This window comes from Choloepus didactylus, chromosome Y (assembly GCF_015220235.1).
Source record: "Choloepus didactylus isolate mChoDid1 chromosome Y, mChoDid1.pri, whole genome shotgun sequence".
NCBI classification, from domain to species: Eukaryota; Metazoa; Chordata; class Mammalia; order Pilosa; family Megalonychidae; genus Choloepus; species Choloepus didactylus.
The window spans coordinates 52,480-124,568 of NC_051335.1; positions in this window are offsets into that span (position 1 = coordinate 52,480).

The following is a 72,089-nucleotide window of genomic DNA, read 5'->3' on the forward strand; positions in this document are numbered from 1 at the left end:
GCAGCAAGAGAGAAGCAATTCACCACATACAAAGGAAACAACATAAGACTCAGTAGTGACTAGTCAGCGGCCACCATGGAGGTGAGAAGGCAGTGACATGGCATATTTAAAATTCTGAGAGAGAAAAATTTCTAACCAAGAATACTTTATCCAGCAAAACTCTCCTTCACATTTGAGAGAGAGCTTAAATTTTTCACAGACAAACAAATGCTGAGAGATTTTGCTAATAAAGACCTGCCCTACTTCAGATACTAAAGGGAGCCCTACCGACAGAGAAACAGAGAAAGGAGAGAGAGATATAGAAAAATTTGACAGACATGCATAGAACCTTACATCCCAAAGCAACAAGACACATTCTTCTCTAGTGATCACGGATCTTTCTCCAGAATAGACCATATGCTGGAACATAAAACAAGCCTCAGTAAATTCTTTTAAAAAACACAACTGAATATATTCAAAGCACATTCTCTAACCACAATGGAATACAAATAGAAGTCGATAATTTTTGATGTGTAACTGCACTATTTACTTCCTACAGGATATAAAATATATAAACTCTAATGACAAAACAGTGGTTTTGGATTTGATGTAAAATATGTAATTTTCAATGAGAACTAAATAAAGGTGGGGGAATGGAGAGTATAGGAACATAGTTTACATGTCCTATTGAAGTTAAGTTGGTATCAAAGAAAAACAAGATTGTTATAGATTTAAGAGGTTAAATTTAAGGCCCACAGTAAACACAAAGAAATTATCAGAGAATATGACCATAGAGATGAAAAGTAGAGTATAGGTTATGAGAAGTGGGGGAAGGGGCAATGGGGAGTTAAGAAATGAGTGTAGGGTTGTTGTTTGAGGTGAAGGGAAATTTCTAGTAATGGAAGGTAGGAAGGTGATAGCATTACAACATTCTAAATGTGATTAATCCCACTAATGGAATGCTAGGGAGGGGGTGGAATGGGAAGATTTAGGCTGTATATATGTTTCCACAATTGAGGGAAAAAAAAGACAACCTAAATAGATGACAGTTGAATGCCAAGGATGATCCTGGATGGGATCTGAGGATGGAGGACACGAGGCTCAAAGGGACACAATTGGGACATAAGGAAAAAAAAGGAAATATAGAATGTAAGCTTTGTATCAATGTTGAATTTCTTGAACTTCTTAGCTGTGCTTAATGGGATTGCATAAAAGAATGTTCTTGTTCATGGGAATTGTATATGTGAACTAAATTGTTTGTTCAAGGATGTGTGCAGCTTGCTCTCATATGTTCAGAAGACAGAGCAATAGATGATGGATGTTAGATAGGGAAGGAGGGAGGGAAAGAAAGAAATGGTGGCGAGACAGGATGTTAAAGTTGGTGGATCAGGGTATTGGGGGAGAGGGGTCGGGGTTTGCTGGAGTTCTGTGCATGGGTTTTGTATTTGTTTTGCAACTGTTCCTGTAAGTTTGAATTTATTTCAAAATAAAATTAAAAATATATATATATGGAGGTTAAACAACACACACCTAAAGAATGTGTAGGCCATCGAAGAAATTGCGAGAGAAATTAGTAAATATCTATAGATAAATGAAGACAAGAACACAACATATCAAAACCTATGGGATGCAGTGAAGGTTGCGCTAAGAGGGAAATTTATATCTCTAAATGTATACATTAAAAAGGCCAAAGAGCTAAAACCAAAGACCAAACTGAACAACTGAAGAAGCTAGAAAGTGAGAAGCAAACTAACTGTAAGGCAAGTACAAGAAAAGACCTGACAAAGATTAAAGCAGAAATAAAGATCTGGAGAACAACTATAAAAAAACAATAGAGAGAATAAATAAAACCAAAAGTTGGTCCTTTGAGAAGATAAACAAGATTGACAAAACCTTAGCTAGACTGACAAAGTCAAAAGGAGAAAAGACCCAAACAAACAGAATCAGAAATGAGAGGGGGGTTGTGTTGGTTTGAATCTGCTATTTACCCCATAAAAACCCATATTCCTTAATGCAGTGTTGTGGGGGCAGACCTACTGTGGGTGGGACTTTTAGATTAGGTTGTTTCCGTGTAGATGTGACCCACTTAACTGTGGGTGAGACCTCTTGATTAGATTATTTCCATGGAGGTGTGGCCCGATCCATTCAAGGTGGGTCTTGATTAGTTTACGGGAGTCTTTAAGAGAGCTCAGGGGCTGACACAGACCCAGATGCTTGGAGAAGTAGACACAAAGATGGTTGGAGATGTGACACTAAGAGATGAAACCCATAGTTTGCCCCAGAGAAGCTAAAAGAGGACCCCAGATGCTTGGAGAGAAACGCCCTGTGAGAACAAGAAAGGATGCTCATGAGCTGAGAGAGAGAAGCTAAGAGAGACATAAGCCCAGAGACATTTTGGAGAAAGCCATTTTGAAACCAGAACCCAGGAGCAAGGACTCGCAGACACCAGCGATGTGCCCCCAGCTGAAAGAGGTGTTCCAGGTGCCACTGGCCTTTCTTCAGTGAAGGTATCCTCTTGTTGATGCCCTAGTTTGGACACTTTTATGGCCTCAGAGCTGTAAATTTTTAATCTAATACATCCCCTTTATAAAAGTCAATCCATTTCTGGTATTTTGCATAACAGCAGCTTTAGCAAACCATGACAGGGGTCATTACTGTGGATCCTGAAGAAATTAAAAAATTCTTAAGAGGATACTATGAACAACTGTATGCCAGCAAACTAGACAACTTAGAGGAAATGGACAATTTACTAGAAACACATGAACAACCTAGACTGGCCCTAGAAGAAACAGAAGACCTCAATAAACCAAACACAACTTAAGTGATCCAATCAGTCAGTCATCAAAAATCTTCTTACCAAAAAAGCCCAGGGCCAGATGGCTTCAAAGGGGAATTTTGCCAAACTTTCCAAAAAGAGCTAACACCATTCCTGCTCAAACTCTTTCAAAAAATTGAAGAGAAAGGAAACTACCTAACATATTTTATGAAGCCAACATCATTCTAATACCAAAACCAGATAAAGATACTACAAAAAAGGAAAACTACAGGACAATCTACCTAATGAATATAGATAGCAAAAAGTCTCAACAAAATACTTGCAAATCGACTCCAAAGACATATTAAAAGGATCATACACCACGAACAGGTGGGGTTCACTCCAGGCATGCAAAGGTGTTTCAACATAAGAAAATCAATGTAATATAACACATTAACAAGCTGAAAAGGGAAAAGTCAAATGATCATCTCAACAGATGCTGAAAAAGCATTTGACAAAATTCAGCATCCTTTTTTGATAAAATCACTTCAAAAGGTAGGGATTGAAGGAAACTTCCTCACTATGATAAAGGACATGTGTGAAAAACCCACAGCTATCATAGTACTCAACAGTGAGACAAGGATGCGCACTGTCACCACTATTATTTCAACATTGTGCTAGGAGTTCTAGCCAGAGAAATCTTGCAAGACAAAAAGTAACAGGCATCCAAATTGGAAAAGAAGTAAAACTGTCATTATTTGCAGATGATATGCTCTTGTATCTGGAAAATCCTGAGAAATGGATGACAAAGCTACTTGAGCTTATTAATAAATTTAGCAAAGTGGCAGGATACAAGATTAATGCACAGAAGTCAATAATGTTCCTATACACTAAAAATGACCTAAATGAAGAGGCTCTCAAGAAAAAAATTCCATTCACAATAGCAACTAAAAAAATTAAGTACCTAGGAATAAACAACTGAGGACATAAAAGACCCCTACACAGAAAATTACAAAACTTTACTAAACAAAATCAAACAGGACCTAAATAGGTGGAAAGATATTCCATGTTCATGGATGGGAAGGCTAAACTTTGTTAAGAAGTCAATTCTACCCAAAGTGTTCTACAGATTCAACACAATTCCATTCAAAATTCCAACAACCTACTTTGCAGACTTGGAAAAGCTAGTTAACAACTTTTTCCAGAAGGAAAAGGGGCCTTGAATTTGCCAAAAACATTCTAAAGAAGAAGAACGAAGTGAGAGGACTTATACTTCCTGACTTGAAAGCCTACTATAAAGTCACAGTGGTCAAAACAGCATGGTACTGTCACAAAGATAGATCTATTGATCAATGGACTCTAATCGAGAGTGTGTAAATAGATCCTTGGTCTATGGTCAACTGAATTTTGATTAGGCCCCCAAATCCACTGAACTGCGACAGAACAGTCTCTTCAACAAATGGGACAGGGAGAACTGGGTATCCATAGCCAAAAGAATGTAAAAAGACCCCTATCTCACACCCTATATAAAAATTAACTCAAAGTGGATCAAAGACTTCAATATAAAAGACAGTGCCATAAAACTCCTAGAAGATAATATAGGGAACCTTCTTCAAGACTTAATAAAAGGAGGTAGCTTCCTAGACCTTACACCCAAAGCAAAAGCAATGAAAGAAAAAAAAAATAGATGAATGGGAACTCCTCAAAGTCAAAACCTTCTGGGCCTCAAAGGACTTTGTCAAAAAGGTGAAGAGGCAGCCAACTCAATGGGAGAAAATATTTGGAAACCATACATCTGATAAGAGACTGATACCCAGCATAAATAAAGAAGACCCAAAACACTATGACAATAGTATAGACAACCCAATTATAAAATGGACAAAAGATATGAAAAGACAGTTCTCTGAAGAGGAAACACAAATGGCCACGAAACACATGAAGAAATGTTCAGCTTCACTAGCTATTAGAGAGATGCAAATTAAGACCACAATGAGATACCATCTCACAACAATTAGAATGGCTGCCATTAAGCAAACAGGAAACTACAAATGCTGGAGGGGATGTGGAGAAATTGGAACTCTTATTCATTGCTAGTGGGAATGAATAATGGTACAGGTGCTGTGGAAGACAGTTTGGTGGTTCCTCAGAAAACTAGATATCATGTTACCCTATGATCCAGCAATTCCACTTCTTGGTATACACCCAGAAGATCACTGAAAGCAGTGACTGGAACACACATTTGCACACCAATATTCATAGCTGCATTATTCACAATTGCCAAGAGATGGAAACAATGCACATGTCCTTCAACAAACAAGTGGATAAACAAAAGGTGGTATACACATGTGATGGAATACTATGCAGCAGTAAGAAGGAATGAGTTCCTGAAACATATGACAACATAGATGAACGCTGAAGACATAATGCTGAGTGAAATAAGTCAGATACAAAAGGAGACATATTGTATGTTATTACTAATGTGAATGCCCTGTACAATGTCAAATCAATGTCTTATAATGTAGAATATAAGGGATCTAGAGAAAGACAGAAACTAGAGAAGGGGGAGCGATTAGCTACTATGCACGGAATTGTTTATGAGGTTGAAATTAACTGTTTGTGAATGGATAGAGGTGATGGTAACTCATTATTGGGATTATAAATAATGCCACATTGTACTTGAATTTGATTGAAAGTGGTTGTTTAAAGTCATGTATGTCATTGATTAACACTACAAATATAAATAAATTCTTGTGTGATCTACTTCTAAGGATGACACTGGTACAAAGTGTTAAGAACAGAACAGTATATGGGAAAAACTACCTATTGCATACTAGGGACTATATTTAACAGGAATACCTTACTAGTACCATACTAATACTAGGGATAAATAATTACGGGGTGATAAGAGGAGCTTTGGAGTGTTTTGGGTTATGAAAATTGTTTAAAATTGAGAGCAACGATGATTGTACTTCTAAGTGAAGATGGTGTGAGATACTGATTGTCTATCTTGCACAGAATATCTACTATGTGAAATTAGGAACCCCTACTTTATACGTCAGGCCCTCAATCTTGAGTCTTGCTCTTGTGAAACTTATGGCTGTAAAGGGGAGGCTAAACCTACTTATAATTATGACTAGGAGTCACTTCCAGAGATCCCCTTTTGTTACTCAGATATGGCCTCTCTCTCTCTAAGCCCAATTCTGCAAATAAATTCATTACCCTCCCCCATACATGGGACATGATTCCCAGGGGAGTAAGTCTCCCTGGAAATGTGGGGCACGACTCCCAGGAATAAGCCTGGCCCTGGCATTGAGGGATTGAGAATGCCTTCTTGACCAAAAGGGGGAAAAGAAAGGTAACAAAATAAGGTTTTAGTGGCTAAGAGATTTCAAATAGTGCCAAGACGCTACCCTGGAGGTTACTCTTATGCAGGTTCCAGCTAGATTTCCAAATGGCCACAGTAAGCCAAGCCTTAATCAACAGTAGTTCCGCAAATACTAGAGAATAGCTGGGTTCCCATGTGAGATGCCATAAAAGTTTTACTCACTAAATTTATTTTTCAGAAACTTAAATCCTCCAGAGGGTTCCTATGCCAGGGACATCCCCAAACCCAGGGGAAACAGCCTCTTAATGAACTTCAACCAGATGCATCTCCCTTCCCCATAATGTCAACAACCCTTTTCCATATCAACAAGTTAGAGTGGTCACTGCCCAGCTATCCCTGAAGATTGAGAAAGTAATCAAATGAGAGGGAGGGATGGCAGCAGACAAGATATGATTTAACAAAGATTATGAACACTGAATCTCTGTATAAATATATTTCTTTAGTTTCTAGGTTATGAGAATAGCTAGAAGGAAATAAATGACATGGTGGAACTGTAACACGTAACATTCTTTGAAATTTGCTCTCTAATTACTTGTTAAATTAAACTGTGAAAGTTATCACCTTTCTGTATATATCTTATATTTCACAATAAGGAAATAACTAAAATTGTGGAAATGCAACCCATACCATTCTTTGAAATTTGCTCTCTGCTTGTTAAATTGTACTTCAAAAGTTTTCACTTTTTTTGTGTATATGTTATATTTCACAATAAGTAAATAACAGAAATTGTGGAACAGTAAACAATAACATTCTTTGAAATTTGCTCTCTAACTGCAAATTATACTTTGAAAGTTATCACTTTTCTGTATATATGTTATATTTTACAATAAAAAAATCACAGTCCTAAAATGTAAGGACTAAAACTGAAAAAGAAAAGAAATGTAGAAAAAACATAGGGGTAAATCTTCATGACATTGGGTTAGAAAATTGTTTCTTACATACAATACAAAAAGCACAAGTGGCAAAAGAAAAAACAGATAAATTAGATGATCAAAATTAAAAACCTTTTGGGTTCAATAGACATAATCAAGAAAGTGAAAAGATAACCCACAGAATGGGAGAAAGTATTTGCAAATCATCCATTCATTAAGGGATTTGTATCTAGAACATATAAAGAACTTTTACAACTTAATAAAAAGACAAATAACCCAATTAAAAGTTTGTAAAGACCGTATGACCAGGAAATTCCATTCCTCAGTATATACCCAAAAGAACTGAAAACAGGGCCTCAAAGAGACACTTGTACATCAGTGTTCATAGCAGCATTATTCACAATAGCCAAAAGGTGGAATCAACCTGAGTGCCCATCAACAGATAAAAGGATAAACAGAATGTGGATTGCATATGCAATGGAATATTATTCAGCTATAAAAAGGAATGAAGTTTTGATTCATGCTACAACATAGATGAATCTTGAGAATATTGCGCTAAGTGAAAGAAGCCAGTCACAAAAGGACAAATATTTTATAATTCTACAATATGAAAATCTAGACAAAGCAAAAAAGACAGAAAATTGGTGAGACGTACCAGGGTCCAAGGAGAGGGAAGAATGGGAGTTATTGATTAATGGATACAGAGTTTCTGTATGAGTGACGAAAAAGTTTTGTTGATGGATTGTGGGAAAAGGTAATTGTGCATCCACAATTATACATCCACGATTACATTGTGGATATAATGCCACTGGATTGCACACATAAAAATGTAAACTGGCAAAAAAAGGATTGCGTTTCTTTACAATAGCAATGAACAATCTGAAAAGGAAATTAAGACAAAAAACTCCATTTACAATAGCATCTAAAAGAATATAATATTAGGAATAATTTCACCAAAGAGATGAAATAAATTTACCCTGAAAACTACACTGTACTCCTGGAAGAAATTAAAGAAGACCTAAATAAATGGGTAGGCATCCTGTGTTCATGAACTGGAAGACTTAATATTGTTAAGATAGCAGCAGTACTCTCCAAATAGATACATAAATTCAAATGCAATATCTATCAAAATTCTAGCAGCTTTTTTTTTGCAGAAATGGAAAAACCAACCCTCAAATTCATATGTAATAGCAAGGAGCTGTGAATAACCAAAATTTTTGGGGGAAAAAAAAAAGAACAAAATTGGAAGACTCAAACTCCTTGATTTCAAAACTTACTACAAAGCTACAGTAATCAAAGGAGTGTGGTACTGGCATAACTGGTAGACATATAGACCATTGGAATAGTATTGAAAGTTCAGAAATAGAACCACATATTCATGGCTAATTGATTTTTGACAAATGTGCCAAATACATGCAATGGGGAAAGAATAGTCTCTTCAACAAATCATGTTGAGAAAATTGGCTATCCACATGCAAAAGAATGAAGCTGGACACCTACCTCACACCATATATAAAAATTAACTCCAAATGGATCAAGGTCTTAAATATAAGAGCTAAAACCATAAAACTATTTGAGGATAACATAGGAGCAAATCTTTATGGTCTTGAATTCAGCAATGTATCCCTAGATATGACACCCAAGGCATACAAAAGAAACAATATATAAATTCAACTTCATCAAGATGAAAAACTTGGGTGCAATCAAAGGAAATTATCAAGAGAGTAAAAAGACAACTTACAGAGTGGGAGAAAACAGTTTCAAATCATATATCTGGTATTTGTTATCCAAGGTATATAAAGTGCTCTTACAACTCAACAACAAAAAATAAACAACCCAATTTAAAAATGGGCAAAAAACTTAAATGGACATATTTCCAAAGAGGATATACAAATGGCCAATAAGCACATGAAAAGAAGCTCAACATCATTAGTCATTGGGGAAATGCAAATCAAAACCACAATGATATACCACTTCATACTCACAAGGATGACTATTATTTAAAAAACAGACAAAAGCAAGTGCTGGAGAGTATGCAGAGAAATTGGAACTCTAGTGCATTGTGGACGGTAATGTAAAATGATAAAACCACTGTGGAAAGCAGTATGGTGGTGCCTCAAAAAGTTTAATATAGAATTGCCATATGACCTGGTAATTCCACTCCTAGGTATATACTGAAAGAAACTGAAATAGGGACTCAGAAACTTGTACCTGAAAGTTCATAGCAGCATTATTCACAATAGCCAAAAGGTGGAAACAACTCAAGAGTCCATCCACAGATGAACAGATAAACAAAATGTGGTACATATAGACAATGGAATATTATTATTCAGCCATAAGAAAGACGGACATTCTGATACATGCTGCAACATGGAAGAACCTTGAAAACATTATGCTGAGTGAAATAAGCAAGGCAATTAATGACATGCCACTTAGCATTTTAATGTAAGCATTCTCCCTTCAGGAGTGGTGCAGTTTTGACCTGTATCAAGGTAAGTGAGATCTGGAGTCCCATTAAAAAACAGGCATTCACATCTAATGACAACAGAACGTTAAAGAACAGAGTATGGAGATAGTCCTCGAGAGCAGATAAAGGGTGAACTGGACAGTCACTCCTGAGGTTCTAGCCAAAGGAGCTGAGATCTTCAGAGAAGTAAAGCAGCACAGGAGGTGGGGCAAGATGGCAGACTGGTGAGCTGTATGTTTTAGTTACTCCTCCAGGAAAGTAGGTAGAAAGCCAGGAACTGCGTGGACTGGACACCACAGAGCAATCTGACTTTGGGCATACTTCATACAACACTCATGAAAACGTGGAACTGCTGAGATCAGCGAAATCTGTAAGTTTTTGCGGCCAGGGGACCCGCGCCCCTCCCTGCCAGGCTCAGTCCCGTGGGAGGAGGGGCTGTCAGCTCCGGGAAGGAGAAGGGAGAACTGCAGTGGCAGCCCTTATCGGAAACTCATTCTACTGATCCAAACTCCAACCATAGATAGACTGAGACCAGACACCAGAGAATCTGAGAGCAGCCAGCCCAGCAGACAGGAGACAGGCATAGAAAAAAAACAACACGAAAAACTCCAAAATAAAAGCGGAGGATTTTTGGAGTTCTGGTGAACATAGAAAGGGAAACGGCCCTGAGGCGCATATGCAAATCCTGAAGAAAAGCTGATCTCTCTGCCCTGTGGACCTTTCCTTAATGGCCCTGGTTGCTTTGTCTCTTAGCATTTCAATAACCCATTAGATCTATGAGGAGGGCCCTTTTTTTTTTTTTAATCCTTTTTTCTTTTTCTAAAACAATTACTCTAAGAAGCCCAATACAGAAAGCTTCAAAGACTTGCTATTTGGGCAGGTCAAGTCAAGAGCAGAACTAGGAGAGCTTTGAGACAAAACGCAATAATCCAGTGGCTGAGAAAATTCACTAAACACCACAACTTCCCAAGAAAAGGGGGGTGTCCGCTCACAGCCATCATCCTGGTGGACAGGAAACACTCCTGCCCATCACCAGCCCCATAGCCCAGAACTACCCCAGACAACCCAGTGTGACGGAAGTGCTTCAAATAACAGGCACACACAACAAAACTGGGCGTGGACATTAGCCTTCCCTGCAACCTCAGCTGATTGTCCCAGAGTTGGGAAGGTGGAGCAGTCTGAATTAACAAAGCCCCATTCAGCCATCATTTCAGCAGACTGGGAGCCTCCCTACACAGCCCAGCAGCCCAGAACTGCCCTGGGGGGACGGCACTCACCTGTGACATAGCACAGTCATCCCTCAACAGAGGACCCAGGGTGCACGGCCTGGAAGAGGGGCCCACTTGCAAGTCTCAGGAGCCATACGCCAATACCAAGGACTTGTGGGTCAGTGGCAGAGACAAACTGTGGCAGGACTGAACTGAAGGATTAGACTATTGCAGCAGCTTTAAAACTCTAGGATCAACAGGGAGATTTGATTGTTAGAGCCACCCCCCCCTCCCTGACTGCCCAGAAACATGCCCCATATACAGGGCAGGCAACACCGACTACACACGCAAGCTTGGTACACCAATTGGACCCCACAAGACTCACTCCTCCACTCACCAAAAAGGCTAAGCAGGGGAGAACTGGCTTGTGGAGAACAGGTGGCTCGTGGATATCACCTGCTGGTTAGTTAGAGAAAGTGTACTCCACGAAGCTGTAGATCTGATAAATTAGAGATAAAGACTTCAATTGGTCTACAAATTCTAAAAGAACCCTATCAAGTTCAGCAAATGCCACGAGGCCAAAAACAACAGAAAATTATAAAGCATATGAAAAAACCAGACGATATGGATAACCCAAGCCCAAGCACCCAAATCAAAAGACCAGAAGAGACACAGCACCTAGAGCAACTACTCAAAGAACTAAAGATGAATAATGAGACCATACTACGGGAGATAAAGGAAATCAAGAAGACCCTAGAAGAGCATAAAGAAGACATTGCAAGACTAAATAAAAAAATGGATGATCTTATGGAAATTAAAGAAACTGTTGACCAAATTAAAAAGATTCTGGACACTCATAGTACAAGACTAGAGGAAGTTGAACAATGAATCAGTGACCTCGAAGATGACAGAATGGAAAATGAAAGCATAAAAGAAAGAATGGGGAAAAAAATTGAAAAAATTGAAATGGACCTCAGGGATATGATAGATAATATGAAATGTCCAAATATAAGACTCATTGGTGTCCCAGAAGGGGAAGAAAAGGGTAAAGGTCTAGGAAGAGTATTCAAAGAAATTGTTGGGGAAAACTTCCCAAATCTTCTAAACAAGATAAATACACAAATCATAAATGCTCAGCGAACTCCAAATAGAATAAATCCAAATAAAACCACTCCGAGACATATACTGATCACACTATCAAACACAGAAGAGAAGGAGCAAGTTCTGAAAGCAGCAAGAGAAAAGCAATTCACCACATACAAAGGAAACAGCATAAGACTAAGTAGTGACTACTCAGCAGCCACCATGGAGGCGAGAAGGCAGTGGCACGATATATTTAAAATTCTGAGTGGGAAAAATTTCCAGCCAAGAATACTTTATCCAGCAAAGCTCTCCTTCAAATTTGAGGGAGAGCTTAAATTTTTCACAGACAAACAAATGCTGAGAGAATTTGCTAACAAGAGACCTGCCCTACTGGAGATACTCAAGGGAGCCCTACAGACAGAGAAACAAAGAAAGGACAGAGAGACTTGGAGAAAGGTTCAGTACTAAAGAGATTCGGTATGGGTACAATAAAGGATATTAATAGACAGAGGGGAAAAATATGACAAACATAAACCAAAGGATAAGATGGCTGATTCAAGAAATGCCTTCACGGTTATAACGTTAAATGTAAATGGATTAAACTCCCCAAGTAAAAGATATAGATTCACAGAATGGATCAAAAAAAATGAACCATCAATATGTTGCATACAAGAGACTCATCTTAGACACAGGGACACAAAGAAACTGAAAGTGAAAGGATGGAAAAAAATTTTTCATGCAAGCTACAGCCAAAAGAAAGCAGGTGTAGCAATATTAATGTCAGATAAAATAGACTTCAAACGCAGGGATGTTTTGAGAGACAAAGAAGGCCACTATGTACTAATAAAAGGGGCAATTCTGCAAGGAGAAATAACAATCGTAAATGTCTATGCACCCAACCAAGGTGCCACAAAATACATGAGAGAAACACTGGCAAAACTAAAGGAAGCAATTGATGTTTCCACAATAATTGTGGGAGACTTCAACACATCACTCTCTCCTATAGATAGATCAACCAGACAGAAGACCAATAAGGAAATTGAAAACCTAAACAATCTGATAAATGAATTAGATTTAACAGACATCTACAGGACATTACATCCCAAATCACCAGGATACACGTACTTTTCTAGTGCTCATGGAACTTTCTCCAGAATAGATCATATGCTGGGACATAAAACAAGCCTCAATAAATTTAAAAAGATTGAAATTATTCAAAGCACATTCTCTGACCACAATGGAATACAATTAGAAGTCAATAACCATCAGAGACTTAGGAAATTCACAAATACCTGGAGGTTAAACAACACACTCGTAAACAATCAGTGGGTTAAAGAAGAAATAGCAAGAGAAATTGCTAAATATATAGAGACGAATGAAAATGAGAACACAACATACCAAAACCTATGGGATGCAGCAAAAGCAGTGCTAAGAGGGAAATTTATAGCACTAAATGCATATATTAAAAAGGAAGAAAGAGCCAAAATCAAAGAACTAATGGATTAACTGAAGAAGCTAGAAAATGAAAAGCAAACCAATCCTAAACCAAGTACAAGAAAAGAAATAACAAGGATTAAAGCAGAAATAAATGACATAGAAAACAAAAAAACAATAGAGAGGATAAATAACACCAAAAGTTGGTTCTTTGAGAAGATCAACAAGATTGACAAGCCCCTAGCTAGACTGACAAAATCAAAAAGAGAGAAGACCCATATAAACAAAATATTGAATGAAAAAGGTGACATAACTGCAGATCCTGAAGAAATTAAAAAATTTATAAGAGGATACTATGAACAACTGTATGGCAACAAACTGGATAATGTAGAGGAAATGGACAATTTCCTGGAAACATATGAACAACCTAGACTGACCAGAGAAGAAATAGAAGATCTCAACCAACCCATCACAAGCAAAGAGATCCAATCAGTCATCAAAAATCTTCCCACAAATAAATGCCCAGGGCCAGATGGCTTCACAGGGGAATTCTACCAAACTTTCCAGAAAGAACTGACACCAATCTTACTCAAACTCTTTCAAAACATTGAAGAAAATGGAACACTACCTAACTCATTTTATGAAGCTAACATCAATCTAATACCAAAACCAGGCAAAGATGTTACAAAAAAGGAAAACTACCGGCAAATCTCCCTAATGAATATAGATGCAAAAATCCTCAACAAAATACTTGCAAATTGAATCCAAAGACACATTAAAAAAATCATACACCATGATCAAGTGGGGTTCATTCCAGGCATGCAAGGATGTTTCAACATAAGAAAATCAATCAATGTATTACAAGACATTAACAAGTCAAAAGGGAAAAATCAATTGATCATCTCAATAGATGCTGAAAAAGCATTTGACAAAATCCAACATCCCTTTTTGATAAAAACCCTTCAAAAGGTAGGAATTGAAGGAAACTTCCTCAACATGATAAAGAGCATATATGAAAAACCCACAGCCAGCAAAGTACTCAATCGTGAGAGACTGAAAGCCTTCCCTCTAAGATCAGGAACAAGACAAGGATGCCCGCTGTCACCACTGTTATTCAACATTGTGCTGGAAGTGCTAGCCAGGGCAATCCGGCAAGACAAAGAAATAAAAGGCATCCAGATTGGAAAAGAAGAAGTAAAACTGTCATTGTTTGCAGATGATATGATCTTATATCTAGAAAACCCTGAGAAATCGACGATACAGCTACTAGAGCTAATAAACAAATTTAGCAAAGTAGCGGGATACAAGGTTAATGCACATAAGTCAGTAATGTTTCTATATGCTAGAAATGAACAAACTGAAGAGACACTCAAGAAAAAGATACCATTTTCAATAGCAACTAAAAAAATCAAGTACCTAGGAATAAACTTAACCAAAGGTGTAAAAGAACTATACAAAGAAAACTACATAAGTCTACTAAAAGAAATAGAAGAGGACCTTAAAAGATGGAAAAATATTCCATGTTCATGGATAGGAAGACTAAATGTCATTAAGATGTCAATTCTACCCAAACTCATCTACAGATTCAATGCAATCCCAATCAAAATTCCAACAACCTACTTTGCAGACTTGGAAAAGCTAGTTATCAAATTTATTTGGAAAGGGAAGATGCCTCGAATTGCTAAAGACACTCTAAAAAAGAAAAACGAAGTGGGAGAACTTACACTCCCTGATTTGAAGCTTATTATAAAGCCACAGTTGCCAAAACAGCATGGTACTGGCACAAAGATAGACATATAGATCAATGGAATCGAATTGAGAATTCAGAGATAGACCCTCAGATCTATGGCCGACTGATCTTTGATAAGGCCCCCAAAGTCACTGAACTGAGTCATAATGGTCTTTTCAACAAATGGGGCTGGGAGAGTTGGATATCCATATCCAAAAGAATGAAAGAGGACCCCTACCACACCCCCTACACAAAAATTAATTCAAAATGGACCAAAGATCTCAATATAAAAGAAAGTACCATAAAACTCCTAGAAGATAATGTAGGAAAACATCTTCAAGACCTTGTATTAGGCGGCCACTTCCTAGACTTTACACCCAAAGCACAAGCAACAAAAGAGAAAATAGATAAATGGGAACTCCTCAAGCTTAGAAGTTTCTGCACCTCAAAGGAATTTCTCAAAAAGGTAAAGAGGCAGCCAACTCAATGGGAAAAAATTTTTGGAAACCATGTATCTGACAAAAGACTGATATCTTGCATATACAAAGAAATCCTACAACTCAATAACAATAGTACAGTCGGCCCAATTATAAAATGGGCAAAAGATATGAAAAGACAGTTCTCTGAAGAGGAAATACAAATGGCCAAGAAACACATGAAAAAATGTTCAGCTTCACTAGCTATTAGAGAGATGCAAATTAAGACCACAATGAGATACCATCTAACACCTGTTAGAATGGCTGCCATTAAACAAACAGGAAACTACAAATGCTGGAGGGGATGTGGAGAAATTGGAACTCTTATTCACTGTTGGTGGGACTGTATAATGGTTCAGCCACTCTGGAAGTCAGTCTGGCAGTTCCTTAGAAAATTAGATATAGAGTTACCATTCGATCCAGTGATTGCACTTCTCGGTATATACCCAGAAGATCGGAAAGCAGTGACAGGAACAGATATCTGCACGCCAATGTTCATAGCAGCATTATTCACAATTGCCAAGAGATGGAAACAACCCAAATGTCCTTCAACAGATGAGTGGATAAATAAATTGTGGTATATACACACGATGGAATACTATGCGGCAGTAAGAAGGAACGATCTGGTGAAACATATGACAACATGGATGAACCTTGAAGACATAATGCTAAGCGAAATAAGCCAGGCACAAAAAGAGAAATATGATATGCTACCACTAATGTGAACTTTGAAAAATATAAAACAAATTGCTTATAATGTGGAATGTAGGGGAACTAGCAATAGAGAGCAATTAAGGAAGGGGGAACAATAATCCAAGAAGAACAGATAAGCTATTTAACATTCTGGGGATGCCCAGGAATGACTATGGTCTGTTAATTTCTGATGGATATAGTAGGAGCAAGTTCACAGAAATGTTGCTATATTAGGTAACTTTCTTGGGGTAAAGTAGGAACATGTTGGAAGTTAAGCAGTTATCTTAGGTTAGTTGTCTTTTTCTTACTCCCTGGTTATGGTCTCTTTAAAATGTTCTTTTATTGTATGTTTGTTTTCTTTTTAACTTTGTTTTCATACAGTTGATTTAAAAAAGAAGGGAAAGTTAAAAAAAAGAAAAAAAAAACAAGGAAGAAAAAAAGATGCAGTGCCCCCTTGAGGAGCCTGTGGAGAATGCAGGGGTATTCGCCTACCCCACCTCCATGGTTGCTAACATGACCACAGACATAGGGGACTGGTGGTTTGATGGGTTGAGCCCTCTACCACAGGTTTGACCCTTGGGAAGACGGTTGCTGCAAAGGAGAGGCTAGGCCTCCCTATGGTTGTGCCTAAGAGCCTCCTCCCGAATGCCTCTTTGTTGCTCAGATGTGTCCCTGTCTCTCTAGCTAAGCCAACTTGAAAGGTGAAATCACTGCCCTCCCCCCTACGTGGGATCAGACACTCAGGGGAGTGAATCTCCCTGGCAACGTGGAATATGACTCCTGGGGAGGAATGTAGACCTGGCATCGTGGGACAGAGAACATCTTCTTGACCAAAAGGGGGATGTGAAAGGAAATGAAATAAGCTTCAGGGGCAGAGAGAATCCAAAAGGAGCCGAGAGGTCACTCTGGTGGGCACTCTTACGCACACTTTAGACAACCCTTTTTAGGTTCTAAAGAATTGGGGTAGTAGCTGGTGGTGGATACCTGAAACTATCAAACTACAACCCAGAACCCATGAATCTCGAAGACAGTTATATAAAAATGTAGCTTATGAGGGGTGACAAAGGGATTGGGAAAGCCATAAGGACCACACTCCACTTTGTGTAGTTTATGATGGATGAGTAGAAAAATAGGGGAAGGAAACAAACAGACAAAGGTACCCAGTGTTCTTTTTTACTTCAATTGCTCTTTATCACTGTAATTATTATTCTTGTTATTTTTGTGTGTGTGCTAATGAAGGTGTCAGGGATTGATTTGGGTGATGAATGTACAAATCTGTAATGGTACTGTGAACAATCGAAAGTACGATTTGTTTTGTATGACTGCGTGGTATATGAATATATCTCAATAAAATGAAGATTAAAAAAAAAAAAAAAGACATAATGCTGAGCAAAAGAAGCCAGGCACAAAAAGAGAGATATTGTATGTTACCACTAATGTGAATTCTGTGAAAAATGTACAATATTTTATACTGTAGAATGTAGAGGACCTAGAGATACCAATTAGTGGAGGGGGAATGATAATCTAATAAGAACAGATAAACTATGGAGGGTAATCTCAATGTTATGGGAATGCTCAGGAATGATTATGGTTTGTAAACTTTCTTGGATATAGTAAGATCATGTTGGAAGCAATAGAGTTATTTTAGGTTTTTTTTTTCTTATTCCTTTGTTTCCTTGGGGGTTGTTAATTTTCTTGGGGCATGGTAGGAACATGTTGGAAGCAATGTAGTTATTTTAGATTATTTGTTTTTCTTACTCCTCTGTTTGGACATGGTTTATTAATTTTCTTGGGGTATGGTAGGAACATATTGGAAGCAAAGTAGTTATTTTAGGTTATTTGTTTTCCTTAATCCATTGCTTTGTTTGAAATGTTGTGGGGTTTTTTTCGTTGTTGTTTGCCTGTTTGTTTTTAATTTTTTGATAAACAAAGTTAAAAAATTGAAAAAAAATCAGTAGAAAAATGGGAGTAAAAACTAAATGACAAATAGGGTGGGATGGGGGGATGGTTTGGGTATTCTCTTTTCACTTTTATTTTTTATTCTTATTCTGATTCTTTCTGATGTAAGGAAAATATTCAGAAATAGATTGTGGTGATGAACGCATAACTATATTATCATACTGTGAACAGTTGATTGTATACCATGGATGACTGTATGGTTTGTGAATATATTTCAAGAAAACTGAATTAAATAATAAATAAATTAGCACCTGCATTTAAAAAAGAAAAAAAAAAAACAAAAAACAAAAAACAGGGAAATACCCAGGTGAAAAAAAAAGAGAAGTGAGATATTTTGAGCAAGTGTGTTTTGTAAGACACACACACACTTCACAGGTGGGAAGCAGGGAGACAACAATGTTTTGAAGGAAAAAGAACAACAGCTTATGTGTGGCATGTTGTACACACAGCCCTTAAGAGATCCCACCAGAAGACTGATGTGGGTTAGGAAATGTTCAGTTCCCAAGGGCTAAGATCCAAATCCCCTTACACAAACAGGCACATGCATGTAACCAGAGGCATTTTTTGGAGCATGTGGAATGAAGACTGTATATTCTAAAATCTATTTACCTTGACTCCTTTCTCTCCTTGGAAACCTAACCCCATATTCCCCTGGGGCACAGGGGTGCAGGGAGGAAAAACAAAATCAATTACTAAACAAGTTCCAGGAACTGAGATCATTGGAATGCAGTCTTTTTTGCCATTAAAGTAGGTTGAACCAAACCAGTATGCCTTTGCCAGAGCCAGAGGACTTAGTGTTAGGAGGCCAAATGCCCTAAGACAAAGCATACTTTACCTCAGGACCAGGGAATCTGGGGGGGGGGGGGGGGGGGGTGGAGGACTCTAGATTTAAAAAGAAAGAAAATAGCATTTTTCAGTTACAGCCAAAAAGAGCATAGACATAGTGGAGCCATTGGGATAAAGCTGTGCCCCCTGCCCCCACCTGACAAACCTCTCTCCCTTAGTGTGGCCTGGCTTTGGTGTTCCAGATTCTAGCTTCCCTTCCCAAAGTTCCTTTTTCTCTACTTTGAAATCTCTCAAATTGACCTGATAACCACATTCATGTTAACGTAGTGGTGATTTCATTTGTCATTCTTTCCAATAGGTCAGAAATTTGTGAATGATGATCTTTGGTGTAGCTGAGCCAAAGTAACAAGTGAGAGGGTTTCATGCACTGGAGGGAGAAAAATCTTGGGAGAGAATTCTCCCGGAATCATGTATATGATTGGCTGTGCACTTCTTATACCAGCTTTGGCAAATAGGTTTGGTCTCAGAAAGATAGGTAGGTAGGTAACAAGCTGCGCCAAGGCACAGTGTTGAGAAGGATTTTAAACCTTCTACTGCGTTCAGGGTGGGTGGTGGTGGTGGTGATGTGATTAATTAGCAATGTTTATCATAGGTGAGGGGGTAGGAGGTAGCAATAGATATGACAGGCATCTGCCATCCCTGATCTCTACTTTAGGCTGAGCTAGACTGGAGTGTTAAGAGGTACAGACTGGATGGTCAGAAAGACTCGGATAAATAAAGACAAGAAATACTTCTAGCAAGGGGATGTTTCACTTTAATCTTCCAATAATGGAGGCTGTCCTCCTCCTTAGGAGGGTCAATGTGAATGTGTTTAAGCCTTGACATGGTGGGGAAAGTAGTGATGGGAGTACTATGATCACATACTCCATGTAAGTTGGTCTTACTTGAAAGCCTGGTGGTCCTATGGCTCCTATGGCTCCTGGTGATCCAGGTGCTCCTTGTGGGCCCTGGAGAGGCAAATTTTTACTGAGTTCATAATGCAAGATGATTTCCCAGAAAAATCAGAATATATATGTCTATAAGAATTGTATGAGAATGTTCATAGCAACTTTATTCATGAGAATCAAAAATTGGAAATGTCCCAGGGGTCCACTGATACACAGAGGGATAAACTGCAATACAGCTATACAGTGGAATAACTACTCAGCAACAGAGAGTAACAAACTACTGAGACATGAAACAACATGAATAAATCTCAAAAAGTTTTATGTTAAGTGGAAGAAGCCACACCCAAAAGGCTACATATTGTATTATTCTCTTAAAGGGAAGTTCTAGAACAAAACTGATCTATGGTGGAAAAAATCAGAATGATGGTTGTCTTTGGGGTAAGGTGGGTGCATCCCAAGGGGGTAGGAAAGGGCAGGAGGGAACTTTCTGAGGTGATGGTAATGTTCTAGATCTTAACAAGGGTTTGGGTTACACAGAAATGTGCATTTGTCAAAACTCAGCATATACACAGTTTAGAGTTGGGTAATTCACTGTATGTAAATTTTACATAAAAAGAAAAATCACAAACAAATATTGAAGTCAAGCTAATGGTAGGCTTTCTATAGTATTTAGGGGGTATGTATATTATTGTCTGAGATTTACTTTGAAATGCATCAAAAATAAGATGGATTATGGATGCACTGATGGAAAGAACTGGCAGAATGCAAGCATAATAAAATGTTAATGGTACGGGTGTTCATTGCAAAAGTCAATCAGTTTACAAATTTTTCGTATTAAAATGCTGGAAAAGATTAAAACTTTAAAAAGAAAGCAAAGAGTTACATTAATATCAGATAAAGTAGACTTCAAGACAAAGAACATCATCAGAGATAGAGGGGCATTTCACAATGATAAAACAGGTCAATTCCTCAAGAAGAGGTAATAATCTTAAATGTGTCAAAATGCTTGAAGCAAAAACTGTCAGAATTGCAAGAAGCAATAGACAAATCCACAATTGTAGTTAGTGATTTTAATGTTCCTCCCTTGGTAATTAACAGAACAACTAGACAAACAAAAAATCAATAAGGACCTAGAAGATCCAAATGACTTTATCAACTACCTTGACCTAATTGATTTATTTTAGATCTCTACGCCCATCAACAGCAGAAATACATATTTTCTTCAAGTGCGTATGGAAAATTCAACAAGCTAGCGCATATGCTGGGCCATAAAACAAGCCTCAGTAAGTGTTCATGAGGTGAAATTACAGAGTGTGTTCTCTTGCCACAACAGACTTAAACCAGAAACGAGTAACTGAAATATATTTGGAAACTTGTCAAATATTTGGAAATTTAAAACTATAGGTGAAGAAGAAATCAGAAGGGAAAATAGAAAATATTTTGACTGAATGACAACAACAACAATAATAAAATCAGGATAGTGAAATATGACAAGAACGATGATATGTAGAAATGTGTGGTCTAGTTCAAATGAGGGAGCAGTAGTAAGATATGTGTCTATGTAAGGGATGGAGGGGCTAAGAGAGCAGACTAAGTGGGGAGGTACAGAAAGTAGGGGTTCAGACTTTCCCCAGGAGTGTGTGATACATGAATACTGCTCGAGAAGATAACTAACAACCTGCGGTCTCCATACGGATCACAAATCTCTTAACCAGCCACCAAATACCCTCTCCCCAAATCTAAGCAGTCTGTGTATCACACTTGCATATGTAAATGAACACTGTAGCTTTGTGGGCAGGGGAATGAATACGTAAGAAGAGAAAAATGAATTCCCAAGAGAAGCCAATACAGTGGATGTCTTTCTACAAATTTAATTAACATACCATCTAAGCCCATTGTGTTTAGTCTCGGGACTTTTATGGCCTGGGTCCTTAGTCATGGCAGTTTGCATATTTGCTTGCAAACATCCTGTTTATGCCTAGCTTTTCTCACACTACTCTCTCTATTCAGAAAGCTGCCTGCCACCGCCAGCCAGTCTAAACAGCATCCACACTTCTCAGAAGCTACCTTCTCTATTTTCTATATAGGTCTTCCCATGATCTAGCCTTACTTGGACAGCTTGTCTTCTAAGCTGCTGTGGAATTCTTCTGCCACATTCCTACTAGTTTTCGGCTCCTGGGGGGCAGGGACTAGGTCTGCATTGCCTCAGGGATCAGTCATAGTAGCACTTTACTGATAGTAGGGGCTCAGTATCTGTTCAGGAATGAAAGAAGAAAGGAAGGGAGGAAGGAAGGAATTAAAAAAGGAAGGAAGAAAGAAGGGGCTTTTCTTAAGTTATTTCAAAGGGAAATGATGACAGTGTGGGTACTCAAGGAAAAAGAAAGCCCTTATGAATACAACTCATGCCCCTTCAGGGAGTTGCTATTATCAAGAGTCCCTAAAAGGAATTTCTGTTTGAAATTCCATTTAAAGAAATGCACTCTACTTCTTTTGTTTTACCCATGGCACTCTGAAAACACATAAAACGCTACATAAATGCCCGCTGAGTGAAAGGCAAAGTCCTTTCTTAGAACATCCCAGGGTATACATACATAGGTCTCTGGCCTAAAAGTCTGAAAGCCTGCCTGTCATACAACCTGAAGAGGACAGTCCATCTTCTCAATACCTTCCCATCTGGAAAAAAGTCAATAGTGTGACCCTTACCACCTCAACTCTCTAGATGTTCCTTGAACGCCACGGAGAAGAATGAAATGGTACCATCAATGATTGTTGACTAAACACTGAGAGCTCAACATAAAAATACCAACTTACTATGATTCCATCCAGTCCTGGCAGCCCAGGAGCCCCCTGAGAAACCGACAAAAAAAGGAAGACACTGATGAGAATTGGTAAAAGAAGACTGTAGTATTTCATAAACAACTGATCTACGATTCATGGGGTTCAAAATGTATCGCTGAAGCATGAACCTCCTCTGTCAAGGTCTTGTGTTTTGACATATTCAACAATTTACTTTTCTATTTTCCTAAGAAAAACCTGGACTCTAGGAGACAAATATTATAAGCTTGGTTGAACAGGATTTCATATTTTACTTGGCTTAATTAATTTTTACCTTTGCTGGGAACTTATCAATTAGAAACTGCTTCTGCAGGCTGGTGATTTTCCTGCTCTCTTTGGAGGAAAGCAAAGCTATATCCCCGTGTGCCTTCATCCCCAGGGAATCTGTGCCCATATACATACAATGCAAATTGGACATTTCAAGGGAGAATCAACAAAGCATACAGGCTCTGATTATGGTTTAATTACTTTGCAGCATCTATGTCACTGTATGAATCTGTAATATAACCATCTTGGGGAAACTGCTTTGTTACACTGGATCCAGAGTCCCTTTTGAATTTTGGCAAAATCATTTAATCTGTGTTTGTTAAGACACTGGCCACATTTTGACACCTGTAGTCTTATTCCACTTGGCTTATGGTCAAAAATCCAGCTTTCTGTAGCATGGAAAAAATACTGCCTCGGTTCAGATCTTCTGTGAACTGCCTGTATGACCCTGAGCAAGTCACATAGTCTCAGTATACCTCAGTTTTTCTATCTTTCAAACAAACAGTATGAACCCGACAATCATGAGATCCTTTCCAACTGTAAACATTTCGTTTTCCGGTGTGGTGTCTGTAGTAAAGGTCCCAAGCCACGTTCCTTTTCCAGTTCTCCAGCCTCCCTCCTCCCTCACTATCTTCCAAAGTGATCTTTCTCTGGACACAGAAAGATGCCATCAATTAGCTGTGAGTTTGAGGCACCTTCCCCCTCAGATGGACACACAGATTCCCATCTGCACTAGGGCAATGATGGGCTCCCTTCCACTCTGCAAGGGAATAGGTTAAATCATTTCCTGAGGCCCCACAGGATACCAGGCCCACAGGATACCAAGATTTCAGTCACAAAAAATACAGAAGGTTCTTGTCAACTCTGGGAAGAGATGAAAGTTTTTAGCTGGCTGCAAAGCTGATGGGCAATTTGTGCAGACAGCCAGGGACTCAGCTAGGGTGATGGGCTGGTATACAGGGCAGAGATGGGCAGGGCCTGTATCCTGGGCCGGTGGCCCTGCAGAAGTGGGCAGAGACATACCAGGCTTCAGACCAAGGCATGCAGACATCAAGGATTCTAGTAGACAAAAGGAATCTGCCTCCAGGAAATGTCTTGGCTTGTCAAAGAAAATGGTACCCATGCAAACTGTTTGTTTGTTGCTTTGTCTCTTATTTTTGGTGTAGATCCCACAAGGCAAATATCTTTGACTGTATAGTTGCAAACACTTTTGTCAATGTTTCCACCACAAAAAGCCCCAGATCATTTTAAATCCAGCTTGGTCTGCTCCTTAAATAGACACACAGATGCGAGTTTCTGGAACTGCTTTTATTTGAAGTGTGGCCCAATCCTGGGAAACTTAGCCTACATTAGAGGCTTAGAGGCTCTTACCTTCATTCCTTTGAGACTACCTTGGCTAAAGGCAGGTTCACCTTTAGAGCCCTTCTGACCAGGGCGATCCTGAGTAAAATAATCAGGAAAAAAAAACATGTAAAAGAAATGCACACACATAATCGTTTTGTTAATAGTATGAGATGGTTGAATAGAGGATGGATAGAAAAGCCTGAAAATATGGGGCTTATTCTATGGCAGAATTGGCTGTGCTAAGGGGAAAAGCACACAGCCTGAACACTTGCTGTGCCTCAAAGCTGTATGCCCACTCCTCCACCCTCCAACTCAGAGGCCTGGGAAGGCATGGGAGTTAGAAAATAAGAGACTTTGCATCTGTTCAGAGCACTGGGTCTGAACCTCCACATACAATGCACGTGCCATTCACACATCTATAGCTCATCTGCTCCACTCCTCACAGGTGTAAGTCACTGACAGGGCCTTTGACTAGGACAGAGGACACCAAACTTCTCCTGTAAAGATCCAGATAGTAAATAATTCAGGTTTTTGGTGCCACATCTGGTCTCTGTCCCCATATTGTCTTCCTTTTTCCTTTTTGGCAACCTTAAAAAATAGTTAAAACTGGCCACAGGCTGAGGGCTGTGGGAGCCATAGTTTGCAGACACCTGGTCTAGAAGCCATCTACAAAATCTGCTCCATTCTTTGCTTCTACCACGTAACTTCAATATCTGTCTATGAGGCTGGGGTCTCCCATTGTTAACATGGGGAAAAAATTCAAAGTACTCCCGATCCCAGTCTCCCAACCAGATTTTTTGGCTGCCTCAGTGGCAGATGCTGGCTAAGGACTTCTAAATATTGTCTCCCTGTGGAAAATCAATGTCCTTACACCTAAGGGGAAGTTAGGATTAGTATTGGGGGTAGGGCTAAGCTTTGGGGGCTAAAGTGTTGATTGAATGATGAATTCCTTGAGCTCAGGGATGGAAGGTATAATAAAAAAAAAATGTGGTCCCAGAAGCACAAACTAGTTTCTTTCCTTACACTGTCTGCTATCCCCTTATTCTCTTGGCCACCACTATCATCAAAGAAGCTTTAAAGAAGCCGAAGCTTCAAAGAGGGAGGTCAGCTAGGGGTTCAGCAGGGGGTAAGGTTCAGCTTTGTAAAATAATGCCTGAGCTCCTATTTTGGCTTGAAGTGGGGTGTAGGGACATAATAGATTAGGTTTCTGCCCTTGTCCTTTGTATGTCAGGGGATGTTTATTATCTCAAGATTTCTTTTCTCCCTCTTGGGGGCAGCATCTCATTGCTTTGCTGGATTGATACTCTTAACACAGAGGTGTTCTCTTCTCCTCCCCTGTTGCCATGGCAATATTTGGAGGCCTTTGTGACTCACATGGCTCAGTCTAGTTAGGCACACATCTTTCTCTGACCCCTCTGCAGTATACTGGGTTGATCCTTAGATACCAAGATCCTTTATGCCATTCTGGGGTTTGTGATTTGTCTGTCTGTCTGTCTGACTGACTTTATCACACACATACCCATAACCTTGTTCCTGAAGGCAGTGGTGCTGCTTTCTCAATAAAGCACCAATTAATTCATGTAGCTATGAAATCTGTTTAATGGACAGTGTAACTCCTAGCTAAATAGCTTCACATCAGTACCCTCCTTAGTTTAGATTATTTCAAGTGAGGTTAAGAATGGGCTTGAAAGACGTTATTTTTCTCTTTCCAGCCACATGTAACAGCAGCCTTGCAAGGGCATGGTATTCACTAGAGATCCTTTAGATCCAAATATCTGAGCTGTATCTAGATGAATGGAATTATATAAAAATAGTGACATCAGGATCCAATAAATGCTGTATTAATTTCAGAACCAAGTGTTATTATGGAAAGAGGCCAACCATTGCCAGTAGAGAATAGGGTTCTCCACCTTAGCATTTTTGACATTTTGGGCTTGATAATTCTTTTGGGGGAGGCAATGTCCTGTGCATGGTAGGATATTCTGCAGCATCCCTGCCCCCTTCCCACTAGATGCCAGGAGCACACTCCAGTTGTGACAACCAAAGATGTCTCTAAAAATTGCCAAATATTTCCAGGGTGGTGGTGGGGTGGGGGATAGGGGGCAAAATCATGCCTTTTTGAGAACCTGTCAGATAAACCAGGCTTGCTCAGTCCTATGAGTTCTTGTTAGTGCCTCCATGATCCCATGTAAGCTTTCCAAGTACTGCATTTTCCAGTATTTCCTGATGTGGGAATGTGTCAAATAGCCCAAGCATGTACCAAGCTCTGAAATTTACTATGGCCTTTTGACTATTTTATGAACTCTAAAAGCATCTTTGAAAAAAAAATCCTAAGTAACTAGCATGTATATGGTCCCTGCAACTGGTATTTCTTGTTTAGACATTTATTGTTGGAGTCCTCCAGAGACAGACTACCGTGTTAGACAAGGGGTTGCAGTGGCTTCCCCACAAATGCTTAATGAGGTCTCCAGAGAAGCAGAAAAAGGGTACACTTGGAGGGAAGCAAAGCCATTTGAAATGATGTGCAAAGATTTGTCAGCCTACGGGAGATCCAAGAAGCCCAGGGTAGCCATCAGGGCCTAGAAATCTGACAGTTCCTTGAGTTCCATTGCAGCTGTCCAGGCCAGGTGGGCCTCTGGGCCCTGGCTGTCCAGGGTGGCCCTGTTCAAACAGAAAAGAAAGGTACATGTCAGCTACTTCAATACACTCCACAATGAGAGAGCCCAAGTATGCTGACAAACTTACAGCTCCAGTTCCTTGTCTACTCCGTTAGCCCCGTCATGAATGCTCTCATGTCTTTCCTTCACACTCAGGTATTTATAGCTCTTGACAACTCAGTGTTATCCCTCTGAAAAGGATTGATGCTTTAATAGAATCCAAGCTGAAACCAAAGGGATCAAGAATGAACAGATGGGATACCCAAGAGGCTGCAATTTCACCTTCCCTGGTTGCAACGATATGTACAAAGATGGGGCTTCGCTGCCTGGCAGCTGAACTGCAACCAATAGGGGGCCATCCCAGGGGGATTCCTTGGACCAGACTGTAATGTGGGCAGCCTGGCAAAGCTTTTTGCATTGGAAGCTCTGCCTGGGAATCAGTGCTGGATTTTGGTCAACAGAGAAGGGGCAGTTTCCACAGTATCTCTCCCCTGGGAACCTAGTCCTGTGAAGGCTGCTTGGTAAAAAATAAGCGAGTCCTGGAAGAACCATACTTTCAATCTCATTTTTTTAATGATCACATGTCAGGCTACGGCTTCGGATAGGGAACTGTATCTTCTCCCCTTCCCCATACTCACTACTAAGGCTGTTGTTTTGCTGGAGAATTAGTAACTATTCTCAAATAGTTGGTCTGAGTTCAATTCTTTTCCAGAGTTGGAGTTCCTTGGTGCATAGAGTCTAGCTTTTGGTATTGTAATAAGTTTTTTTAATCTATCGAAGCCAAGTGTGTTTTGGGTATGGGGCAAGGACATGACCTGAATAACCAGAATTCTAGATTGGTCAATGAAGGCGGTCACCCCCTCCCCTTTTATTTCCCATTCCTTTTTCTTTCTCGTTCTTTCTTTCTTTCTCTCTTTCTTTCTTTCTTTCTCTTTTCATTTTGAAATACTTTCAAACTTACAGGACAGTTACAAAAATAATACAGGAAAACTCCATCATAACCCTATCCCTCCAGTTACCCAGATCCATGAATCTTAACATTTTGCCACATTTGCCATATCATTCTATCTGCTATCTATCATCTATCTATCTATCTATCTATCTATCTGTCTATCATCTGTCTACTTCCTGCTCCTTGAACACTTCATACTGTCACGTTCATATACTAAGAAAAAGAATATTCACGTATGTAACCACTCTAAGTGTAGTTATCAAGTTCAATAAATTTAACTTTGATATAAAGCTTACAGTATATATTCCGATTTTTTTCACAAGTCCCGATAATGTCCCCTTGGGCTTTTTCTCCTCCCTTTCCAGATCCCATCCAGGATTACGTATTTTATCCAATTCTCATTGTCTCTCCAGTTGTTCTTTCTTCTCTCTTCTTTTTAATTGTGTGAACACATATACAACACAAAGTTTCCCATATCAAACTCCCAAGCATACTATTCAATGGGATTAGTCACACTCACAATATTGTGGTACTCTCACCACCATCTATAATTAAAACTTTCCCATCTCCCCAAACAGAAACCTACATCTCTTATGCATTAACTCTCCATTCCCTCTGTCCCCCACTTTAGCAACCTTTACTCTAATTTCTGTCTCTATGAGCCTGCATATTCTTCAGTATTTTCTTTGTAGTTTCTATGGGATAAATTTAACATCATAAATCTATAACAATCTCATTTGTTTTGATACCAACTTAACTTTAATGGCATACATCAACTATAATCTTACGCCCCTCCATACCCCCACCTTTATGTAGTTCTTGTCACAAATTACATGTTTATACATTATGAGTGATATCACTGTACTTTAGACTCTGAGGCATCTGTTCGTTCAGCTTGTATACAACTAGTGTTATGACAGAGCTTTTCTTGATTGACGTGCTAAGAAAAAGAAAAACAGAAAAAAAAAGAAAATACCTTTTCTGGTCTTTGCAGACTGACCTCTGTAAATGCTGTCCTTCAGGACTTACCCATACAATGAGCTTAGAGAACAGTTCCAGGCCAAAGTGTAGGGGACTCCCTGTTCCTTTCTGTACATGTGTCTTGTCTTGGGCATGCGTGTGTGTGTGGCCCTATGAATTTCCCCATTTCTGAAAAGTCCCCTCTTCCCTAGGTAACAGTTTCTTCATGGTCCTGGGCACTGTACTGTAGATCCTACAGCCAATAATCCCTTGCCTCAGGCAGCACGACTTGACTGCTCTCACACAGCATTCTGTAAGAGTTCCGTGAGCTGCCTTCTACACACAGGATGAGCCCTTCAGGTTACCGACAGACAGAATCGGCCAGACATACATCCTTCCAATATGTGCACAAGGGATACTTTGCTCCCTCCAGAACCAGGACCAGGTATCCACACCTGAGAGGGTGAGCTGATTGCTTGCTGAACTGGTGAGGAGTTGGAGAGGGGCCAAACAAGGCACCAGGTGATCCTACCACTTTTTTTTTTAATATTCATTTTATTGAGATATAGTCACATACCACACAGTCATACAAAACAAATTGTACATTCAATTGTTCACAGTACCATTACATAGTTGTACATTCATCACCAAAATCAATCCCTGACACCTTCATTACCACAGACACAAAAATAACAAGAATAATAATTAAAGTGAAAAAGAGCAATTAAAGTAAAAAAGAACACTGGGTGCCTCTGTTTGTTTGTTTCCTTCCCCTATTTTTCTACTCATCCATCCATAAACTAGACAAAGGAGAGTGTGGTCCATATGGCTTTCCCAATCCCATTGTCACCCCACATAAGCTACATTTTTATACAATCATCTTCAATATTCATGGGTTCTGGGTTGTAGTTTGATGGTTTCAGGTATCTACTGCCAGCTACCCCAATTCATTAGAACTTAAAAAGGGTTGTCTATATTGTGCATAAGAGCGTCCACCAGAGTGACCTCTCGGCTTCTTTTGGAATCTCTCTGCCACTGAAGCTTATTTCATTTCCTTTCACATCCCCCTTTTGGTCAAGAAGATGTTCTCCATCCCACGATGCTGGGTCTACATTCCTCCCCGGGAGTCATATTCCACATTGCCAGGGAGATTCACTCCCCTGGATGTCAGATCCCACGTAGGGGGGAGGGCAGTGATTTCACCTTTCAAGTTGGCTTAGCCAGAGAGAGAGGGCCACATCTGAGCAACAAAGAGGCATTCGGGAGGAGGCTCTTAGGCACAAATATAGGGAGGCCTAGCCTCTCCTTTGCAGCAACTGTCTTCCCAAGGGCAAATCCTGTGGTAGAGGGCTCAATCCATCAAATTACCAGTTCCCTATGTCTGTGGGCATGTTAGCAACCATCGAGGTGGGGTAGGCCAATACCCCTGCATTCTCCACCAACGCCTCAGGGGGGCTCTGCATATTTTTTTCCTTGTTTTTTTTTTTTTTTTTTAAACTTTTTTTTTAAATCAACTGTATAAAAAATAAAAAAAATTAAAAAAAAAACATACAATAAAAGAACATTTCAAAGAGACCATAACAAGGGAGTAAGAAAAAGACAACTAACCTAAGATAACTACTTTACTTCCAACATGTTCCTACTCTACCGCAAGAAAGTAACCTAATACAGCAACATTTCTGTGAACTTGTTCCTACTCTACCCCTCAGAAATTAACAGACCATAGTCATTCCTGGGCATTCCCAGAAAGTTAAATTTACCCACGATAGCTTATCTGTTCTTATTGGATTATCGTTCCCCCTTCCTTAATTGCTCTCTATTGCTAGTTCCTCTACATTCTACATTGTAAACCATTTGTTTTACATTTTTCAAAGTTCACATTAGTGGTAGCATATAATATTTCTCTTTTTGTGCCTGGTTTATTTTTCTCAGCATTGTCTTCAAGGTTCATCCATGCTGTCGTACGTTTCACAACATCGTTCCTTCTTACTGTCACATAGTATTCCATTGCGCATATATGCCACATTTTATTTATCCACTCATCTGTTGAAGGACATTTGGGTTGCTTCCATCTCTTGACAATTGTGAATAATGCTACTATGAACATTGGCGTGCAGCTATCTGTTCGTGTCACTGCTTTCCGATCTTCCGGGTATATACCGAGAAGTGCAATCGCTGGATCAAAGGGTAACTCGATTATATCTACTTTTCTAAGGAACTGCCAGACTGAGTTTCAGAGTGGCTGAACCATTATACAGTTCCACCAGCAATGAATAAGAGTTCCAATTTTTCCACATCCTCTCCAGCATTCGTAGTTCCTGTTTGTTTAATGGCAGCCATTCTAATTGGTGTCAGATGGTATCTCATTGTGGTCTCAATTTGCATCTCTCTAACAGCTAGTGAAGCCTAACATTTTTTCATGTGTTTCTTGGCCATTTTATTTCCTCTTCAGAGAACTGTCTTTTCATGTCTTTTGCCCATTTTATAATTGGGCTGTCTGTACTATCGTCATTGAGTTGTAGGATTTCTTTATATATGCAAGATATCAGTCTTTTGTCAGATACATGGTTTCCAAAAATTTTTTCCCATTGAGTTGGCTGCCTCTTTACCTTTTCAAGAAATTCCTTTGAGGTGCAGAAACTTCTAAGCTTGAGGAGTTTCCATTTATCTATTTTTTCTTTTGTTGCTTGTGCTTTGGGTATAAAGTCTAGGAAGTGGCCGCCTAATACAAGGTCTTGAAGATGTTTCCCTACATTATCTTCTAGGAGTTTCATGGTGCTTTCTTTTATATTGAGATCTTTCGTCTATTTCGAGTTAATTTTTGTGTAGGGTGTGAGGCAGGGGTCCTCTTTCATTCTTTTGGATATGGATATCCAACTCTCCCAGCTCCATTTGTTGAAAAGACTGTTGTGTCCCAGTTCACTGGCTTTGGGGGCCTTATCAAAGATCAATCAGCCATAGATCTGGCTGTGTATCTCTGAATTCTCAGTTCAATTCCATTGATCAATATGTCTATCTTTGTGCCAGTACCATGCTGTTTTGATAATTGTGGCTGTATAATAAGCTTCAAAGTCAGGGAGTGTAAGTCCTCCCACTTCATTTTTCTTTTTTAGAGTGTCTTTAGCAATTCGAGGCATCTTCCGTTTCCAAATAAATTTGATTACTAGCTTTTCCAAGTCTTTGAAGTAGGTTGTTGGAATTTTGATTGGCATTGCATTGAATCTGTAGATGAGTTTGGGTAGAATTGACATCTTAATGACATTTAGCCTTCCTATCCATGAACATGGAATATTTTTCCATCGTTTAAGGTCCTCTTCTATTTCTTTTAGTAGAGTTATGTAGTTTTCTTTGTATAGGTCTTTTGATCCTACCACTTTTAAGTTGCCTTTTCCTTGATTTGGTGTTTGGCCTCTGTGGTAGTGTGGAACTGTATGTACCACAGAAAATCATGTTCTTAAAGTTAATCCATTCCTGTGGGTGTGAACCCACTGTAAGTAGGACCTTTTGATGGGGCTACTTCAGTTAAGGTGTGACCCACCTGATTCAGGATGGGTCTTAATCCCATCACTGGTGTGCTTTATAAACCAGATGAATACAGAGAGAGAGAGAAAACCAAGGAAGCAAGAAGTTGAAAGCCATGAAACCCAGAAGAGAAAGGAGAGATCAGCAGATGCTGCCATGTGCCTTGCCATGTGGCAGAGGACCCAAGGATCACCAGCAGCCAGTCTTCTCAAAGAAAGCATCACCTTGATGATGTCTTGATTTGGACATTCTCAAGGCCTCAAACTGTAAGCTCATAAATTCCCACTGTTAAAAACCAATCCATTTCATAGTATCTGCTTTGAGCAGCCTAGCAAACTAAAACAGCCTGTTACTACATTCCTTTGTTTCCTAAAACTTTGAAAAAGATGTTTCTGTCAGTTCTTGCTGGTTGTTCAAAGCATCTATAGGGGGATGGAGCCCTAAAGCTTTCCACTCCACCATCTTGATCTGGAACCCCTCCCTCCTTTGTGAAGTCAGGATTATATATTTAATGATTTGGGGGAATAATGCTATGTGTTCAGAAAATAACTTTTCCATTTACCAGAAGAAACAATCTTTTGTCAGATTCTTATTCAGAGAATGTTCCATAGAATTCGGTTTCATTTTCATTGTTACTATAGTTGTAGGAGATAGATATATTATTAACACAAAGGCTTGCTGAATTCTGGGTCTCCCCAGGATCAAGTGATAATTTTTAGTTGCACTGGGGAAACTGGCAGCTAACTAGAGTCATGAACTTTTGATTATCCCTGACATAGTTATTCTTGTTTGCCTTAAAGATCCACACCCTACTTTTCCCAAGTTCTGTTCCCTGGGGTTTGCCCTCTTTGAATTATACCACCCGGGTTCCCTTTCCCTCTGTTTCCCAATTATATTTGGCCCCTGGGAAACACAGGCAGGAGATTGGAGGGCAGGAGGAGAAAGAACCCAGGATATTTATTTCCCCATGCCCTCCCTGTCTAGCTGTATTTCTGGCAATGGACACCTTTTTTTTTTACAGCCTCAGCTCCTGTTAAGCAACCTATTTTGCATGGCTCTAGTTCTCAGTGGGGTTCAGTATTACAATTTTGTCCTTGCCCCTTCAGGCCTAGTTTTCAGTGTCCCTTTTGGTTCCCTTAATCCTGCCCATATCCTTGTAAATATGCCCTTTGTTTAATTCTGTTCAGTTAAACCCACTGAGTTTAATGTCTGCTTCCCGCTTAGATCCCGATCATCACTTTGAAATATCCCAGAAAAACCTGCTAGGGGTTAACTAGAGGTTATCTTTCAGATTGGTAACAGGGATAAGTTAAGACAACACATCAGGCTGGCTCAGTACCAGGGATCTTTCTTGCTCCTGGGAACTTGGTTTTGTTTTATACCAACATCTCTGCCTGGATTCTCACCTCCTGGGGTATACATTTTTTACTTGGGCCCCAATCTTTCTCCTGTTCTCTTGACTGAGCTCCTAATATCTGCTATTTTCAGTATTCCAGAGGTACCTGTTTACTCTTTCCTACACTCACGAATTTTCTAAAATTAATCTCTGACTTCTGATTTATGTTTGCAAGCCCTTTCTCATCCAGCTGCTACCATGCAGTGGGGGAGAGTGCCAGTCAGACTTGAGCTCCAATCCCAGGTTTGCCACTCCCCAGCTTGAGCCTCAGTTTCCTCATCTGTAAACTGGTGATGAATAGTACCTACCTCACAGGGTTGTTGTCAACATTAAAAATGCACGATGCATACCTCATTGCATTATTGTTATAATTAAATTAGACTAAATTTATTAAATAGGACCTGAAAATATGGTAAATCTTCTTTCTCTCAGACAAGTCAGAAAGTAGAAGCCACAGTGTTGTATACTACTTCTTCTCAACTCTCAGTACCACAGCAGTTCTGGCACATTGCCCTTCCTGGCAACAGCTAATGATTTCACGTATGCAGGTACCAGCTCTCTGAAAGAGTGTAGTACTGGTTCTATATAGTTACAAAGGACTGGGCACAAAGAATAGGAGGATCTGCTGTATTCCAGGAAAACAACGTTCCTCAGAACCCAGCTTTCAAAGGAAGAAATTTCCATTTGGTGAGTGGTATGTGTTCACTTCGAGGATATAATTCTGGTGTGTTCATTGCCAAGTCTCTAGTCAGAGAAAAGTTTGAGATTGACTCCATGGGAAAAGCTAAACATACAATGCAAAGGACAACTTAAAAACCCCTGCTCCCAATTTATTTGAAAGGAAAACAGTTGACAAACATACACTTCTTGTGGGTGCCAACAAGTGCAACTCATAGTTCTGATATTATTAAAAGCCACAATCCTACCATCCCTAGTCTATGCTGTTCTAATGTTGACTATTTTGATGAATGGTTGTTTGTTCACTCTCCCAAATGGTTGCTATGTCCCTTAGTGCAAAGACTTGTATTATCATGAAATGACTACTTGCCTCCTCTTGTTGAAACTGTCTACATGACAGAAAAAATGAAGTTTTGGAACCCAAACCAGTGATACATATGTTAACAATCATCAAATAATAAAAGGGGAACCAGATGTATGCAGTGATCCAGTTTAGCAAGATGTGCTGGGGAAGCTGTTGGTTTCAGCCAAATTGCTTAATAAGTGCTGCTGAAAGTTGGACAAAATAATTAGTATGAGTGGGCCTAGGGCTTCTGTGTTTTCCTCTGTCTGAGGGAGTCCTGCTAGTCTGAAAACTGTTGCTTGTAGAGGCACTAGATATTAGAGGCAGGTCCCCAAATATTTTTTGAGTTCCTACTATATGCTGAGTTCTGCTCTGGGGGCTCTGGGAACTCTGAGAGGAGCAGTAGACAGCTTCTGTGTATTCGTGGAGCTAGATAAGACTATGACACAACACAATCAATAACGACCATGGGGCCCTATGGAAATGAGGAGACAGTTTGTATGGTGCAGACACCAAGAGCTCCTGGGTGATTAGAGACAAAAGACAGAGGTAAACATTAAACAAAAGATGCTCAATAAATACTTCTTGAATAGCTGGAAGTGAGGGAAGGAAGGAGGGAGAAGGATTTCAGGGATGAGCCTGGAGTCTGAAGCTACAGCGATCAAAAGCCAAAAGAGAGGGAGACAATGAAGATGGCGTCATAGAGAGGAGTGGAAGACTGCTAATCCCCTCTGGAACAATTCATAAGTGACCAAAAAACTAGCAAATAACCTGAAACAACTGCAGGGAGACAAACGTGACTGTCCACTCATCACACACCGACCTGAATTGGGAGGAATGCCTGAGATCGCAGCATAAAATCTGTAAGTAAAAACTGTGGACCCGCGCTGAGAGCCGAGAGCCAAGAGCCCCTCCCTCACAGAAGCCTTGCGGTGATAGAGAGCAGCACTCTTCAAACAACTAGCAGAATCTATGGAAATGAAAGGCACAGCAAAAGAGACGAAAGACACAATGGAAACATACAACAGCAGATCTCAAGAGGCAGAAGAAAACACTCAGGAACTGGAGAACAAAACACCTGAAAGCCTACACACAGAAGAACAGACAGAGAAAAGAATGGAAAAATATGAGCAATGTCTCAGGGAACTGAATGAAAACATGAGGTGCATCAACATATGTGTCATGGGTGTCCCAGAAGGAGCAGAGAAGGGAAAAGGGGCAGAAGCAATAGCAGAGGAAATAATCAATGGAAATTTCCCATCTCTTATCAAAGACATAAAATTACAAATCCAAGAAGCACTGCGTACCCCAAACAGAATGGATCTGAATAGGCCAGTATGCCAAGACATTTAATAATCAGATTATCAAATGTCAAAGACAAAGAGAGAATCGTGAAAGCAGCAGGAGAAAAGCAATCCATCACATACAAAGGAAGCTTAATAAGACCATGTGCGGCTCTCTCAGCAGAAACCATGGAGGCAAGAAGGAAGTGGTGTGATATATTTAAGACACTGAAAGAGAAAAACTGCCAACCAAGAATCCTATATCTGGCAAAAATGTCCTTCAAATATGAGGGAGAGCTCAAAATATTTCCTGACAAAGAGACAATGAGAGAGTTTGTGAACAAGACACCTGCCCTACAGGAAATAATTAAGGGAGCACTACAGACTGATAGGAGAAGCCAGGAGTGAGTCTGGAACACAATTTTGGGAGATGGTAGCGCAGCAATATAAGTACACTGAACAAAGATAACTATGAATATGGTTGAGAGAGGAAGGTTGGGAGCATGTAAGACACCAGAAGAAAGGAGGAAAGATAAAGACTGGGACTGTGTAACTTGGTGAAATCTAGTGTTCAACAATTGCAATAAAATGTACAAATACGTTCTTTCAAGAGGGAGAACAAGCAAATGTTAACCTTGCAAGGTGTTAAAAATGGGGAGGCATTGGGGGAGGGATGCAATCAATGTAAACTAGAGACTGTAACTAACAGAATCATTGTATTATGCTTCCTTTAATGTAACAAAGGCGATATAACACGGTAAATGCAGGTAAGAAGGGGGGATAGGGGAGGCGTGCGAGATGCTTGACATTGGTAGTGGTGTCTGACTCTTTATTCTACTTTGATTTAAGGTTATCTCTCCTTTTGCTGCTTCCTAGCTGTCATTTTTTTCCTCTTTCTTTTTTCTTTTTCTTTTTCCTCTACCCTCTTTGACTCTTCCTCCTGCTTTGTGGAAGAAATGTAGATGCCCTTATATAGATAGTGGTGAAGGTGGTGAACACATAAATATGAGACCATACAGAGAACCATCGATTGTTTACTTAGAATGGAATGTATGGCGCATGAACAAAAAACCATCTTAAAAAAAAAAATGGGTTGATGACAAAACCTCAAGGGCAATATACTGAGTGAAATAAGCCAGACACATAAGGACAAATATTGCAGGATCTCACTGATAGGAACTAATTGTAATATGTAAACTCATATACATGAAATATAAGGCACCAAGATATAGGACGAGGATAAAGAATGGGGAGTGGTAGCTTAGTAGGAGCAGTATGTTCAACTAGGCTGAACTTAAATGTTTAGAAATGAACAGAGGTGTCGTTAGCAAGATATGAGCATGACTAACAGGGCTGAATGGTGCATGAATGAGGTGGAAAGGGGAAGCTCAGAGTTATATATGACACCAGAAGGAAAATTGGAGGTCAAAAGATGGGAATGTATAAAACTGAATCCTATGGTGGGCAATGTCTGTGATTAACTGTACAAATATTAGAAATCTCTTCCATGAACCAGAACAAATGTATGACAATACAACTAGAAGTTAGTAATAGAGAGGCATATATGGAAAAAATATATACCTATTGCAAACTATGTACTACAGTTAGTAGTATTGTAACGTTCTTTCATAAACAGTAACAAATGTACCATACCAAAACTATGAGTCAGCAATTGAGGGGGGTTGGTTAGGGATATGGGAGGATTCAAGTTTCCTTTTCTTTTCTTTTTTTCCTTTGTCCTTTGTTTTATTTCTTGTCTGGAGTAATGAAAAGGCTCTAAAAATTGAACAAAAATTAAGTGTGGTGATGGATGCACAGCTGTATGAGGGTACCGGGGCCCAATGATTGTACACTTTGGATCTTTGGATAATCGTATGGTATGTGAACAATATCAACAACAAAAAAAGTAGTCTTAAAAGATTGAAATCACACTTTTTAAGACATTAAAGCTACTAAACATTTTAATAATAAAATTTTTAACCCCTCATATTCAAACATGGTTGCAGAAAAAAAAAAAAGCCAAAAGAAAACACATAGGACCTTCAGTTAAGGGAAGGGTCAAGGGATTGGGGACCTCTACAGGGAGCAGCAAGGTCATGTGGAGGAGTCTGGCCAGCTGTGACTCATTCTCCTAGGCAATGAAGCCCCAAAGAGAAGTGACCAATTCCTGCAAGTTCTAGGGCTCTCTTGGCCACAAATTGGAGGCAGACAAATCCAGCTGGACTCCGAGGTAGGTTCCAGCTCAGATCTGGAAATGGCCTCTGCCTGACAGGATTCATTTCTCTCCAGCTCCCATTAAAAAGGGACAGCATGAGGAAGGGTAGCACACCCTTCAAATCCTCCACTCTTCTCTGGTAAAGCCAGGCCCACAGGATGAATGTAAGAGGCTGGCTCCAGTTTGCTAGCTTCCCTTACCCATTGGCTCCCAGAAGGTATACATTTTGAGTGGAAAATCTGGCTAAATTGTCCACAGGAACACAGCTGTGAGCAAATGCCAGGGGATGTCATAAAAGGACATTCACTTATTTCCCTGCTGGCCCATTTCTAGGCATTTGGCAGATTCCGCAGTTGAATAAAATGCAGAATATAATGGCTGACTTCTTGATACATGCAACAAATATAAGGCAAATGACCCTTCTGTACTCCAAATCCACAAATGTCTACTAGATCTGGGAAGAAAATGGATCAGAAGGTAGCATCTTTGAGGGCAGAGCATTATGCTTCCTCTGTATCCCTATAAGAGTGCTAACACATAGCAGGTGCTCCAGATATACCTATAGATTGGCATAAAGAGATCTGAACCCCCTTTCCTGATACTAGATGATTATACAGTTAAAACAAGAAGCTATTGAGTCTAGGGCTTACTAAACTGTGCTTTGATAGGAGTACAGAAAGAACCCTTCAGCAGATTTTGGAAGGATAAGTGCAGGCTCTAGCACCTCCCCTCAAACAGAGGATCTCCACTTTTTCTGGTTCATATGCTGAGCTTACATGCAAAATTCTGTTATTCTTTTAAACAAAGTTTGAAAACCACTGCCATAGATGAACACAGCCCAGGTTAATAGAGAAGTAGCAAAGGACATAATTAAAATGTGATAGCTAGCGAGTTCCAAATATTGTCATTTCAAACGCTGGAGAAATGTTATTATGGACTCTCTAGCGAAGGGCTAAGTAGGAATATAGGATGAAAATAGAAAAACAAAGGGGTTGATCTGGATGGAATCGGAAAAGGAGATCACTACTGCATCTTTGGAGTAGTTGCTTTGTAAAAACTAAAATAAAGTTTACTCTGAAATGACATGAAGCTGAAGACGGTAGAATTATAAGTATTTTTCCGCATTTCTAATTTCATGTACCATCTTAATTTTCCTTTTATGGGCATGTAATACTTTTCAAATAGAACAAAACAGTATGTTTTAGAAAATAAAAGAAAAACACTAGGGTAAAAGAGCAGGAGATGGGATGGAAGAAGCAGACCATGTTTGGCTCTGGACAGGGTGTGTAGCCTACTGCCTTGTCTTCACCTAATTTAGATCCACTGGGAGCCACCACATGCTCAGTCTTATACACCATCAGACAGGCAAAGAAGAATGTGCTCCTGTCTACAAAGGACTCACAATCTAGTTTGGAAGCCTGTTTTGCCCCTATTGTATCATCAGTGGCTGGCACAGTGTAAGACACAGAGTAGGTGCTTAAGAAATGTTTGTTGAAAGAATGAATGAATGATACACATGAGAAATAGCACAGATTATAAGGCAGAATAGATACTAAGTTCTACATTGCATGGTATAGATACGCTGTATAATAAGAATGTGTGTGTGTGTGTGTGTGTGTGTGTGTGTGTGTGTGTGTGTGTGTGTGTAGCAGGGTTTGGCCAGAGCATAAATGAGGAGATCCAGGGTACTCTAATGTGGCAGTATCTTCTACTCTCCAGAACCAGTTCCTCACCCCCAATCAAAGCTTCCCTTAACCCACAAGACCTAACTCATTTTGGTTAGGTATTAATGGTTCCTTATGGCTGCAACCCCCCCTCCCCAATCCCTAACCATCTGATTTAGTGCTGCCTGTACTTGAATCCAAGGAAAACTGTGTGACCACTGCTTTTCAAACTTTACCACACACATCTCAACACTTGACCTCAAGAATAGTTGCAGGAGACAGGATGTTGCTAAGGGAAAAGTGCTTGAGCTATGAGGAGCTGGAGGGTGATATAAAAAATACCTCTGTTGGAAAGTCACCAGATTAAGATGGTGGAATGAAATAAGCTTTGAACAACCAGCACGAACTGACAGAAACATCTTTCTCAAAGCTCCAGAAAACAAGTACCAAATCAAGGAAAAGGCTACTTAAAAGTGGTGGGATCTCCTGATGCCTAGCTGGCTCCTCCCCTACCTATGCTCCTGGAGAAAACCCCTGACCAAAGGTCCAGAGGAAGCAGAGTAACACTCCTGCACATATTGGGATGTCCATTCAGTCTGAGGGTGGCCTGAGCGGATTGCTTTCTTAGAACTTGCCCTGTGTGTAGAAGGCAGCTCATGAACTCTCCTACAGAATGCTGTGAGAGAGCAGTCAAATCATGCTTCCTGGGGCAAGGGATTGCTGCTCATTATAGGACACACAGTGCAGTGCCCAAGACTGTGAAGAAACTGTTTCCTAGGGAAGAGAGGACATTTGGAACTGTGTAAACAGAGAAATTCACAGGGCCACACGTGAATGCCAAAGACAAGATGCATGTGCAGAAAGGATCTGGAGACCCCTATGATTTGGCCTGGAGCAATTCTCTAAACTCATGGTTGGATAAGCCTCAAAGGAGAGCACTTGCACAGGTCAATTTGCAAAGGATGGAAAACACATTTCTTTTTTTCCTTCTTGCTCTTTTTGTTGTTGTTATTAGCTCCTGGAATTCAAGGAAGTCTCAGTCATAACACCAGCTGGATACAAGCTTAAGGAACAGATGACTAAGAGTCTAAATTTTAACAATAGCAAGTTAAAATTTCAACAGGTCCATAAAACATACAAGGTCATAAAACATACAAGGAAACAGGAAGTGATAATCTAGGCAAAAAAGATTAAAGCATCAGACATCATCCATGAAGAGGACCAGACTGGGACATACCAGACAAAGATTTAAAAACAAATGGTCGTTAAATATGCTCAAGGAGTGAAAGGAAAACATGGACAAAAGAACTAAAGGAAATCAGAAAAATGATAGATGAACACAAATAGAATATCAATACAGAGATGGAAATTATGTAAAGGAACCCAAAAGCGGTGGAAACCATAGTAACAGAAATTAAAAATTCTCTTGAGGGGTTCAAGAGCTGATTGGAGGAGGTGGGGCAACATGGCAGACTGTTGAGCTGTATGTTTTAGTTACTCCTCCAGGAAAGTAGGTAGAAAGCCAGGAACTGCATGGACTGGACACCACAGAGCAATCGGACTTTGGGCATACTTCATACAACACTCATGAAAATGTGGAACTGCTGAGATCAGCAAAATCTGTAAGTTTTTGCGGCCAGGGGACCCGCGGCCCTCCCTGCCAGGCTCAGTCCCGTGGGAGGAGGGGCTGTCAGCTCTGGGAAGGAGAAGGGAGAACTGCAGTGGCAGCCCTTATCGGAAACTCATTCTACTGATCCAAACTCCAACCATAGATAGACTGAGACCAGACACCAGAGAATCTGAGAGCAGCCAGCCCAGTAAAGAGGAGACAGGCATAGAAAAAACAGCACGAAAAACTCCAAAATAAAAGCGGAGGGTTTTTGGAGTTCTTGTGAACATAGAAAGGGGAAGGGCAGAGCTCAGGCCCTCAGGCTTATATGCAAATCCCAAAGAAAAGCTGCTCTCTCTGCCCTGTGGACCGTTCCTTAATGGCCCTAATTGCTTTGTCTCTTAGCATTTCAATAACCCATTAGATCTGCGAGGAGGGCCCTTTTTTTTTCTTTTTAATCCTTTTTTTTCTTTTTCTAAAACAATTACTCTAAGAAGCCCAATACAGAAACCCTCAAAGACTTGCAATTTGGGCAGGTCAAGACAAGAGCAGAACTAACAGAGCTCTGAGACAAAAGGCAATAATCCAGTGGCTGAGAAAACTCACTAAACACCATAACTTCCCAAGAAAAGGGGGGTGTCCTCTCACAGCCATCATCCTGGTGGACAGGAAACACTCCTGCCATCACCAGCCCCATAGCCCAGAGCTGCCCCAGACAACCCAGTGTGATGGATGTGCTTCAAATAACAGGCATACACCACAAAACTGGGCATGGACATTAGCCTCCCCTGCAACCTCAGCTGATTGTCCCAGAGTTGGGAAGGTGGAGCGGTGTGAATTAACAAAGCCCCATTCAGCCATCATTTCAGCAGACTAGGAGCCTCCCCACACAGCCCAGCAGACCAGAACTACCCTGGGGGGACGGCACTTACCTGTGACATAGCACAGTCATCCCTCAACAGAGGACCAGGGTGTGCATGGCCTGGAAGACGGACTCATTCGCACCTCTCAGGAGCCATATGCCACTACCAAGGACTTGTGGGTCAGTGGCAGAGACAAACTGTGGCAGGACTATACTGAAGGATTAGACTATTGCAGCAGCTTTAAAACTCCAGGATCAACAGGGAGATTTGATTGTTAGAGCCAACCCCCATCCCTGACCGCCCAGAAACATGCCCCATATACAGGGCGGGCAACACCAACTACACACACAAGCTTGGAACACCAATTGGACCCCACAAGACTCACTCCCCCACTCACCACAAAGGCAAAGCAGGGGAGAACTGGCTTGTGGAGAATAGGTGGCTCGTGGATGCCACCTGCTGGTTAGTTAGAGAAAGTGTACTCCACGAAGCTGTAGATCTGATAAATTAGAGATAAGGACTTCAACTGGTCTACAAACCCTAAAAGAACCCTATAAAGTTAAGCAAATGCCAAGAGGCCAAAAACAACAGAAAATTATAAAGCATATGAAAAAGCCAGATGATACGGATAACCCAAACCCAAGCACCCAAATCAAAAGATCAGAAGAGACACAGCACCTAGAGCAGCTACTCAAAGAACTAAAGATGAACAATGAGACCATAGTATGGGATAGAAAGGATATCAAGAAGACCCTAGAAGAGCATAAAGAAGACATTGCAAGACCAAATAAAAAAAATAGATGATCTTATGGAAATTAAAGAAACTGTTGACCAAATTGAAAAGATTCTGGACACTCATAGTACAAGACTAGAGGAAGTTGAACAACGAATCAGTGACCTGGAAGATGACAGAATGGAAAATGAAAGCATAAAAGAAAGAATGGGGAAAAAATTGAAAATATCAAAACAGACCTCAGGGATATGATAGATAATATAAAATGTCCAAATATAAGACTCATTGGTATTCCAGAAGGGGAAGAAAAGGGTAAAGGTTTAGGAAGAGTATTCAAAGAAACTGTTGGGGAAAACTTCCCAAATCTTCTAAACAACATAAATACACAAATCATAAATGCCCAGCGAACTCCAAATAGAATAAATCCAAATAAACCAACTCTGAGACATATTCTGATCACACTGTCAAACATGGAAGAGAAGGAGCAAGTTCTGAAAACAGCAAGAGAAAAGCAATTCACCACATACAAAGGAAACAGCATAAGACTAAGTAGTGACTACTCAGCAGCCACCATGGAAGCAAGAAGGAAATGGCACGATATATTTAAAATTCTGAGTGAGAAAAATTCTAATCAAGAATACTTTATCCAGCAAAGCTCTCCCTCAAATTTGAGGGAGAGCTTAAAATTTTCACAGACAAACAAATGCTGAGAGAATTTGCTAACAAGAGACCTGCCCTACTGGAGATACTAAAGGAAGCCCTACAGACAGAGAAACAAAGACAGGACAGAGAGACTTGGAGAAAGGTTCAGTACGAAAGAGATTCGGTATGGGTACAATAAAGGATATTAACAGAGAGGGGAAAAATATGTATGACAAACATAAAACAAAGGATAAGATGGCTGATTCAAGAAATGCCTTCACGGTTGTAAGGTTGAACGTAAATGGATTAAACTCCCCAACTAAAAGATATACATTCGCAGAATGGATCAAAATAAATGAACCATCAATATGTTGCATACAAGAGACTCATCTTAGACACAGGGACACAAAGAAATTGAAAGTGAAAGTATGGAAAAAAGTATTTCATGCAAGCTACAGCCAAAAGAAAGCAGGTGTAGCAATATTAATCTCAGATAAAATAGACTTTACTTTTTTTTAATCATCATTTTATTGAGATATATTCACATACCACGCAGTCATACAAAACAAATCGTACCTTCGATTGTTTACCGTACCATTACATAGTTGTACATTCATCACCTAAATCAATCCCTGACACCTTCATAAGCACACACACAAAAATAACAAGAATAATAATTAGAGTGAAAAAGAGCAATTGCAGTAAAAAAGAACACTGGGTACCTTTGTCTGTTTGTTTCCTTCCCCTATTTTTCTACTCATCCATCCATAAACTAGACAAAGTGGAGTGTGGTCCTTATGGCTTTCCCAAACCTATTGACACCCCTCATAAGCTACATTTTTATACAACTGTCTTCGAGATTCATGGGTTCTGGGTTGTAGTTTGATAGTTTCAGGTATCCACCACCAGCTACCCCAATTCTTTAGAACCTAAAAAGGGTTGTCTAAAGTGTGCGTAAGAGTGCCCACCAGAGTGACCTCTCGGCTCGTTTTGGAATCTCTCTGCCACTGAAGCTTATTTCATTTCCTTTCACATCCCCCTTTTGGTCAAGATGATGTTCTCCGTCCCACGATGCCGGGTCTACATTCCTCCCCGGGAGTCATATTCCACGTTGCCAGGGAGATTCACTCCCCTGGGTGTCTGATCCCACGTAGGGGTGAGGGCAGTGATTTCACCTTTCAAGTTGGCTTAGCCAGAGAGAGAGGGCCACATCTGAGCAACAAAGAGGCATTCAGGAGGAGACTCTTAGACACAAATATAGGGAGGCCTAGCCTCTCCTTTGCAGCAACCATCTTCCCAAGGGTAAAACTTATGGTAGAGGGCTCAACCCATCAAACCACCAGTCCCCTATGTCTGTGGTCATGTTAGCAACCATGGAGGTGGGGTAGGCGAATACCCCTGCATTCTCCACAGGCTCCTCAAGGGGGCACTACATCATTTTTTATTCCTTGTTTTTCTTTCTTTTTTTTTTTTTAACTTTCCCTTCTTTTTTAAATCAACTGTATGAAAAAAAAAGTTAAAAAGAAAACAAACATACAATAAAAGAACATTTCAAAGAGACCATAACAAGGGAGTAAGAAAAAGACGACTAACCTAAGATAACTGCTTAACTTCCACCATGTTCCTACTTTACCCCAAGAAAGTTACATAATATAGCAACCTTTCTGTGAACTTGTTCCTACTATATCCATCAGAAATTAACAGATCATAGTCATTTCTGGGCAACCCAGAACGTTAAATAGCTTATCTGTTCTTCTTGGAATATTGTTCCCCCTTCCTTAATTGCTCTCTAATGCTAGTTCCCCTACATTCTACATTATAAACCATTTGTTTTACATTTTTCAAAGATCACATTAGTGGTAGCATATAATATTTCTCTTTTTGTGCCTGGCTTATTTCACTCAGCATTATGTCTTCAAGGTTCATCCATGTTGTCATATGTTTCACGAGATCGTTCCTTCTTACTGCCGCGTAGTATTCCGTCGTGTGTATATACCACATTTTATTTATCCACTCATCTGTTGAAGGACATTTGGGTTGTTTCCATCTCTTGGCAATTGTGAATAATGCTGCTATGAACACTGGCGTGCAGATATCTGTTCCTGTCACTGCTTTCCGATCTTCCGGGTATATGCCGAGAAGTGCAATCACTGGATCGAATGGTAGCTCTATATCTAGTTTTCTAAGGAACTGCCAGACTGACTTCCAGAGTGGCTGAACCATTATACAGTCCCACCAACAATGAATAAGAGTTCCAATTTCTCCACATCCCCTCCAGCATTTGTAGTTTCCTGTTTGTTTAATGGCAGCCATTCTAACCGGTGTTAGATAGTATCTCATTGTGGTTTTAATTTGCATCTCTCTAATAGCTAGTGAAGCTGAACATTTTTTCATGTGTTTCTTGGCCATTTGTATTTCCTCTTCAGAGAACTGTCTTTTCATATCTTTTGCCCATTTTATAATTGGGCTGTCTGTACTATTGTCATTGAGTTGTAGGATTTCTTTGTATATGCAAGATATCAGTCTTTTGTCAGATACATGGTTTCCAAAAATTTTTTCCCATTGAGATGGCTGCCTCTTTACCTTTTTGAGAAATTCCTTTGAGGTGCAGAAACTTCTAAGCTTGAGGAGTTCCCATTTATCTATTTTTTCTTTTGTTGCTTGTGCTTTGGGTGTAAAGTCTAGGAAGTGGCCGCCTAATACAAGGTCTTGAAGATGTTTTCCTACATTATCTTCTAGGAGTTTTATGGTACTTTCTTTTATATTGAGATCTTTTGTCCATTTTGAGTTAATTTTTGTGTAGGGGGTGAGGTAGGGGTCCTCTTTCATTCTTTTGGATATGGATATCCAACTCTCCCAGCCCCATTTGTTGAAAAGACCATTATGACTCAGTTCAGTGACTTTGGGGGCCTTATCAAAGATCAGTCGGCCATAGATCTGAGGGTCTATCTCTGAATTCTCAATTCGATTCCATTGATCTATATGTCTATCTTTGTGCCAGTACCATGCTGTTTTGGCAACTGTGGCTTTATAATAAGCTTCAAAGTCAGGGAGTGTAAGTCCTCCCACTTCGTTTTTCTTTTTTAGAGTGTCTTTAGCAATTCGAGGCATCTTCCCTTTCCAAATAAATTTGATAACTAGCTTTTCCAAGTCTGCAAAGTAGGTTGTTGGAATTTTGATTGGGATTGCATTGAATCTGTAGATGAGTTTGGGTAGAATTGACATCTTAATGACATTTAGCCTTCCCATCCATGAACATGGAATATTTTTCCATCTTTTAAGGTCCCCTTCTATTTCTTTTAGTAGAGTTATGTAGTTTTCTTTGTATAGGTCTTTTACATCTTTGGTTAAGTTTATTCCTAGGTACTTGATTTTTTTAGTTGCTATTGAAAATGGTATCTTTTTCTTGAGTGTCTCTTCAGTTTGTTCATTTCTAGCATATAGAAACATTACTGACTTATGTGCATTAATCTTGTATCCCACTACTTTGCTAAATTTGTTTATTAGCTCTAGTAGCTGTATCGTCGATTTCTCAGGGTTTTCTAGATATAAGATCATATCGTCTGCAAACAATGACAGTTTTACTTCTTCTTTTCCAATTTGGATGCCTTTTATTTCTTTGTCTTGCCGGATTGCCCTGGCTAGCACTTCCAGCACAGTGTTGAATAACAGTGGTGACAGCGGGCATCCTTGTCTTGTTCCTGATCTTAGAGGGAAGGCTTTCAGTCTCTCACCATTGAGTACTATGCTGGCTGTGGGTTTTTCATATATGCTCTTTATCATGTTGAGGAAGTTTCCTTCAATTCCTACCTTTTGAAGTGTTTTTATCAAAAAGGGATGTTGGATTTTGTCAAATGCTTTTTCAGCATCTATTGAGATGATCAATTGATTTTTCCCTTTCGAGTTTTTAATGTGTTGTAATACATTCATTGATTTTCTTATGTTGAACCATCCTTGCATGCCTGGAATGAACCCCACTTGGTCATGGTGTATGATATTTTTAATGTGTCTTTGGATTTGATTTGCAAGTATTTTGTTGAGGATTTTTGCATCTATATTCATTAGGGAGATTGGCCGGTAGTTTTCCTTTTTTGTCGCATCTTTGCCTGGTTTTGGTATTAGATTGATGTTAGCTTCATAAAATGAGTTAGGTAGTGTTCCCTTTTCTTCAATGTTTTGAAAGAGTTTGAGTAAGATTGGTGTCAGTTCTTTCTGGAAAGTTTGGTAGAATTCCCCTGTGAAGCCATCTGGCCCTGGGCATTTATTTGTGGGAAGATTTTTGATGACTGATTGGATCCTTTGATTGTGATGGGTTGGTTGAGGTCTTCTATTTCTTCTCTGGTCAGTCTAGGTTGTTCATATGTTTCCAGGAAATTGTCCATTTCTTCTACATTGTCCAGTTTCTTGCCATACAGTTGTTCATAATATCCTCTTATAATTTTTTTTAATTTCTTCAGGATCTGCAGTTATGTCACCTTTTTCATTCATTATTTTGTTTATATGGGTCTTCTCTCTTTTGGATTTTGTCAGTCTAGCTAGGGGCTTGTCAATCTTGTTGATCTTCTCAAAGAACCAACTTTTGGTGATATTTATCCTCTCTATTGTTTTTTTGTTGTCTATGTCATTTATTTCTGCTTTAATCCTTGTTATTTCTTTTCTTCTACTTGGTTTAGGATTGGTTTGCTGTTCAATTTCTAGCTTCTTCATTTGATCCATTAGTTCTTTGATTTTGGCTCTTTCTTCCTTTTTAATATATGCGTTTAGTGCTATAAATTTCCCCCTTAGCACTGCTTTTGCTGCATCCCATAGGTTTTGGTATGTTGTGTTCTCATTTTCGTTCGTCTCTATATATTTAGCAATTTCTCTTGCTATTTCTTCTTTAACCCACTGATTGTTTAGGAGTGTGTTGTTTAACCTCCAGGTATTTGTGAATTTTCTAAGTCTCTGATGGTTATTGACTTCTAATTGTATTCCATTGTGGTCAGGGAATGTGCTTTGAATAATTTCAATCTTTTTAAATTTATTGAGGCTTGTTTTATGTCCCAGCATATGATCTATTCTGGAGAAAGTTCCGTGAGCACTAGAAAAGTATGTGTATCCTGGTGATTTGGGATGTAATGTCCTGTAGATGTCTGTTAAATCTAATTCATTTATCAGATTGTTTAGGTTTTCAATTTCCTTATTGGTCTTCTGTCTGGTTGATCTATCTATAGGAGAGAGTGATGTGTTGAAGTCTCCCACAATTATTGTGGAAACATCAATTGCTTCCTTTAGTTTTACCAGTGTTTCTCTCATGTATTTTGTGGCACCTTGATTGGGTGCATAGACATTTACGATTGTTATTTCTTCTTGCTGAATTGCCCCTTTTATTAGTATGTAGTGGCCTTCTTTGTCTCTCAAAACATCCCTGCATTTGAAGTCTATTTTATCTGAGATTAATATTGCTACACCTGCTTTCTTTTGGCTGTAGCTTGCATGAAATATTTTTTTCCATCCTTTCACTTTCAGTTTCTTTGTGTCCCTGTGTCTAAGATGAGTCTCTTGTATGCAACATATTGATGGTTCATTTTTTTAGATCCATTCTGCGAATCTATATCTTTTAATTGGGGAGTTTAATCCATTTACATTCAACGTTATAGCCGTGAAGGCATTTCTTGAATCAACCATCTTATCCTTTGGTTTATGTTTGCCATATTTTTCCCCTCTGTCTATTAATATCCTTTATTGTACCCATGCCGAACCTCTTTAGTACTGTACCTTTCTCCAAGTCTCTCTGTCCTGTCTTTGTTTCTCTGTCTGTAGGGCTCCCTTTAGTATCTCTAGTAGGGCAGGTCTCTTGTTAGCAAATTCTCTCAGCATTTGTTTGTCTGTGAAAAATTTAAGCTCTCCCTCAAATTTGAAGGAGAGCTTTGCTGGATAAAGTATTCTTGGCTGGAAATTTTTCTCACTCAGAATTTTAAATATATCGTGCCACTGCGTTCTCGCCTCCATGGTGGCTGCTGAGTAGTCACTACTTATTCTTTTGCTGTTTCCTTTGTATGTGGTGAATTGCTTTTCTCTTGCTGCGTTCAGAACTTGCTCCTTCTCTTCTGTGTTTGACAGTGTGATCAGTATATGTCTCGGAGTGGGTTTATTTGGATTTATTCTATTTGGGGTTCACTGAGCATTTATGATTTGTGTATTTATGTTGTTTAGAAGATTTGGGAAGTTTTCCCCAACAATTTCTTTGAATACTCTTCCTAGACCTTTACCCTTTTCTTCCCCTTCTGGGACACCAATGAGTCTTATATTTGGACGTTTCATATTATCTATCATATCCCTGAGGTCCATTTCGATTTTTTCAATTTTTTTCCCCATTCTTTCTTTTATGCTTTCATTTTCCATTCTGTCATCTTCCAGGTCACTGATTCGTTGTTCAACTTCCTCTAGTCTTGTACTATGAGTGTCCAGAATCTTTTTAATTTGGTCAACAGTTTCTTTAATTTCCATAAGATCATCCATTTTTTTATTTAGTCTTGCAATGTCTTCTTCATGCTCTTATAGAGTCTTCTTGATTTTCTTTATCTCCCGTACAATGGTCTCTTTGTTCATCTTTAGTTCTTTGAGTAGCTGCTCTAGGTGCTGTGTCTCTTCTGGTTTTTTTATTTGGGCGCTTGGGTTTGGGTTATCCATATCGTCTGGTTTTTTCATATGCTTTAAAATTTTCTGTTGTTTTTGGCCTCGTGGCATTTGCTGAACTTGATAGGATTCTTTTAGGGTTTGTAGACCAATTGAAGTCCTTATCTCTAATTTATCAGATCTACAGCTTCGTGGAGTACACTTTCTCTAACTAACCAGCGGGTGGCGTCCACGAGCCACCTGTTCTCCACAAGCCAGTTCTCCCCTGTTTAGCCTTTTTGGTGAGTGGGGGAGTGAGTCTTTTGGGGCCCAATTGGTGTACCAAGCTTGCGTGTGTAGTTGGTGTTGCCTGCCCTGTATGTGGGGCGTGTTTCTGGGCAGTTGTGGAGAGGGGGTGGCCCTAACAATCAAATCTCCCTGGTGATCCTAGAGTTTTGAAGCTGCTGAGATAGTCTAATCCTTCAGTTCAGTCCTGCCACAGTTTGTCTCTGCCACTGACCCACAAGTCCTTGGTATTGGCGTATGGCTCCTGAGACTTGTAAGTGGGCCCCTCTTCCAGGCTGTGCACCCCGGGTCCTCTGTTGAGGGATGACTGTGCTATGTCACAGGTGAGTGCCATCACCCCTGGGCAGTTCTGGGCTGCTGGGCTGTGTAGGGAGGCTCCCAGTCTGCTCAAATGATGGCTGAATGGGGCTTTGTTAATTCACACTGCTCCACCTTCCCAACTCTGGGACAATCAGCTCAGGTTGCAGGGAAGGCTAATGTCCACGCCCAGTTTTGTGGTGTGTGCCTGTTATTTGAAGCACTTCCGTCACATTGGGTTGTCTGGGGCAGCTCTGGGCTATGGGGCTGGCGATGGGCAGGAGTGTTTCCTGTCCACCAGGATGGTGGCTGTGAGCGGACACACCCCTTTTCTTGGGAAGTTGTTGTGTTTAGTGAATTTTCTCAGCCACTGAATTATTGCCTTTTGTCTCAGAGCTCTCTTAGTTCTGCTCTTGACTTGACGTGCCCAAATTGAAAGCCTTTGAAGCTTTCTGTATTGGGCTTCTTAGAGTAATTGTTTTAGAAAAAGAAAGAAGGATTAAAAAAAAAAAAAGGGCCCTCCTCAGAGATCTAATGGGTTATTGAAATGCTAAGAGACAAAGCAGCCAGGGCCATTAGGGAAAGGTCCACAGGGCAGAGAGATCAGCTTTTCTTTGGGATTTGCATATGCGCCTTAGGGCCTGAGCTCTGCCCTTCCCCTTTCTGTGTTCACCAGAACTCCAAAAATCCTCTGCTTTTATTTTGGAGTTTTTCGTGTTGTTTTTTTTTTTCTATGCCTGTCTCCTCTCTGCTGGGCTGGCTGCTCTCAGATTCTCTGGTTTCTGGTCTCAGTCTATCTATGGTTGGAGTCTGGATCAGTAGAATGAGTTTCCAATAAGAGCAGCCACTGCAGTTCTCCCTTCTCCTTCCCGGAGCTGACAGCCCCTCCTCCCACGGGACTGAGCCTGGCAGGGAGGGGCGTGGGTCCCCTGGCCGCAAAAACTTACAGATTTCGCTGATCTCAGCAGTTCCACGTTTTCATGAGTGTTGTATGAAGTATGCCCAAAGACAGATTGCTCTGTGGTGTCCAGTCCATGCAGTTCCTGGCTTTTTACCTACTTTCCTGGAGGAGTCAAAATAGACTTTAAATGCAGGGATGTTTTGAGAGACAAAGAAGGCCACTACATACTAATAAAATGGGCAATTCAACAAGAAGAAATAACAATCTTAAATGTCTATGCACCCAATCAAGGTGCCACAAAATACATGAGAGAAACACTGGTAAAACTAAAGGAAGCAATTGATGTTTCCACAATAATTGTGGGAGACTTCAACACATCACTCTCTCCTATAGATAGATCAACCAGACAGAAGACCAATAAGGAAATTGAAAACCTAAACAATCTGATAAATGAATTAGATTTAAAAGACATATACAGAACATTACATCCCAAATCACCAGGATACACATACTTTTCTAGTGCTCACGGAACTTTCTCCAGAATAGATCATATGCTGGGACATAAAACAAGCCTCAATAAATTTAAAAAGATTGAAATTATTCAAAGCACATTCTCTGACCACAAGGGAATACAATTAGAAGTAGATAACCATCAGAGACTTAGAAAATTCACAAATACCTGGATGTTAAACAACACACTCCTAAACAATCAGTGGGTTAAAGAAGAAATAGCAAGAGAAATTGATAAATATATAGAGATGAAGGAAAATGAGAACACAACATACCAAAACCTACGGGATGCAGCAAAAGCAGTACTGTGGGGGAAATTTATAGCACTAAACGCATATACTAAAAAGGAAGAAAGAGCCAAAATCAAAGAACTAATGGATCAACTGAAGAAGCTAGAAAAGGAACAGCAAACCAGTCCTAAACCAAGTAGAAGAAAAGAAATAACAAGGATTAAAGCAGAAATAAATGACATAGAGAACAAAAAAACAATAGCGAGGATAAATATCATCAAAAGTTGGTTCTTTGAGAAGATCAACAAGATTGACAAGCCCCTAGCTAGACTGACAAAATCAAAATGAGAGAAGACCCATATAAACAAAATAATGAATGAAAAAGGTGACATAGCTGCAGATCCTGAAGAAATTAAAAAAGTTATAAGAGGATACTATGAACAACTGTATGGCTACAAACTGGATAATGTAGAGGAAATGGACAATTTCCTGGGAACATATGAACAACCTAGATTGACCAGAGAAGAAATAGAAGACCTCAATCAACCCATCACATGCAAAGAGATCCAATCAGTCATCAAAAATCTTCCCACAAATAAATGCCCAGGGCCAGTTGGCTTCACAGGGGAATTCTACCAAACTTTCCAGAAAGAACTGACATTAATCTTACTCAAACTCTTTCAAAACATTGAAGAAAATGGAACAGTACCTAACTCATTTTATGAAGCTAGCATCAATCTAATACCCAAACCAGGCAAAGATGTTACAAAAAAGGAAATCTGCCGGGCAAACTCCCTAATGAATATAGATGCAAAAATCCTCAACAAAATACTTGCAAATTGAATCCAAAGACACATTAAAAAATCATACACCGTGACCAAGTGGGGTTCATTTCAGGCATGCAAGGATGGTTCAATATAAGAAAACCAATCAATATATTACAACACATTAAAAATTCAAAAGGGAAAAATCAAATGATCATCTCCATAGATGATGAAAAACCATTTGACAAAAACCAACATCCATTTTTGATAAAAACACTTCAAAAGGTAGGAATTGAAGGAAACTTCCTCAATATGATAAAGAGCATATATGAAAAACCCACAGCCAGCATAGTACTCAATGGTGAGAGACTGAAAGCCTTCCCTCTAAGATCAGGAACAAGACAAGGATGCCCGCTGTCACCGCTGTTATTGAACACTGTGCTGGAAGTGCTAGCCAGGGCAATCCGGCAAGACAAAGAAATAAAGGCATCCAAATAGGAAAAGAAGAAGTAAAATTGTCATTGTTTGCAGATGATATGCTCTTATATCTGGAAAACCCTGAGAAATCGACGATGCAGCTACTAGAGGTAATAAACAAATTTAGCAAAGTAATGGGATACAAAATTAATGCACATAAGTCAATAATGTTTCTATATGCTAGAAATGAACAAACTGAAGAGACACTCAAGAAAAAGATACCATTTTCAATAGCAACTAAAAAAATCAAGTACCTAGGAATAAAGTTAACCAAAAATGTAAAAGAGCTATACAAAGAAAACTACATAATTCTACTAAAAGAAATAGAAGGGGACCTTAAAAAATGGAAAAATATTCCATGTTTGTGGATAGGAAGACTAAATGTCATTAAGATGTCAATTCTACCCAAACTCATCTACAGATTCAATGCAATCCCAATCAAAATTCCAACAACCTACTTTGCAGACTTGGAAAAGCTAGTTATCAAATTTATTTGGAAAGGGAAGATGCCTCGAATTGCTAAAGACACTCTAAAAAAGAAAAATGAAGTGGGAGGACTTACACTCCCTGACTTTGAAGCTTATTATAAAGCCACAGTAGTCAAAACAGCATGGTACTGGTACAAAGACAGACATATAGACTAATGGAACTGAATTGAGAATTCGGAGATAGACCCTCAGATCTATGGCCGACTGATCTTTGATAAGGCCCCCAAAGTCACTGAACTGAGTCATAATGGTCTTTTCAACAATTGGGCTGGGAAAGTTGGATATCCATATCCAAAAGAATGAAAGAGGACCCCTACCTCACCCCCTACACAAAAATTAACTCAAAATGGACAAAAGATCTCAATATAAAAGAAAGTACCATAAAACTCCTAGAAGGTAATGTAGGTAAACATCTTCAACACCTTGTATTAGGCGGCCACTTCCTAGACTTTACACCCAAAGCACAAGCAACAAAAGAAAAAATAGATAAATGGGAACTCCTCAAGCTTAGAAGTTTCTGCACCTCAAAGGAATTTCTCAAAAAGGTAAAGAGGCAGCCAACTCAGTGGGAAAAATTTTTGGAAACCATGTATCTGACAAATGACTGATATCTTGCATATATAAAGAAATCGTACAACTCAATGACGATAGTACAGACAGCCCAATTATAAAATGGGCAAAAGACATGAAAAGACAGTTCTCTGAAGAGGAAATACAAATGGCCAAGAAACACATGAAAAAATGTTCGGCTTCACTAGCTATTAGAGAGATGCAAATTAAGACCACAATGAGATACCATCTAACACCGATTAGAATGGCTGCCATTAAACAAACAGGAAACTACAAATGCTGGAGGGGATGTGGAGAAATTGGAACTCTTATTCATTGTTGGTGGGACTGTATAATGGTTCAGCCACTCTGGAAGTCAGTCTGGCAGTTCCTTAGAAAACTAGATATAGAGTTGCCATTCGACCCAGCAATTGCACTTCTCGCTACATACCCGGAAGATCGGAAAGCAGTGACACAAACAGATATCTGCACGCCAATGTTCATAGCAGCATTATTCACAATTGCCAAGAGATGGAAACAACCCAAATGCCCTTCAACAGATGAGTGGATAAATAAAATGTGGTATATACACATGATGGAATACTATGCGGCAGTAAGAAGGAACGATCTGGTGAAACATACGACAACATGGATGAACGTTGAAGACATAATGCTGAGCGAAATAAGCCAGGCACAAAAAGAGAAATATTACATGCTACCACTACTGTGAACTTTGAAAAATGTAAAACAAATGGTTTATAATGTAGAATGTAGGGGAACTAGCAATAGAGAGCAATTAAGGAAGGGGGAACAATAATCCAAGAAGAACAGATAAGCTATTTAACGTTTGGGGGATGACCAGGAATGACTATGGTCTGTTAATTTCTGATGGATATAGTAGGAACAAGTTCACAGAAATGTTGCTATAGTAGGTAACTTTCTTGGGGTAAAGTAGGAACATGTTGGAGGTAAAGCAGTTATCTTAGGTTAGTTGTCTTTTTCTTACTCCCTTGCTATGGGCTCTTTGAAATGTTCTTTTATTGTATGTTTTTTTTTTATTTTGTTTTCATACAGTTGATTTTAAAAAGGGAAAAAAGTTAAAAAAAAAAAAAAAAAAAAAAAAAAACAAGAACGGAAAAAAATGTAGAGCCCCCCTTGAGGAGCCTGTGGAGAATGCAGGGGTATTCGCCTACCCCACCTTGATGGTTGCTAACATGATCACAGACATAGGGGACTGGTGGTTTGATGGGTTGAGCCCTCTACCACAGGTTTTACCCTTGGGAAGACGGTTGCTGCAAAGGAGAGGCTAGGCCTCCCTATGGTTGTGCCTAAGAGCCTCCTCCCGAATGCCTGTTTGTTGCTCAGATGTGGCCCTGTCTCTCTAGCTAAGCCAACTTGAAAGGTGAAATCACTGCCCTCCCCCCTACGTGGAATCAGACACCCAGGGGAGTGAATCTCCCTGGCAACGTGGAATATGACTCCCGGGGAGGAATGTAGATCTGGCATCGTGGGACGGAGAACATCTTCTTGACCAAAAGGGGGATGTGAAAGGAAATGAAATAAGCTTCAGTGGCAGGGAGATTCCAAAAGGAGCTGAGAGGTCACTCTGGTGGGTACTCTTATGCACACTTTAGACAGCCCTTTTTAGGTTCTAAAGAATTGGGGCAGCTGGTGGTAGATACCTGAAACTATCAAACTACAACCCAGAACCCATGAATCTCGAAGACAGTTGTATAAAAATGTAGCTTATGAGGGGTGACAAAGGGATTGGGAAAGCCCTAAGGACCACACTCCACTTTGTCTAGTTTATGGATGGATGAGTAGAAAAATAGGGGAAGGAAACAAACAAAGAAACAGACAAAGGTACCCATTGTTCTTTTTTATTTCAATCGCTGTTTTTCACTTTAATTAGGGTTCTTGTTATTTTTGGGTGTGTGCTAATGAAGGTGTCAGGGATTGATTTAGGTGATGAATGTACAACTATGTTATGGTACTGTGAACAACTGAATGTATGATTTGTTTTGTATGACTGCATGGTATGTGAATATATCTCAATGAAAGGAAGATAAAAAAAAGAGAGCAGATTGGAAGTGGTAGAAGAAAGAATCTTGAAGATAATTGAAATCAGTCAGAGGAACCAAAAGAAGAATGAAGAAAAGTGAATAGAGTCTGAGGAATCTGTGGGACACCAACAATATATGTATTGTGGAAGTCCTAGTAGGAGAAGGAAGAAACAGGCAGAGAGAATTTTCAGAGAAATAATGGTCAATAACTTCCCAAATTTAATGAAAGCCATGAATACACACATCTAAGACGCTGAATGAACTCCAGATAGGATAGCCCAAATAGAACCTTGCTGTGGTATATTATAATTGAACTGTCAAATGAAAGAGATAAAGAGAGAATTCTGAAAGCTGCAGAGAGAGAAGCAATGTGTCACATACAAGATTAAGTGGTGATTTCTCATTGGAAACCATGGAGCCAAAAAGGACATGGGATGACATATTTTGAAAGGGAAAAAAGTGCCAACCAAGAATCCTATATCCAGCAAAATTGTCTTTCAAAAATGAGGGACAAGATTAAGACAAACCCAGATAAACAAAAGATGAGGGAGCTTGTCACCACTAGATTGGCTCTACAGGGGATGCTAAAGAGAACTCTGCAGGTTGAAAGAAAGGACAATAGATAACAGATTGAAGCTGCATGAAGAACTAAAGATCTCTCGTGAGGGTAATGATATGGGTAAATATAAATGCCAGTACTATTGTATTTTTGGTTTGTAAGTCCGCTTTTTACTTCCTACAGGATCTAAAAGGCAAATTATAAAATGTAATCATAATCAATGGTTTTGGACTCATAATGGGTAAACATGTAATCTGTGACAAGAACTATGTAGAGGGGGGTGTGTGGAGGGGTGTAGATTGTAGTTTATGTATACTATTAAGGTTAACTTGATATCAAAGCAATGAGAGTGTTATAGATTCAGGACATTAAATTTAAGTCCCATAATAACTACTAAGAAAACATTGAAGAATATGCAAGCTCATAGAGACAGAAATTAGAGTACAGGTTGCTGGAGTGGGGGATGGGGGAATGGGGAGTTAATGCATAAGAGGTATAGGTTTCTGTTTGGGGAGATGGGAGAATTTATCAACAGAAGGTGACAAGGGTACTGCAACATTGTGAATGTGATTAATCCCATTGAATGATATCACAGGGAGTGGTTGACATGGGAAAGTTTAAGTTGTGTATATGTTCCCACTATTAAAAAAAAGAAAGAGCAACTAAAGAGACAATGACAATTAAATGCAGTGCATGTTTCTGGATGAGATCTGACAAGGAAGGAAAAAAGGCTCAAAGGGACATGTTGGGACATAAGAAAAATCGGAATACAGACTGAAAGCTTTATATCAGAGTTAAAGTTCTTGACCTTGATAACTGTACTTAAGGTGGTTATATAAGTGAATATCCTTGTTCTTAGATACACATGGTAGTATTAAGTGTTCAAGGTGCATCATGTATATAACCTGCACTCAATATTCATAAAATGGATCGATAAATAGATGATAGATAGACAGATAGATAGATAGATAGATAGATAGATAGATAGATAGATGGAATGATATGGCAAATGTGGCAAAATGTTAAAATATGTGGATCTGGGTTTCTGGGGGTGGGGTTAAGAGTATGTTGGAGTTCTCTGTATGGAGTTTATATCATTTTTGTAACTGTCCTGTACATTTCAAAGTATTTAAAATAAAAAGGCAAAAGATTGCCTCTGTAGACATTCTCACCAGAATCCCATTGATGCCAGTGAAGCCAGGAACTCCCATGGGACCCTAAGGAAAGGGGCAGGGAGAGTAATGTAAGAGAAAATACAATTGATTTCCATTAGGTTCAGGGGACCTGTTTCCATGATTCAATGAGCTAAGATGTTAAGAAGTCCACTGTATCCCCCTTTCAACATTCTATTGCCTTGCTCCCTACTCCAGTTTCATGTCATCATTTGCTTCTGTCTAAGGTCTTGGGCATTCTGTATACTGAGATCGGTTCTTGTCTTCATCAGGGAACACGAAGAGCTACTAAACTCAGCCAGCCAGCCATCAGGACATTATCAATGTCCTTTTTTTGCAGCTCTTTCCCTGAATTTGTGGTGCAGATTGCTTCCAAGCATCCTGACTCCTTGCTTCCCAGTCTTGTTGCTTGGATTCCTGATCTCTACTGCCCAGCTGATTGGACCCATGCCTGGTTCAAACCCATGTGACTTCCCGTTACAGTGAGCCCACTTGTTTAGCAAGTAGCTAATCAATTCACTTTCTGCCTTGCCTGCCATGGAAGTCTCTTCCAAAATGGGTTGATCCATTGGCAGCACATCACCCAACTGCCTCTTTAAAGCATATAGCCTGGTAGTAAGGTTTACAGGTATAGTATTATTTTCATAAATGAGCAGAACTGACTTAGAACGCCTTACCTTCATACATATGACCCTTGCATCAATGGAAAATCAAACTCTGATGCTCTTACCTTATCTCCTTTTGGCCCATATGGTCCCAGAGAGCCTGGGGAGCCCCTTTCTCCTTTCAACCCTGATAAACCACCAGGGCCACTGAAGCCTTGAGGACCTGTTGGACCTTGAATTCCAATTGGTCCAGGTCGCCCCTAAGAGAGACAGGAGTGCAACTGTCAATAGAGGACTTCACATCAACACTTCCCTTCCCATTTTCCCATGCACAAAGAATACTGACATTACTTCACTAAATAATTTTGGCTTAGAGATCTGTGAGGCATGCCAAAGTTCCAGACAGATCAGAAAAGGCTATTTTAGGGGCTGCTAAACTTATTTGGATGGAACACATTTTATAAGCACATTTAATAAGACTCATGTGCAGCAAGATCCTTCAACTTTGTACTTCTCAGGAGATTAGTTATTCAGGCTGGATAATGTCCTCTTCCTAGTTAATGCCAGACCATTCCTCAGACTGTCGAAATAGTGAAAGAATAGAATGCTGGAGAACATCATGTCATTTTTTTTTTTTATAACTCACATCCAAATGGCCAATCACATGCTTGCAGTGAAGCCCAGGGATGGCTGTGTCTAAAGAACAATGCCCAGAAGTTCAGAAAGGAGAGAACCAACCTGTCGGAGCCCCACTTTGGTGGCAGATCCCAGAACCCCTTTGGTACACCTGGAAACAGGAACTCATGGGAAAACACACCCACCCCCCCACCCCTACATAAATTGTTTATTAGCTCTTCTTCCCTATCCTGCTTTCCTTTTCTTTTACACCTCCCTCCCCAGCATCTTGTATAAAATACAAGTAACCTGAGAGGATCCATTAACTATCAATTACGATATCAAGAGGGAGCAGTTCTAGATCTTGAATACCCTGGTTGTAAATGTGTTGGTAACAATTAAGTCTGAGTTCAGACTGTCATTTTAAAGCCAACTGACACAGGGAATTAATCCCAGTGGGTGCAACAGAGGAGGGCTAGTCTGTCTTTTAGAACAAATCCCAATAGCGACTGATTTTCTTGGCAGAAAAATGAAAACCATTAGTAATGCGCATTACCTCTCAGAGAATACAACACCATATCAGGTAGAGAGCCTATTTTCAAAAATGCTTCCCATCTCCACCTCTTGGCCCCTTTCCTGACTGTCTCCAAGTCTCCTACAGATTTGTGAAAAACCCTGAAAAAGGCCCATAAATCATGCCCTAAATTATTCACCTTCAAGGTTCACTTTTTACAAGGCTTAAAACAGGACAGATGCTTTATGCAGTGGTTAGAGTCACATACTGGAGATTAAGTGGCTACCAGTTGTGTGGGTCCTTTGGGGCATCAATTTCAAGTGTCAATCTGGCCCACAAAAACCTAGGTCTCTTGCAAAGGAGTAAGAGACACTGCCCAAAGAGAGGCAGTTCTCTGGGGCAAACACCCAGCATTCAACCTTCCCCCAACACCCAACATGCACTCTACAAAGGGTACTAGGCTGCAAACTGTTTAAAAGAAGTTACATCTGAGAAGTAGGAAAGAGAGGGGTGGGGAATGAGCTTTTGTTTTTTATCACCACCCATTGCTGGACTTTTGTTTACAATGATTCTGTTTATATTCTTGTAATTTTTACAAAAGCAATATATAGAAAGAAGTTGAAATGAAAAAGAACAATAATTAAAAAAAATATTGTTGGGGGGCTGTAGAGGATTAATGAGGTCATCTAAAAATGTGGACCTGGCTTTCAACACAAATGTACACAAAACCATAGCAAACAGTACAAGACCAGAACAGACTGCAAGTGCTGCAGGAACACAAAGGAAGGGTTGACTGTGGAGGGTTTGTAGAATGTTTACATCTTGTACATGGCTGGGAGAAAACATGGGCCAGACTGGAAATGCCGATTGGGCCCCCACTGAAGTGGGCCTGGAAAGCAAGGCAGAAACATTGAAGACTTGATGTGGTAGGAAATGGGGAACCCATACAGGTTTTGGAACAGGGGAGGATGTGAAGAAAGCAGTGTTTCAGGGCTGAAACTCATCAGCAAACATTCAGGGGAACATGTGTGTGTCAGCATGAGGCCGGGGCAGCCTGCCTGAGGCTGGAACAAGGGAGGCAGATAAGAACCAGCTGTTGGGGAGGAGGGGACTGCTTGGTGGGAGGATGGGGGGCAGGATGGGGTTACTGAGGTCATGTTATTACTAGCAGAGAGGATCCAGTCAAGGCATTGAATGCTTGACCGAAATCGGAGACCTGCCAAAAACTTCCTTGCATCAAGGGAGGGGGAGTGGAGAGCATATTAAGACATTTAACAAATACTAAGAGAATGGATTGTGATGTGCCCCAATTCCCATCCTGCTCATATCACTAGAGGAATCTGAGCAGTGGCCAGGGTGGGAACATGGGCTGGCACACTCCAGCTCTGATCCCTTGCCTTTGAGAGTGCATGCTCAGAAAAGATAATCAAGGAGATTTAACAGTGAGGAAATTTTAGGACTGGGCTTAACAGGATATTTGACTATGTCCAGAAAAGACAGGGTTCCATGGCCTGCCTCCTTTCTCTTGGCTGGGTGGGCATGCTGAATTTGCCACATAGTTCCCTAGCACATTCTTCTGTCCCAGCTGTAGAGCTTGACGTGAGCCTCTTAAAGAACACGTGGAATTTTTTTTTTTTTTGATTCCTACTCTTTTTCCAAAGGGGCATTTTAGAGGGTGGATATCCTTTGGAGGAATATGCATTTTTAGGCTGGCCCCAGGTATTTGGGTTGTTGGGTATGTCAGCAGTCCAGCTAGAAACCTCTGGGTCTGGCCTATGGGCCAGAAGCAGGGACTATGAGATGTCTCAAGGCCTCTGAAGAATTAGAGGCTGGCCCGGAACTGCTTGCCTAACGTGGTGCCAGGCCATTCTGGAGCCTGCAGTCGTTAAGATATGAGAAAAGGTGCCTTTTCACCCACTGAAGTCTTTTCATACAGTGTTGCAGAGCACCTTGAAAAAATGAAGATGGCAAAGAAAACAAAAAGAGAGACCCAATTATTTTGTCGGTGGTTTTGTCAGCCATCCCTAGATAAGCTTACTCTATGCTGATAGCTGTATGATCTTTCTCTTTGTCTCCAATTCACAGGGTTTCTGTCTAAGTGCCCAGTGTACTGCTGAAACCTAATACTAAAATCAATGATCTGCTTTTTTCCCCCTTCCAAAGCTATTGGCAGCATTTTTCTTAATGGCCAGCAGAGGACAGTATGAGTACACAGAGGCTACAGATAAGCAGGTGGGAGGGTGGACCTCTCTCCTACAGAGAAAAATAAATCAAACCCGTATCAGAGAAGTCACAGAATGTTCGAGAAGGAAGGGCCCTTAGAGCACATCCATCTGGGCTTTTATACATGGGGTATAAAAGGAGGCCAAGAGAGAGGGAAGGACTTGTTTGGGTCACATAGTTAGTGAGGAACAACATGGGAGTCAATAACTAGGCTGCCTGCTCCCAGTGTGAGGCTCTTTCCCTGGGACAGATGTCCTAGAGGATCCTTGAGGCTGCCCCCCAACCCAGAGTCTGTCCCTGAGACTGTCCCATCAGCAGGCTGTAGCAGCCAGATGCTCAAACATCATTTCTCTCTCCCCAAACCTGATCATTTCACAGAACCAATCTGAAACATTATCACTGGGCTGCTAGCAGAATTTCACTGGGCTTGGACCAATGCCCTGCCCTGATGCAGGTCATTTATTTCAGCAAATAGACCCAGGCAGGACAGAAGAAGGGACCTCTCCAAGTCTTTCCATGAAGCTATCCTGCCTCCATCTGCTTGGGGTTTAAAATATGCACATCAAGATCTAATTCTCAAGGGGATGTGCTGGGACTTGTTTCTAAGGCCAGACACTGCAGGTTCGCAACAGCATCCCAGGCTGGCTGCCTCCTGCTGACCTCAGGAGTTTAAGGTCACCTTTGATCAGACCACACCCACAGCCTCAGCTCCAGATAACTGAGATAGAAATGTCTGTATATAAAGCAGTATGCATGTGCAGAAAGGGGATTGAAGAATCTTAAAAAGCACATTCCTCAGATTAAGTCGAGTTGTGAAATCAGTGGAGGGGGCTGACTTTTCATTACTGGGTCCTTTTCTGCCTTTTTATCCCTTTCTCAAGGTTCCAGTTTCCTTCTCCTGTAAAATTAAAATTTGTTCGTTCCATGAATCTGAAACCCACTCTTGCTGAGGCATAAATGACTGACAACAGCTTAGAGCCTTACTTCTCTCAGGGGGATTTTGAATTTTAATGGAGAGCAAAGCATTAAGCTAAGGGGATTCAAGTGATGTTTATGAAGCAGGGAAGGGGGAAGGGGTGTGCACAGGGCTTTCCTAGAGATCCAGTTATATTCCAGGATGTTGTTCAATGCTGGTAGATAGTATCCTGGTGCAATTTCTGGAGTCAGGCAGACCTGGAGTCAATTCTCCTCACTGCTATTTAAAACCTGTGTGATTTTGGGCAAGTGACTAAACCATTCTGAGTCCCAAGGGTTGAGTGTGGGCTTATTGTGAGCATTTAAGTGAGTTAATGGATGAATGTAACACACCTAGTAGATAGCATCATTTGTAGTAAAATGGAGAAGTGATAATTGTGTACTTAATCTTTCTTTCCTTGATGTTTAAGTAGGAGATGCACAGGCTTCCTATTCTCATGAACTCCATTTTTCTAGAGGCTTAACACTGAGAAAACCCTCTTCAGGCAGAGATCTGCACCCGGGAATATGTATGTATGCCAGCACTCTACAAATGTGAGAACATTTTCCCCTTACTTAGTGGCGGCAATCCTGGCTCTCTTGGGTACTAGGCTCTTCGGTGTCTGCTCATTTTCCTCAAGGGAACTCATCTACATGCTAATAACTCCCAATTCTGGATCTCCAGCCCTGATTTCTCTTCTGAGCTCTAGATCCTTACTAAACCTCTCCACCTGGATATTCCAGCTCAAACTCAACATGACCAAAGCTGAACTTCTCCCTGACCCCATTCCCCAAACCGGCTCCTTCATCCTGAGTTTATGGAGTTAACTCAGGGAATGGCAGTACATCCACAAAGTTGATCAAGCCAGAAACACTGGGTTCTCCAAGACCCCTTCCTTTTCCTCATCTCCTACAGTAAAGAGAATCAATTCAACCTCATATATATATATTATTAAATTCAGTTTTATCGAAATACATTCACACACCATACAATCATCCATGATATACAATCAGTTGTCCACAGTATGATAACATAGTTTTGCATTCATCACCACAATCTATCTCTGAACATCCAAAATATATTTTAAACCTGTCCATTTCTCTCTATCTCCAGGGCCTGAGTTCAAGTCTTCCTCACCTCTCCCTTGGAGTATTGCCACAGCCTCCACATTGGTCTGCCATTCTCCAATCTTGCTTTACTCTCTCCTGTCTTTCTGCTTCAGGGCCTTTGAACATGCTATTTCCACATTGCTCTCTTGGCTAGCCTCTATTCATTCTTTAGGCCCCAAACAAAGTACAGACTCTTTCAGGGAACTTCCGTAATAAACCCCATCCCATAGAATGGGCTAGATTTACTGTTTATGTGTCCATACCCATCCCATCCCTCAAAAGACTGAGGTCCTTAGGACAGGGCCTGTGTTTTACTCCCGACTGAATCACCTGTGTTAAGCACAGTACCTGGTACTCTGTAGGTGTTCAGTAAATGTTTGCTGAAAGTATGGAGAAATGAATGAATGAAGAAGCCAATGGCACAGGTACAGCAATATCTTCTTTGGAAGTCTAGAAAGTTGCACTAGAGTGCAATCAAGAACCATCTGATCATAAAAACACAGCAAAGAGAGCTGCACAAGATATTGGAAATCACCCAGTTCACAACAGGGAAACTGAAGCCTAGAAAGGGAAAGAGACTTACCCAAGTTCATAAAATATCAACTCCCGACCTCTTAAAACATGGTACCATGATACCTTTCAAAGCCTTTAAAAACGGAAATGGTCTTCATGTGACATAGTTTCCGGGCATTCTCTATTCCCTGAGATCTCTGAGTGAAACTGCGTTGGTTCCTATCCTGACTGGTACCGATCCATTCAGCAATTATTTATTCAATACCTACTTTGTTCCAGGAAGTGGGATTATGATGGTGGGTAAGACAAACATAGTTCCTGCATTCTCAACGCTTATAGTCTCACTGTCCCTTGAAAATAAGTGTTGCATGGTCCATCAACAACCTAACCTGACAATTTTCATCTTGTGCTTAGTAATTATGTATAAAGGCTGTGTTTGGGGCAAGGCAGGGAGGAAGGGAATACACAGAAAGACACTGCATGGCCCATGCTCTCAAGAAACATTTACTGTTTGTTGGGGGGAGATAAGACCACATCATAAGGGGCAACCGGAGATAAGATCATAGGCAATGAATTTTAAAAACAGTATACTGTATACACCATAAGGGCAAGAGGAATTCAGGGATGTGTGAGCTCACAAGTGGGCAGAGAAGTAAGGAGAGGGCTCTCATTAAGTGTTAGGGAATGCGTTCCAAGTATGGAGAACAACACATTGGTGGGACTCAGTAAATTATGTAAGCAAGGGACAGTCTGAAGCCAGGCTAGGCTGAAGCAGAGGCAAGATCTCAGGAAATGGGTGAGAAAGGGCAGCTGAGGATAGCCTGTGAAAGTCTTTAGATGCTAAGATGATTTCTCTAGCTCACTATCTATGTTTTGTTTAAAACTTGAGTTTGGCTCCCAGTTTGGCTCCTAGTTCATAATTTAGTGAGACAGCCTGGTGTAGTAACTAAAGATGCAGGATTCAGAGTCAAAAAGTCCTGGATTCAAATCCCCACTCCACCACTGTGGGACTCTGGGACAAATGACAGCCTCAGTTTCCTCATCTGTCAAATGAGAGTAATAGTACCTACCTTATGGGAGTAATTATGAGGAATGAATGAGATAATTCATGTCGACCGTGACTTGCACTCTTTAGCATGCATCAGAATACTCTGGAGGTAATGTTAAAACAGATTGCCAGGCCCCATCCCCATCCCAGGGTTTTGGATTCAGTCAGTCTGGAAAGAGTCCAAGAATTTGTATTTCTAATAATCTCCCAGGTGCTGATGTTACAGGTTTGTGGACCACAGTTGGAGATTCACCATGCTAAAAGCGCAGGGTCTAGCACATAGAAAATGTGCTATAAAAGTTATTTGCTTTTATTGGTATTATCTTTATTATTTAGCAAATGATTATGGCTTGTCCAGGTTTTAGTTCACAGTTTGAAAACGGCCTTCAGCCTTCCTTTCTCATAATGGCTCAAGGCACACACACACCCCTTCCTTTTTATTATGACACATCACAAGAAGAATTTATTGGATGAGGCAGCAAGACAAGAGACCAGGAGCCCAGTGAGGAGGCTGTGACCTCCTGGAGAGAAATAACAGTCATCCAGACTAGGTTCAAGGCAATGGAGATAGGGAGAAGGCAGATTTGAGAGATATTTCAGAGGTTGAAAACTATAAGACTTGGCATGAGGTTGGAATTGGTGGTTGAAATAGGAGTTGCAAAGGATGACTCCTAGATTTCTCGATGGGGTGACAATAGAGCCTCTTCACTGACATGAAGTAGCCTGGGGAAAGAAGTGTCTTGGTGGGAGATGAGGAGTTCATATTTGGACACGTGGAGTTTAAGATACTTGGGGAACATCCAGGGAGATGTTCAGCACTTGTCTCTCCCACTAGACTATAGGGTCCAAGAGGGCAGGAAACTTGGACAGCTTTGTTCACCACTATATCTCCAGAGACTAGTGTAGTATCTGATGTATAACAGATACTCAAAACCTAGTTGTGGAAAAAAAAAAACATAACTGTGGAATGAATGAAAAATAAGAAATTAAATATGCACTTGGGAATCTTTGTGAAGGCTGCTTACATCATAAGCTAAGGGGCCAAATGAGAGTAAAAAACCTTGTTGCTATCCTAAAAAATCCTAAAAAATTCTATCCTAAAAAATTCTCTGGTGGCCTTTGGAGAAGGGGACCAGAGATCCCTGATCTCCAGCCTGGGGATTAGGCAGCTTGAGCTCTACAGTTCCTCATTGCTTTACAACTGGAATTCCTATCTCAGATTTGGGGAAGGGAGGGATGCAGGAAGTCAATGGTTTCTGGCTTAGGTAACTAGGGTCTCACCCTATCCATGAAATATGTGTTGAGAACGATACTAAATGAAAACACCCCCAAGGGCAGAATACTTAAGAAACTTCAGAACACTTTCGCTTTCAGTGATCCTTTGGATCATTGCATTACACCTGTGAGATAGGCCTGGCAGGGGCTACCGTCCAATTTCACAGCTGAGGAAACTAAGTGGCAAAGCAGTTAGCTAGTGGGGCCTGTCTAATGTCACATAGCTTGCCAGTGGCAAAGCTGATATCAGAGACTCCCAATCAACTTTGTGCTCTTTCCGTTAGAACAAATGGAGACAGGCTTCCATAGAGCTTGTAACAGCACTAATGGACTAACCTTTTTTGCACAAGTGAAAGAGGGAGAAAGAACACCAGTAGCTGAAAAATATATCTCAGGTATGGCAGATAGAGACTCATATCATGCAGAGATACAGACCCATTTTGTGGCCCAGGGAGCCCTGGTTCACCTTGATAATGTTAGCATCATCTATGAGTTGCTAGCAAGGTCATCGTCCCCTTTCAGTTACAAGAAAAGGTTGATCGGTGTCTAGCACAGAGTGAACCCCCCAAATTTGCAGTGCTTGCCACAGCTAAGGAGCAGTATTGGAAGCTTCCTCTAAACATGCAAATGGAAACACATTTTGTTTCTAGTTCTTAAGCTATAATCAGTGTTTGAAGCAGCCAGCCCAGGCATGAAGACATGCATCTACATGTTTTGTTTGCAAAGACACACACACCTATTCCACTGGCTACTGTCAGCATGTTGAAATTTTTGGAAAGACACCTCATAGAGTTTGACAAAGTTAACTCTTGCTAGGCAACACTCTGCATCCCTCCCTTCTAGCTCTTTATTCATATTTCTCCCATAAAACATAATAGTGACTTTCTTTCACCAAGAACTTATTAAGTGCCAGACACTATACATAAGTCATCTCCTTTAATCTTCTGACATCCCCAACAAATGGGTATTTGAAATCATTTTACAAGTGAGAAGGCTGAAATACAGAGAGAATAAGTAACTTGCCTGAGGCCACAGTGCAAGAAATTGGTGAAACCAGAGGTCAGACCCAGGTCTGGCTGATACCAAATCCTCTACTTACTCCCCCTAAGCCACATTGCCTTTCTATATTAAAGAATGCTCTGCATGTGGAAACACAAACCCACTTGAAGAGAGGCAGTAGGAACTACTCTGGGTAGGAAATATTGTTTTCATTGGTGCCAGAACAATTTATCTCAATCTACCCAAACTTTTCAATGGAACAGGTACTACTTAATAGAAATTCACTTAACGGAATTAGTAAATTAAGTCATAAATGTACTTCAAGAAATGATGCTCCCTAGAACTTAAAAAGATGGGGGATTTCCTACTTTTTATTCCACAATTAAAGTGACCTCCTAAACTGTCTATGGACCATGGGCAGTTTATGAGGCTCTAGAAGATAAATTCTAATTTGATGGGTCCCTAATGCTTGCATATTAACTTAGGGGTAAAAGGAGGAATACAGGCACAGTATGCTAATTTAATGATTATGCTGAGCAGAAATTGGAGAATTTGGTCTTTAAACATGTTATATTTTCCCTGTCTCCTGGAGAATGTCAATCATTTGTTAAAACAGGCAGAAGCAGAGATGTGTAGATAAAGGCAAAAAGTTGATGAAAAATTTTCGGATCTCCTTTTTCCCATAATATGTTCATAAAATTACATTAAAAAACTAGAACAAACTTTCCTTTTATGATAATATTATAATTCGGGGTTGCTTTATTAACCAAGCACCGATAATCAAATAAAACTGTAAACATGACCAATAGCGGCCATAAAAAAATAAATAGAATAACCAATCACTGCTAAACATTACAAATGGTTGAATGAGCCTTCCTCCACCCACCCTGAATGGGTCTGTGGCCTACACAGTCATTATACAAAAAGCCCTAATGCATTGTGAAGTGTTTACTGTGTTTCTAGACGGCATGACAAAAATAAATACAGCTCTACTTGGGAAGAATTTGACTTCAAAGTAATATACCTGATGTAAAAACATTAAATACTTAATTGACCATAATTTTGTTTTCCTTCTTAGGATTTAGAAGGGCAACGTGAGACTGATTTGATGGCACAGGCCTCTTTAAAAAGCTTTGTAGCACGCTTGGATTGATGTTGCCCTTGCCTCTCAGAAAATTCTCCTATTTGAAGCAGAATCATAAGATTTAAATTCTATTTCCATTGTGTGATCTGGAGAAAGCAGATTAATCTTTAGGCTTTAGTTTTCTCATCAGCAAAACAGGATATTTCCCCGGGTTGCATTGAGCATCAGTTGAGACTGTACTGCATGTGAAGAAGGGCTATGGGGTTCATTCGATAAATAAAGATTTGCTTTGGGGGAAAAAATCCCAAATAACCAGACTCCATTTTTCCAAAAATACATAAATAAATAAACACCTTTTTTGTGGGGCTCATACAGAAGAATGCTCTTAAATGATTGAAGACTCATGAGGAGGAAGTTTCAGTAGAAAAAAAGTGGATGAAATGAGCAGCAGAATTTAAAGCTATGAAAGGTGGGGGAAAATTGACTGTCTAGCACAGGATGCTCATTATAGTTTAAAAATTATTAGACCTACACTATTATCCTATTTTTTGTAGCTCAAAAAATGTGGTTTATTTTAAAACATGAGGTTTAATTAAAACCTGGAGCCAATCTTTTTCTTTCAGTTTTTCTAGCAAAACATAGCCATGGGTTTATAGCGAAAATCAAAGTGAAAGAGGATTTGCCAGAAATTCACTTTACAGCTATTATTGCTGTAGCATATGTATTCCATTAGGCAAGGGATTCCTGTGGTAGTTTTCCCTGATGTAATAAATTACATGGCATTGAGGTACTGCACAACCTTTGGTCTAATACTGAACTGGTGTGAGCTGACTGCTTCTGGATCAGTGTTGTCTTCCTCCATTCTCTGGTGAGGAGCCATTAACTTTTAGGAGTGGTATGCAACAGGAAGTAACCGACTAGTACTCCTTATACATAAGGAGAAAAAGAAGGGTATTATCAAAGAAATTCTCCTTCAGGACCTCCTTGACAGATAACTCAGGGCAGCTCTAAGAGAGGTGAGAAGGGTAAGGAAGGGAGGGAAACAACTTATTGGCATGGTGTCACTGTTGTTCCCCTGCAAACCCACACCCCTGGATGCATTTAGAACCAGAGGAGCATTCAGACCTGCATCCAAGCTCATAAACAGATTCCAACCCAAATACACATGTCGACAGGCACAGGATTCTGCTAACATGGTAGGGCCTGCTGACACTCTGGCAAGCCCATCATACACCACCCAGTCAGTCAGGGATTTGAATTCAAGAGATTGGATGACTCATATCCCTCCACACCCAATCCAACTGCACACAGAAGTTCCTAGGGACAAGTAAAGCCTCCTGTAGAGAGACCTGCAGGCTAAAAAGGAGATGGGAAGGGGATCTGGGGGGCAAGGGTTCCATATTTCTGGTATCTTTTCCCTTTACGTGATGGAAAGTTGGAAGTGCAAATGAAATCAAAGGCTGTGTGTAACAGGAAAGATGGGCTGTGGTAGTGGTGGCAGCTGTGGTATAGATGAAAAACAGAAGTCCCAGAGCTATTAGTGGTGTTAAGTATAAGAGGTACAATTTATATTGGAAAAGTGCTTCAGATGGCAAAGTGCTTTCACATCCATGACTCTGTTTAATACTCATAATAACCCTATCCTCTATACACTAGAAGAAATAATTGGGATCCAGAAAGGGTAATTAACTTCTCCACGGCCACACAGCTTATGAGTGACAGGGCCAGATCTTGTTATTCCCAGGCTAGGGCTCTTTCCACTACTCCCTTTATAGTGGATCAAAAATTCCCACTAAAATGTCATAATCCCATAAAAATCCTAGGTCTGGAGCTGACTGAATCCTCCTGATTCAGTCCTTCATCCTTCTTGCTGGTCAGTGTCACCCTTATTAAGCAGTTAGGCAGAGACACAGAAGACAAGTAACTCAAATCCATCTACTTGGCCCCCTCATAACTCAATTCAGCAAGCATTTATTGAGTGCCTACTATGTGCCAGCCATGGGACTATATGTTGGGAACACAGAGATGAATGTAATGGGCCTTGCCTTTGGGAAATTCTCAATCCTGTGAGAAAGATAAGCTATGTACACACATGAGTATACCTTAAAGCAGAGGAAAGCAGGAAGGATTATGATTCAGAATCCAAGAACTGTAGATGAATTTGCCTTGGAGATGGAAAAGGACCTTTTATTTCTCCATACTGGAGAGGAGAGTAGGCTGTGTAAAGACAAAACCCAGAACAAGTTTTGGTAAATAGGAGGAAAATAGAGAAAGCCCATTTCAGATTGACTTCAATTTTCTCAATAAATGTAGAAAGCGAGGTCACAATAAACCATCAGAGTGAAGGTGGTTGGGGTTAAGGAAGTCTGGAAAGGGCTGGGAGGAGATGCTGTGGAGGACACAGCAGGAAGTCAATTGATAGAAAAATGGGACGGGTTGCTAAGCAGTACTGAGAGCTCAGCTGAGACTACAGAATATGTTTTTGTGGTGGAAGCTTCGT